Here is a 71,629-nt window from a genome sequence, read left to right on the forward strand (position 1 = left end):
CCAAAGGAAAAGGACACCATTGCAGACAAGCTCTCCTTCCACTGGAGCGTTAAACTGAGGTTGGGGGCCTGGGACCAAAGGCAGCCACGTCCTCCCCCTCGGCCAAGGGGAACGCCTGTGCGCATAGAGGCCCGAAGGGTGGACCCTGCGGCCGGTCCTTACACTGGGCCCTCCCTGTTATGGGAACCTACTAACACCGATCTTCATTGAATTTTTGTTTCTTAAGCTGGTTTGGGTTGGATGTATAACACTTAAACCAAAAGATACACATTTTTACAGAAAATTTCATTAGTTAATACTACAATCTATCAGTCACAATGTGCAGCAGCACTACAGCCATCAGAAATTAATTTTTAATTCAGTCTACTAAAGTTGATCAACAGTGTTAGAGGGCACGTCGACAGGAGAGACGTTGAGAAAAAATGGAGAAAGGGCTGGACTTGGAAGAGTCAGGAGTCCAGGGTCCTCACCCGAGAGCTTGCCACCAATGTGGCTTTGTGCCAGTCACTGGCCCTCTCTGGGAACCCACTTGTTCAGCGATAGCAGGAGCGTGATCTTTGCCCTGCCACTCGCCAGGGAGTGGGGTGGATCTGGTGGACTAGTGAGCCCTCAAAAGGGTTTGGGAAACAGTTCAGTGCCGTGTAAACAGCAGATGAATTACCTTTCACCCACTGATCTCCATTCAGTATGCATCCGTATTGGCAACATTTGACAGTCGAATGCTGAAAATGAGGGTGATGGATAGGGGAGGAAGGCAGGGCCCACTGGGGTGGGCACGCCAAGTCTGGACAGCCACCTTGCCTCACCTCCATCACAGCCTTAGCAAACTGCAGGCCTTAGGATTTTGCTCAGCCTCTGATTCTGCCCCAGACCTTTTGCTCCCTTACTATGAGGAATGACCCAGCCTGGGTATAAAAGAGGGAAATCTTAGCCCCAAGTAGGAAAGGACTTGGTCGTAGTCATCTCTGTCCTGTGTCCCCCATTAAGCCATGCGTAGCACAGTATAGGAAAGAAGGATGCAAGGGGAGGAACATTTTAAAGTACCTACTATGTGTTTTGAGTTATATGTACTTTTATTTAATTCAACGACTCATTTTAGAGATAGGAAAGTTGAGACTCAATAAGCTTACATGACATGTTCCCAGTGTCACACACCTACCTGTAAGTGATCAAGTTAGATCTGATTCCAAACCTAGATTTTTGTCATATGTCAACCAAGAGTCAGAACTGGGGGGTGATACCTTGCAGACCAATGTGAGGCAGTTAGTGCCTCTTAAGTCCCTGACACATGATGGGCTTTCGGCAGCTGGTGAGAGGCTGGTGATGGTCTCTGTAGGGACAAGTTTCTCAGCCGTACTGGGTGGTCTCAAAGGAAAGATCTCCTATTTCATCCAAGAGAGAGAGTTTCTCTGTCTTAGAAGCCCAGATCTAGCTGGAGATTACTTTCCAGTACCCCCAACCTTCAGAGCATCGCCTTTTGAGATCCAGAGTTATCCTAACCGTAGATTTTGTTGTCATCAACTAGGAATAGAATCAGGAATGAGAACACGGATTCCCTTGAGGGGTAAACACAGAATGTGACAGTATGTGGAGCTGACTTCGTGCTCAGTGACAAGGTCAGGGCCTGCAGGCTCTGACAGGTCTCTGAATGAGCTACAGGTTGGGGTAGCAGTGCTGCCTCTGCCTGTTCACACCGTGGACCCATTCCCGGAGCTGCGCCCAGTGGCCGGGGCTGACCTCATCATGCGATGTGGTTGGTCTCCATGCCTCTCAACCACAAAGGAAGCAAGACATCATTGTCTCCAACCTGCAGACAAGGAAACTGAGCCTTAGAAAGGTTAATAACTTGGGCAAATACCCTATTTGTAACTTCTTCGTCTGTAAAACTAGGGCAATAAAAGTATCTCATGGGGTTGTTGTGAAGATTGTATGAAATAACATGTTTAAGCTTAGATAAAAGTGTCCGGCACAGAATAGAATTCAAAGACAGGAGCTGCCATAATTGTTATGATTTTTCCCCGTAGTAATCACATCGACCCATCACCAGGGCACAGCATGTTAGCAGTGTGTTTCAAGCTTACGTGTGCATATGCATCACCTGGAGAGGTTAAAACAAATAGATTCCTGCTTCCCTCCCCAAGAATCCACTCCAGTAGGTCTGGGCGGGGCCTGTGAATTTGCATTTCTAACAGGCTTACAAGTAACGTCTCTGCAGGCCCACGGACAGCATGCTCTCTGAGACACACTGTGTCACCGTACCTACCTCTCCCTCTAGTGCCTCACTGATGACTCAGGCTTGTGCCAGCCCACGGGGCAGGTAGAGCATAGACTTCTGCTGTCCGAGTGGGACCAAGTTTCTGTACCCAAATAGCTATCTAACTTGGTTCTCTAGCCTGCCAAGGCTGTATCTTCCTAGTCACAAACTCGTGGCTTTCTCCTGGCGTGGTAATTGCCTGAGACTCCTACTGATATTCTTGCCAGATCTCATAGAGGTTAAAGGCCACCCCACAGCTTGCACACAGATCTGGGCCTACGTACATGGGATGCCCTTCCATCTGTCCTGGGCTCAGCCAAGGACTGGTAGGCGGTGGACTGAGGACATGAGACTCAGCTCTGTGAAGAGGGGCCTTTTACACCTGCTAAGGGGAGAGTGAGTGTCAGCACAGAGTGTGAGCTGTGTGTGGACAGTTGCCAAGCCAGAGATTGCTGAAGCCCATGGGCTTGACGGTTGAGTGAGAGGTTCAGGGAGCAAAAGGGTAGGGCTGCATGGTACCCATTACGGACAACTGTAAACCTACTTTTACCCTGCCCTGTATTTGTTGAATTAATTGATGGCCATTCCAATTTCAATCAGGTGGAGAAGTAGAGATCCTCCAAAGTTGAGAACTCAAAGGTGGGGCTTGGGGGTGATAGGACACTCCTGCTTTTCCCAACCTCACTTTAGTTTGAGACTTCGTGGCAAACGATGATCCCTTGAGTGAACCCTGGACCCGGGCTTGAGCTGAGGACACCTGCTTTACCCTTCCAGTTGTCCAGGTGCGTACTGTGTTCTGTATTGTTCCTCCTTCCTGAAGGCCTGATCCGAGTACTGCAGCCCAGTGTCCACTGTGCTGTCTGTCAGCCTTGGGGGATGGCTGGGTAGACACACTTGACCTGGAGCCTAGGCAGTGAGGAGCGAGGCCCCCAAAGGCCATCATGGTGGTGGCAGCAGGGATTAGCGAGAGACCTAGAGGTCAAGTTGAATCTTAAAGTGAGGTCAGAGTCTGATGTGCCATCCCTCTTCCACCCCTCAAGTGCAGATTCCCCCCTGCAGGAGAGTAACTCTCGGGAGGGTAGGGGCAGGGTTTGGGGGGTAGGGCTTCACACTTGCTTCCCAGGCTGATGGTGAGCATCCCTGTGCTTCAGAGCTGCAAATGGGGAGTGGGGCAGGTTCTCATCAGACCTTCCTGAGCCAGTGGGGCCTGACCAGGATCCACAGCTGCAAGTACACTTACACTGGCTGGGGAGCTGAGGCTGAACCCGCCAGCTAGGGCAATGGGTTCCGCATTCGGGAGGTGGATGATGTGTTTGGCGGAGGCCATTGTTTAGGTCACCATACAAAAGTGCCTGGCCAAGGGCCAGGGGCCCTGAAATCCAGCCACAAGGATTTATGTACAAATCCTTATACATACATGTATAAGGCTGCAGCTGCCCAGAAGGTACACCTTTTTCTAATCAGTACAGGGTACCATGGGAAGGCCTGGGTTTGCATGTCTGAGGGGGAGCTAAGCTCTGGTTGGGGGCCCTGTGCCTGGCTTCTTTGGAAGGTCTTGGGGCCAAGGGCTGGTTCTCCTGCTCACTTTTTGGCATGGCAAGGTTGACATCCGCCTGCACTATTCCTGCCTTGCATCTAAATGAAAGTCACTCTAGAACACTCTCGAAAGAGGCCTTTGGGGAGGGGCATAATAGAGGAAAGAAGGAGAAGGGTGGTCAAAGAACATGTATAAAGGACCCATGAACAAAGCCAATGGGGGTGGTAGGATTGAGGGTGGGAGGTGGGTGGGGCAGGGGACAGTGGTGGGGAGAAAATGGGGACAACTGTGGTTGAACAACAATAAAAAATAATGAAAAAGAACACCAGATCCCCGTTAAGTTTCAAAAAAAGAAAAGAGGATTTTGTACTTGACAATGTGACCTCTGGCTTGTGGGTCCCTTTGAACACTGAGAAGTAAGTGGGGTGAGTAACACTTACGTGACATTTAGGAGAATGTAGTTCATTGAATAAAGCAAAAATGATAGGAGATTAGGGTTATACTGGGAATCAAGAGGCAGAGTGGAACACAGGTAAAGAGCCTTAGTTGTAATTAGATGCTAGCTCTTTCCTCTTGAGCCCGTTCTCCCTTACCTCCCTCCTTCCTTCCTTTCTAAGTAAAACAAACAAACAAAAAAAAAACACCCCAGAATAACAGCTGAGTGAGAACTTGAGAAATGTATTAAACTCTTGAGCTGCCTCTGTTCTCTGTAAAGCGGACACAGCACCACGAGCGTTCAGAGTGTGTTTATGTGATGCGGTGGGACAGAGCTGGGCGACACTGTCCTCTGTCTCCCCGAGGAGGGGCCTGGTGCCGGAGGCGGTGGTCGCACTGTGCCTTGTCAGGGTTGCCAGATCACTCCTCACTGCTCCCCCAGGACAGGAGTGGTCGCCCACTGCTGCGTACAGGGGAGGAAGGAGAGCCTTAGACACTGACCCGGTGTCTTACTGAAGGTAGCACAGCAACTTAGAGGTGGACCGAAGCTGGAACCAGGTGGTTGAGAGACCCTCTGGAGTCAGCATTTCAGTTTTCTGAACTTCAGAACCCAGGAGGTGTCCGGGTGTGTGGGTTAAGAACGTTTTTCCGCACACAGAATGATAATCCTGGATGGGGCCAGTGAGAGAAAGCTGAGGAGCTGGGATCCCTGGGAGTGCCTCCCGCCCCTCTGTCTCCTGGGGCCGATCCTTGCTCTCAGGCCTGCTGGAACTCAGAGGGCCTGCCCAAGACAAGTACCTCAGTGCAGTTGTTTAGTTTAACGCTCACTGTGGCTCTGCGTGGCCGGCATAATTGCCCCACACCTGAGATGAGAAAAGTGAGGCTCAGAGAGTAGCAGTGACTTGCCCAAGTTCATTGAATTGAAGTCAGGCCTGGCTCTGAGCCTGAGGGCTCCCAGACCAGGGTTTCAGCCTGTGGCTCCGTGGCACTGCCAATATTGACCACCAGGTGGCCATCTCCCCCAACTCCCGTCTGGCCACAGGCAACCTGGGGGCTTGAACAGCAGTGCCTGGAGCGGGTGACAGAGCAGCAATCTCTGTCGTCTTTCCATATGGCCTGAGGCATCACTTATTAATTCTGTTGTCCCCCAAGGAGAAACGGATGCCAGTGGGGGCCACAGCTCTCCAGAGGAGACTGTGCTGTGTGTGCATGAGCACATAATCTTCTTCAGTCTGGTTCCACTTGAAACTGGTGGACCTGCTGACCACCGGTTAGCAGAGAGGTGATGGGCATGATTTTCTTGGCAGTGTTCTTTCTGCTCCCCCTGTGGATAGGGCCCTGCTCAGAGGTGGCAGCTGGGTTGTCCTTCGTGCTTGTTTTCCTGCGTATTCTTTGTGTGGAGCATGGGAACTGCTGTGATCTTCTTGTAAGCCTGCCCACACCCCAGAAAAACTGGGAGGGGGTCTTCTGAATTCTCCCTGGAGCACCTCACCATGCTCCTTTCATTGATCCGGGCAGAAATGGACACCCCCATGCTGCCGGTGGGAGTCTGGCCCCTGGCTAGCTCTCCTGGAAACAGCCCCAGGCTCTGTGCTGCTCTGTGGCTGTCCTGGGGCAAGCCGGTGGGTTCCCAGCTCAGCAAGCTTTCTGGGTGGAGGAGGGCGTGAGGGTCTCCTGGCTGGCACGCCCAGTGTCTGTGAGGAGCTCTGGCACTCTTCACTCTCCACCATGGCAGTGCCTTCCTGGCGTGAACAGGGCACTCCTCAAAGGCTATGGCCGACTTCTCCCCTTTCCCACATGAGTCTTCTGTGTGTGTGCTCACATGTGTGGGAGTTCTCTTTGTGTGTCTTTACAGAATGTGGTCTTAGAGCCTCTTGTCCTCAGCTTGGGGGCTTCACTGCCATTCCACAAATCAGAAGCCTCCGTGAAAGTCCTACTCCATCTCCTGTCAAGTACAGGTCATGACAGCAACCTTGGCGGACCCTGAAAGGGTTTAATTCAGAAATGAGGGAGACTGGGGGCCTCTCAGTGGGGCAGGGACCCACCCTTTGAACTCTGTATCCCCAGCATTCATCAGAGGGCCTGCATGAGCAGGCATCGGGGAAGGCTTCTCAGATGAATGAAGCTCCCTGAGGTGACCCCAACACCCAGATTAGATCTGGTCCCCCTCTCAGGGCAGAAAGGGCTTTCCCCCTCCATAGCTCCCCACACTGCCCTCCACAGGAATGAGGTGGAGAACATGACAAATATTCATTAAGGTAAGCACTGCACGGCCATTATTTCAACGTTTCTGAGGTTTTTCTCAGTCTCATTCCTTCTCCATGATTTTTTCTAAATCCATGTATTCTTCATATTTTTCTCAAACATCGAAAAATTGTGAATGTACCCAATTTCATTGTCTGTTAGGTAATAATACTCATGAAATCAGTGGTTTGATATCTTAGTTATATTTTTCCTCATACACATTAAAATAAATACGTAGTCATTTTAAAAATAACAGAGACCACCAACAAACACCCTGTGTACCACCGGTGAGGTGTATAGCTCACAGGTTATCTAAATTTTGCAAAACCCCGTGAGGTGAGTAATGTTATTTTCATTAGGTGAAGAAATAGAAACTCAGAGAGGGGAACTGACTTGGCTAAGGTCACACAGAGTCTTCTGATCTTGGCCCCCCTGCCTGCAGAGAAGAGAGGGGAGGGAGGAGGAAGGATAGAGTGGGGTGCTGGGAGAGGGGTGTGGAGAAGCTACCAGTGAGAAATGACGGAAGGCAGGGAAGATGGGGGACGGAGGGCAAGAATCCACATCAAAAAGGCGAATGACCTGAGTCCCAGTGTCCTATGCACAGTAATGGCTGTGAAAATAGATCCAGATTCGCCTGCATTTGTGTGACCAAGATTTATTGTGCCAGCAAGTCCGGTAATTGGATGGTGAAAGCCCTGCAGTTGGGGCTGTTGGCTGGAGATTAATTGTGAGGGAGGAGAGGGAGTGGCCTGGCTGATGAGGGCAGCGGAGACTGTCACCCATCTGGAGAGCTGGGGCCGGACCTCAGAAATCAAGGGACCCCTTCCCACTCGAGTTGAGACCCAGAGAGGGAGGCGACTGGCCCAGGGCCAAGCTGTTCCACTGCAGAGCTGGGCCAGAGCCCTTCTCTGGGTGCCCCCAGTTCCTGGGAAAGATGGGCAGCTACAGCATCGGGGCAGGGGCGGGGAGTGCTGGACATGGACGTGGAGTCCTGAGGCCAGAGAGGGAGTCCCAGCTTTGTCTCTTGCTGGCTATGTAGCCTTAGGAAGGTGACTTAATATCTCTGAACCTCAGTTTTTTGAGCTTTCAAATGGGGGTGATGGTGCTGACTCTACCAGGAAGCAGGGATCCAAGGAGATGGTTGGGCCCTGTGCAGACCTGGAACCCACTCTGGGGAAACTTATTTCCACCTCCACTGCTCAGGGCTGGCTCTGTCCTGCTGCCTGCATCCTGCAAGCCCCTCACCTCCTCCCCAGAACCCTAAACTGTGGTGCTCAGCCACTGTGGGCACTTTCTGCATGAATGGCAGTATCCCCGGTGGGATGGGGAAACCCGAAAGGGTGTGGGGGGATCCCAAGAAGAGGCCCCGAGGGAAGGCAGATTTGAAGAATTAATCAGTCCTGAGTCCAGCCACCCTGCCAGCTAGGAGGGCCGCTTGCTGGCCTCTCTTAGGTGGCAGAACTCTGGCTGGGTTTCAAGGGGTTTGTCACCCGCCTCTTTCAGGGGTGACAGGGCTTGAGGGTAAGAGCTGGGGATGAAGAGAAGGGGTCTGGGTGATGGGGCTATGGGAGGGGTAGGAGTGGGCTCTGAAGAAAGAAGGCTCTTGGGTTCTACTTCTAGCTTTTAGCTGTGTGACTTCACAACTCTTCCTATCTCAGCCTTAGTTTTCTCATCTGCAAAGTGGGATTTACTTTATTTGCAAGTAAAAATGGTGATTTCTTTAGTTGCAAAGAACAAAAAATCACTTGAGTCTATTTAGACAAAGGGGAGTGAGAGAAGGAGCCAACTCTGGGGACTGGGACTGTACGGAAACATTGAGAAGAACCAAGGCTACTTGGGAGCTGGCGCCTCTCCCTGCCTCTTTGTCAGTGGGTCTTTGTGGCTACCTGCATAGCTCCTTCTACTCATTGGCTGATTCCTTTCTTCTCCTCTCTGTCTTGCAGCTTCTCCTTCCTCAGAGGTCCTGTTCTCCCACAGCCTTTGCTTACACATGACCTCTTATGGCTACGACTCAACTCCATGGTTCCTCCCGCTGGGCCACCTCGCAGTTCTCACTTCGTACTGCCAGATGCCCAACCTACCCAATTCATATGTGTTATGGAAGGACTCTGATTGGCCCGGCTCATTTGTCCTGCCCAACCTTGCCAGACATTACAGAATCTTTTGTGGTCTGCACCTGATGAGGAGGTCACAAGGCCCTTGTAGATCTGTGGGAGGGACCGGCCCCTGGGCCTGCTGACATGCTTCATACTAGATGGGGGTGGGGCGGGGCTGGATGACTTCTTGTATGTAAAGCACTGTACATGGCTCCCTGAATACTGGAGGTGCTGAAAAAGTTTGCCTGAATGAAACTCAGCAGTCCTCCTCTCACACCAGAGACCTTTCTCCTGGCCCCTTCCTCTTGCCTTCACCTTCATGAAGGCCTCCAGCCTTGAATCCCCTCACGTCTGAAACTTTTCTTGACCTCTCTTCCTCTCCGGGCAGCCTAGAGGTTGTCCCATCCAGGCCCTCTGCAGCACCCTGCACCCCAGCAAGCCTTCCTGCACTTTTTTTAAAAATATTTTATTTATTTATTTTTAGAGAGAGGGGGAGGGGAGAGAAAGAAAGGAAGCGAAATATTGATGTGAGAGAGAAACACTGATTAGTTGCCTCTTGTATGTGCTCTAACCAGGAGTGAACATTCAAGCCAGGCATGTGCCCTGACCAGGAGTGAAACCAGTGACCTTTCATTTTATGGGCCAACACCCAACCCACTGAGCCACGCCAGTCAGGGCAAACCTTCTCACACTTAAAGCTCCAAACCCAGGCTCTGCTGTCCCTCTCAGAAGACCTCCTATCAAGGTCTATGTCACTGGGAAGGAAGTAGGTGATTATTGCAAGCAGCTCCTGTTCATTGAGCCTTGCCTTCACAGTCCCTCTCCAGATGGAGCTTTGTCCAGAGGAGAGAACTGAGGCTTCGCATGGTAAGGGGAGGTGAGCCCAGCTCGAGCGCCAAACTTGGCTCCAGAGCAAAGCTGTTGGTGTGAGCTGTCAGCATTCCTCCCTTCCAAGGGGAGTTTCCACAGTCCCTCTGGTATTTCCCCCTCTCTCTTGTTTTACAAGATGAGTTTGCCAAAAGCTAATTTTTGTTCACCACTAACAGCTAACTTTTATCAAGCACTTATATGTGCCATGCACTGTTCTAAGCACTTCACATGTGTCAACTCATTTGATCTGTATAATAATTCTATGGGATAGGTGCTGCCAGTTACCCCATTTTGGAAACAAGGAACCAACACCTCAGCCTAAAGTTAAGTACCTTGACCACAGCCACACCACCGTGATGGAGCCCGGTTTCAAAGCCAGACCGGCTCACTCTAGACCCCAAGCTCTCATGATGCTATGCAGTAGAGTGGCCACGGAGCTGTCCCCACTCTAGTTTAGTGTCCTGGAGCCCATGTTCTGCCCACTTTCTCCAGGAACTGATTCTACCAATCACTGCCTCCCCTCTTTAAGCTCCCTCTCCACTGGCTCCTTAGCACTCAACGTGTTTATGGCTTCCTCATCTCAGAAATGTCCTGCATCCCATGTGACTCCACAGCTACTCCTCTTTCCTCACTACTGCAGCACAGCTCATTTTTCTTGGGTTTTTCTACATGTTCTCTATACTTCCTCACTTCTCTTCACACTGGTTTCCACTCCTCCCATTCCTCCTTAACTCCATGCTAAGTGTACAGAGAGTGTGCCCCCACCTTTCCAGAGGAAAAAAACTGTATGCCCCTCAGCAGCCTAAAAAAACTGTCAATCAAACATGAAATCAGCTATGTACACATTATAGCTCTAGACAAAATTTTCATAAAGATTAGAAAGAGTTGCAAAGGCAAACACTGAGTACTTTGGCATAACCCAATTGATGATGACACCAGAGTCCAGTCTTCTCCTTTCAGCTCACGTTTTGCTCTTCTGCTTGTGTGCACTGTAATATTATACCCAGCCAATATGTCATTCAAGTGCAAAGACAACAGCCCAAGAGTCTTTAAAAGCAGCAGAACTGACACTTGCACTGTTGTATTCCCCTGGGTACATGTGGTTCTTACTTTTCTTCACTTATTTAACATTCAGCCATGCTGGATTGTGGCTTCTTTCTTGGTAACTGTAATTATTAGAAAATAGTACCAAAATAAAGTCTCCTTTATTTTTCCTTTGTGGTTTCTCAGTTACCATACCTCCCTGTCTTTATGCATATCTCAGCCTTTCTCTCTTCCTCCTACAATCTTTTTTGTTTTCTTTCCTTCATGTCTCTATCCCTCTTCCTAACACTACTACTTTCCTCTCCCAGTCGGGGATTTCTGGGAGAGTTGGGTAGGAGTCACTAGTGTGCCAGAGTCAAAAGACACCCCTTCCCTGCCCAAAGCCTAGTGCAGAGAGATCATTCTGGGCCATGGGTAGGGTGTGTGTAGGCCCCTCCAACCATTTGGATACACTGTGCCCTTGAAAACTACTTTGCCAAGGTTCCCAATGCAACCTTCGTGGAGTGCTCCCTGCACGGCTGCCTGCTGGTCCCTAAATCCAGTTTTTAACTTTTCACGTTACTGACCACTCGGCAGCACCAGGGACCACTTACTCTGACCTTCCTGAAGCAGTTCCATTCCTCCTGAGTTGACATCACACTGCATCCCTCTAACTCCCTGTCTATCCTCCCGCTGTGCAAACTCTAAGGATTGGAATTCTCTGAAGTTCCAGCCTCAACCTTCCATTCACTGTGCACACTCCCTCGGTTGACCTAATCCACTCAGACAATGTGACTGACTGTTTGTCGATGATTTCCAAACCTCTGTCTCCAGGCGAGGTCTTGGCCCCACACATAGATATTCAGCAATATCTGCTGCTCCCAAACCCGCTCCTCCTCCTGCGCTCCGTCTCCACCCAGCCTCCCTGGCCAGAAGCCTGCATGGCTTCCTTGAATCCTCTCTGTCCTTTGCTTTCTACATCCAAACAATAGCAGAAATCAGAGGGATTCCATACTCGTGTGGACTCTCTGGAAACTGCTTCCCTTTCTGGGAAGAAGAACAGAGTAGAAAGAACACGGGCTTTAGGGTCAGGCAGACTTGGCTGGAAATCCCGCCCTGCCACTTACTGCCAGCATGACTTTGGTGACTCTTCATTCCCCTGGGGCTTAGTCTCTTTATCTACAAAATGGGGGTAATAACCACTTTGAAGAGTGGCTGTGAGGGTTAGGAGCAATGCCGTCAACACCTACCGCTGAGCCTGTCCCACAGTAACAGTAATAGCCTTCCTCGTGATGATGACAAGGATCATTTTTATTGCTGGATTCACCGATTGCTCCAGGAGCGAGTCCCCCTCTCTCTCCTGGGCCATGGCATCAGCCTCCTCACTGAACCCCTGCCTTCATTCTCCATCACTGTCCCCAAATCTGCTTTCAGACAGTAGTTGAAGAGAGTTATTTTTTGAAAATGCAAATGTGATCATGACACTGACCTGCCTAAAACTCATCTCTCCCCCCTTCCATCTGCCCTATGCCACTCTCTCAGGTCTCCAAGCAACTGCCGCTCGCTGCCTTCTGCCATGTTTTATTCAAGTAACTACCTCTGCCTCTGCCAGAATGTTTCCTTTCCCTCCATTTCCTCACACACTGCCTGAAAAATCCTCACCCTACACCCTGGCTGGGTGGCTCAGTTTGTTGAAGGGTCCTCCTGGGCATCAAAAGTTGTGGGTTCGATCCCTGGTTGGGGCACGTGTGGGAGGCAACCTATTGATGTTTCTCTCTTCCTCCCTTCCTCTAGAAAATCAATTTAAATAAGAAAAACAGAAAATCTTCACCCTTCATGCCCAAGGCCACGGCTGCCACCCCTGCCTCCACGGAATGTTTGTTTGGGGTTGGCCACCAGCTCCTGGACGGCAGGAGCAGGACGGATTCTCCTCTGTGGCCCCTGCCTGGCTGCACAGGGCTTGGCACAGAGCAAGGCCTCCCACAGCGTCCGAAGACACTTGCCCATGGTCACACAGTGAGTGAGCAGCGGGGCCGAGGCTTGAATCCAAGTCTTCCTGCCCAGGACTCTTTCCTCCCAGCAGAGTAGCAGCCCATGGCCAGTGGCTCGGGGTGGAGGACCTCTCCACAGGGGGGCGGCAGGCGACCTGAGGATGCCGCACGCCTCATCTCAGAGCTGTGCCTGATAAGAGGAGGAAGGATGAAATTATTCACTGCCCACGTCCTGTATCTTCCCATCCGACACGGACTAGAGATAAAAAATGAACGACACAAAATCCAATCTTCCTCGGTGCAAAGGCTGGCAGGGGTGCGGTGGGGGTGGGGGTGGGACCGCTCGTGGCCCAGCACATCTCATATTTATTGGCTCATAATTGAAGGCAGCCTGGAGATGTCCCAGCACTGGCCCCCGGCAAGACGGATGGGGACACAATGACTGTGAGGGAGGGAGTCAGGACACAGCCTGCATCACAGGACTGCAGCCAGGGAGGAAAAGCTGGAGGAGGGGAGGCAGGTAGCCGGCTGTGCACTGGCCCCAGGGGCTGACCCAGACCCAAGGCCCTGCTTCCACCACCCATTTGTGATGACCTTGAGTCAGACACTTCCTTCTCCAAGCTCATAATGTCAAGTTTCTGCTGTTTTCTTTTTTCTTTTTAAAGCTAGGTTATGGGAGAGCTGTATTGGGATTTGGGGAAATCTGGACTACTAACTTGCTGTGTGACTTTAGGTGAATTCCTTTAGCTCTTTGAGCTTTGTGCTTTCTCCTTGTAAGAGGAAAGAATGATTCTTTCTTTCATGCGGAGACTGAGGGAGTTGGGTTGGCCCACACGGAGGCAGGCTGTGCATTTTAGCAACAGCGCTGCAAGGCTCCTGTTGGGGGAAGGCAAAGGAGTAAGAAAGGCTGCCAAATAACAAGCACCTGCTGTGACTCCCAATTGCTCATAGAACGGTCCAAATGCCCACGCTTGGCATTCAGGGCTCTGTGAACTCTGTGTGGTCCTACTGCTGTCTGCGCCACTGTGGGGAGAGGGGCTGAGGCTGGGACTGGGGCTGGGGCTGAGGGCCGGGACGCCTGGGTCTGCACTAGTCTCGCCACTGCCTTGTTGTGTGACTTTGGACAAGGCCATCTCCAGGTCTCGTTCACGTCTGTAAGATTTCTGCATGGGGTCTGTGAGACACTAGGGTCCCTATGGACCAGTCAGTCAGTGACTAAGTTCTGTAGTCTCTCCCTCTAAGGGTCCCCCGAGTCATTCCTGCCCAAGATGGCCATGCCTTACCTCGGTACTTCTCTCCTCCCGGCCCAGGCCGGCAGCCTCTTTGCTGGTCGCATAGCCTCCACCCACTGCTCTCTATACTCTAGTCAGAGCGACCTTCCTAAAGCATGTGTCTGACCATGCTGCCCCTTCACTGTGCCAAACCCTTTCTCAGTGACCCACTGTCCTCTGTCAAGCTCCTTAGATTGGTATTTAAAGTCCTGCATGACCTGGCCCTTCTTGCCCTTCTGTCCCCAACTGTCCACACCTTTCAGGCTGGCCTCCTCACTTCCCCCCTCCACATCTTTGCTCAAGCTGTCCTCCCACCCCCGTCCCTGCCCTCTCTTCAGCTGACACCAGGCCTGGGCTTTCTCAAAGCTGGCTACGAGGTTCTCCCTGGGTCCCTCCACCTTCCAGGGCACCACTGCCTTGGGGCTGAAGCCACTGCTTTGAATGAAAGGCCATTCTACACAGGCCCAATGGCTGAGTTAAGTGATATCATTAGGGAGCTTTTCCAAGTATAAATTATTAGTTTCCTAGATGTAATTTCACAGGGAGAACATGGCCAGAGAGAGGAACCTCATCAGTCTGATGGCTGATGCAGCCTGTACCAGATGCAAGATCGAATGTTCCCTGAACAGCACGTCTGTGCGTGACACTATCACGGTCACCCTGTGTTCGTTCCTTAAGGGATGAGACACTGTGGGTGAGACTCAGTGCCAGGCGGGGCATCCACAGTCCATGCTTACACTTCCTTCAGTTGTTACCATTTCATTTTCACATTCAATTCTTTAACTCACTTAGGGTTTGCTTATGCCTATGATACAAGGCAAAGCTCTAAAATGATTTCCCCCAGTTGTACTGAGTACATGTGAAGTGTGATGTAGGTCAGCATTTTCCAGTGTGAATCTATGGAACGCCTGTCCCATAAGATGCTCATGGGTCAAAATGTTCTGTTGTCAAAAAATAGTGTGGGGACTGTTGCATCCCATAATTTTGCTGGAGATTCACACTAGACAGCTATATAGTAAAGGCTCTGAGGAGTTCTGCAGTAAGTAAACCTTTATGTCTTGTTTTCTAATGTTATCTGACTAATGTTATCTGGCTGCAGATAAGTAACAGCTATGAACACAGCGCAGATGTCTACATTGGAGTAAAGACAATGGCAGGGTAGAACAGAGACCCAGGCCTCCTCTGCCTCAGACCCAGCTTCCACTCACTGTGGATCTGGGGTCTGGCCAGAGTAAATGATATGCAGACAACCGTTCTGCTCCAGGGCCCCCAGTGCTGTGAGCTCTGCCGGGAGCCAGAAAAAATGGGCACCCCAGGGAAGATGAGGTGGTCCTGCCTGGCTCTCAGCTGACACTTCACAGAGGAGTGTTTGCTCTGGGCCTTGAAGGATGAGCAGAAATAGCTCTTGTGAGGACAGGATCTCCAGTGGTGACACCCTGCAGGAGCAGTGACAGTGACCATCCATCCAGAACTGTGCACTAGAAGGAGCTGTATGGACGGAGATGCTCAGATTAGCTGCCCCCAGGGAGGCCAGGTGAGAACACATGTGTCTATGACGTGGGGCGAAGGCACACACGGGAGTGCAGCCAGAACAGGTGCTCAGAAGGGCCTAGTGTTCACTTTCCAAGTTCTGGGTCTGCCCCAGCGGGGCAGGTTCTCCCGGGGCCTCACTGTGGCAGCTGGTGCAGACCACGCAGCAGACTCTCCCGAGGCCTCGCTTTCCCTGGGGAGTCTGCGAAGTTCCTTCTTTGTCTGGAACCCCTAACCGGGGAATTGGAGTGCAGCAAGCAGAGAAAGTGGAGACCCAGACTCCTGGGAATTAATTAGGGCTTTTCAATGAGATCTGCTGCCCCTCTGGAGGCCAATTAGGGTCTCTGGGAGCTTGGGTCGGGGGAGAGCAGAAGTAGCTGTGCTTGAGGCAGGCACATCTGCACTCCCCAGGGCTGGGTCCCTCTGGGTGCAGAGTAGGCCTCAGGGGCACCTGTCCACCTAGAGGTGAAGTACAAGTGTGAAGATAATCACAGAACTGTTTCATCATCTAAGAACAGTTGAGAAATGCATCATCCTCATCACAGAAGTCACCCTCCCCTCCACAGTACTGTCCTGCAAAGGGCACTCACTTGGGGCCAAGTCCTAGGCTGGTCCTTCACATTCACAACCCACCAGCAATGCACAGGGCTCCAATTTGGCGCATCCTCACCAACACTTGTTGTTCTCAGTTTTTTGACAGTAGCCCTCCTAGTGGGTGTGAAGTGGCATTTCTTTGTGGTTTGATTTATGTTTCCCTGATAAGCAGTGATTTTGAGCAGCATTTCTTGTGCTTATTGGCCCTTTGTGTATTTTCTTTGGGGAGATGGGCACTCAAGCCTTTTGCCCATTTTTAAATGGGGCTGTTTGGTTTGTTATTGAGTCCTTTATATATTCCGGGAATTAATCCCATATCGGATATTTCTCTGCCATTCTGTGGGTTGCCTTTTTACCCCTTTGATAGTGACTTATGATAAAGAAAAGATTTTCATTGTGATGAAGCCCAGTTTACCTATGTTTTTCTTTTGTGGCCTATGCTTTCGGTATCATATCCAAAAAGTCATCACCAGATCTGGTGTCATGAAGCTTTTCTTATGTTTTCTTCTAAAAGTTTTAAACTTTTAGCTCTGTGTTTAGATCTTTAGGATAGGTAGTTTTTAAATCTTAGTTCATTTAATAAATGTCTACGGAATGAGGGATTTGTCTTCTAAATGAGGGATCCTGGTGCTTGCAGATACAAGGACGAATACAGCTCTCTAAGTTAGGCCTGTTTGAGAGGAGGGATTTGAGACCCAGAGAAATGAAGTAAACTGGCAAAGGCCACGTAGCTAAAGTGGGAGAATCAGGACTCCACTCGGTCTTTTGACTTCAAATCTACTCTCCCGTATCACTTCTCTCGCCTATTTGCACACCTCCTGCATCTCCTGAATGCCCAAGAACCAAGACCACGCTCCTCAACAAGGCTCTTTACTGGGCCCGTCCACACTTCCAGCCTCATCCTGAACCACCTTTATGTGCCCCTAACTTGATCCAGTGGCCAGGTCTCAGTGCAATGCCCTATGCTCTTTATTCTGTTGTCTTTTTTTACCTCAAACACACCCACATCCAGAGGCCCAGGTGTCGATCCGTTTGCTCCAGCAAGACTTTACTAACCGGCAGCCCTCACTTCCCTTCCCACAGAGTGCAACGTCTCAATATTATACGTCTTTGTGTCTCATTTGGCATCAGAGAAACCCATCCCTCCTGACTCCTCCTTTGGCTACTTTGTAAGGTCACATCTCTCAGAACCTCAGTTTCCTCCTCTGTAAAATAAGGACAACAATACTTAATGGCTGGTTTGTTGTGACACTTAGAAACGATGACCTGAAGCCCCAAACATACCGCATGGCCCAGAGCCAGTGCTCAGTAACATAAGCTATTGGTTCTGTCTCCTTCTCTCCTCCCCCACCCATTCTCCCTTACCTCTGTGGGGCCTGCGTCTGCTCTCCCTAACCACAGCATGGGCGTTTCCCTCCAACAACTCAGGTTCTGTCTCTGCCATGGCCTTGCAGCAGGGAAATCGCCCTGTGCTCATCCCCTCCCCTGCCCCCAGGATTACTATCCTCTACCAGGGAAAGGAATGAAGCCTCTAATGGGAAAGCAATGTACTTGAAGTCAGACCTAGTTAGCTAGGTCTGCCACCTGTGTATCTGGTGGTTTAATTCATTAATAGCACTATAGAAACGGTCATTTTATTTATTTATTTATTTATTTATTTATTTATCTCTCTGTATGCTCACTTGAATGTAGACTACACAGGAAATTTTCTGTTGTTCATCTTTCTATTTCCTATGCTGAGCTACAGTTTTTTTCTTTATAGATGGTTTTTGAATGAGGGATGTTATCAATTTGATTCAGAGTAAAAGGTAGTGGGGAACATAGTTCATTCAGGATGTCCCCCTTTTAAAGCAATGAGATCCCCTAAACTATAAGCAACTTTTAGCATCTTAGAGGGTCCGATTTAGAAGGGCACTTAAGGATGCCCTGGTCCAAGCCCCTCATCTTAAAGAGAGAAAAGAGATGGGTTAGGAGTTGGTGAGGGACACACAGCAAGGCTGCGACGAAGTATAATTGAACCCTGGCCTCCTGCTGTCCAACATAATGGCAAACATCCAACACAGTAGCTTGTGTAAAATGTGGCATCTACTTGTTCATTGAACTGGGAAATCCAAGGGCATAGTTTGGCTTCTAATAAGGCTGATCCAGGCATTCAAGCTATGACTTTGGTCTCTTTGCTCCACCACTCAAAGAATCTGTATCTGTTCTTCCCATGAGGTTAAGAAGAAAGGCATTTAATGAGTGGAGACAGCTAGATGGGGATGAAATGGATCTCAGCCAGGAGGCCTGGGCTGTAGCTGCAGTTTTTCTTTAATTTACTCCAGGTCCTTGGGAGATACATCCTCTGTCTCTGGGTGTGAGGACATCCATCTCTACAACGGGCATCTGATGAGGTGATTGATTGTTCAGAGAGTGCGAGGCAGCTAATGCTGAATGACACCACGTGTCAAGGGCTGAACTATTTATTAAGCTACTGCTGTGTGCCAGGCCCTCTGAGAGGGGCTGAGCATTCAGAGATAAAAAAGGCAGACCCAGTGCTAGTCCTCACATGGCTTGGTCTCTATGAAGAATACATGCAAGTAATAACAAGGAAACTGTAAGGCAGTGTGATAAGGGTTATGATTGGGAACCTCTCATATTAGCAGGAAATTGTTGTTCTTTTCCTAGCATATCAACTGGAACAAAAATTGTAATGCCTTCTACAATAGTAACACAAATGAAGTTATATACTCAAAAGTGACTATCATGTTTGTTGAAACATTTAAAAAATTTAAACGGGCCCTGGTGGGTGTGGCTCAGTGGATTGGGAGCTGACCTGCCAACAGAAAGGTCACTGGTTTGGTTCCCTGTCAGGGCACGTGCCTGGGTTGTGGGCCGGGTCCCCAGGACGGGGTGTGGGAGAGGCAACTGATAGAGGTTCCTCTCACACATCAATGTTTCCCTCCCTCTCTTTCTCCTGCCCTGCCCTTCTTTCTTAGAATAAATAAATAAACAAACAAATAAACAATAAAATCTAAAAAGGAAAAGAAAAATATCTTTAAAAACGTAAATGAAAGACATAAAAAAGATTTAAGTAAATGAGGAGCTGTATCAGATTAGTGTGGGGTAACAATGCAATCTCAAAATTTTATTGCTAAGTTTTTTAAATATTTTTTTTATTTATTTTTTAGAGAGAGCAAGGGAGAGAGGAAGAGAGGGAGAGAAACATCAATATGTGAGAGACATATAATCTGCTGCCTCTCACACACCCCCACCTGGGGACCCAGGCATATGCCCTGACTGGGAATTGAACCAGTGACCTCTTGGTTTGCAGGCCAGTACTCAGTCCACTGAGTCACACAAGCCAGGGATATTGCTAAATTTTTGAGTGAGTTTACAAACATATTCCAAAATTTAAATGGGAGAATAAAGACAAAAAATAGGTAAGTCAAATTATATGTATACATATATGTGTGTGTATATATATGAATCATATGGGTATTATTTAATTAATACATATGAATCAGATAGGTAAATGATATACTGAAAAGCTGTAATAATAAAATAATATGGTGCTGTCATAGCCATAGGCAAATTGATAGTATAATTAAATAGGTAGTTCAGAAGTAGACAAGGTACGTAGGAATTTGGAATATATAAAAGTGGCACTATAAAACAATGAGGAAGAGCAGATTTTTTTACACAGATTTAAGGGGAAACAAAGCTTTCAACATGAAGAAAAAAATCAAATTCCTACTTTACATATTAAACAGAGAGGAATTCCACATGGATTCAAGATGTAAATGTGAAAGATAAAGCTAGGGGACCGATGAAAGGAAATATCAGAGGAAAACCTTGGTGAAACAGTGGCAAGGAAAGGCCAAAAACTCACAAACCAATAAGAAAAAAAATGTAATGGATTTGAGTATATAAAAATAAAGAATTTCTGCTACATGAAGGACAGAGCATAAAATTGAAAATATATTTGTAATATTTAAAGTTGCCAAGGAAAAAACAGAGAAATCCTGAAAGCAACAAAATAATACAGGAAGTCCAAAGAAAATGAGCAAATGTTCTCAATAAGCAATTCACACAAGGGTAAATGCTAGTTGCCAACAAGTATTTACAGAGGTGCTGCATTAGTGTAGTAATCAGAGAGATCAGATTAAACAGAGTGAGGTACCAGGTTAGCCTGATAAGGATGACAAAACATTAGAAAGGTGGATAATACCACTGTTAGCGGGCGTGTGGGGAGATACAGAGTCCATTACTGCTGGGAGTGTAAATGGTACAACTATTCTAGGAAACAATATTAAAGTACACTCAATTCTCATTTGTGGCAGTTCCTGTTTTATAAAGTAGCTGCAAACATTGAGTTAGCGAAGAGTGAATCATTCTTCTAGGGAAAATATAGGGTTTGTCTCTTGTGAGCTTCTGGTCACAACATCTTCATCAACTGATCAAATACATACCCTGTTTTATGTGTGTTTCTATTTAAAAGTACTTTAGTAAATATACATGTTGTTGATTCATTAATGTTGAACTAGGCCACTAGCACTGTAACTCCTGCCTGAATGAAACTTATCTAACGCATCATACATTTTGGGGGCTTAGGAGTCCTAGACAGCACTCCAGCACTATGCTTGGGTACCATTTTAAACAGCAATATTACCCCACTCCCCAAAAGCACAAAAATGCAAAGCAAAACAAGACAAAGCAAAACCATGGCCAGAAATAGACCATGAAAAGGATACTTGAATGCCGTACAAGCTGAAACAAGAAAGCAGAGTGTTGCCTTGTTACACCTCAACAGGGAGCAGATACACAGGTGACTCCAATATTTTGTTGCCCCGGGCATGTTCGTGAGTGACCCCGAAAGTGCCATGAGTATGGTTTGGGGGTTAGTAAGTCAATTTACAAATGCAGAATCTGCTAATAATGAGAAGAGACTAAGTTTACCTAAAGTTTGTGCATACCCCATGACTAAACTGCCTCCTTGTTATATTTTCTAGGGAAAATCCTCCGTGGTCCATAGAAGGACACACACAAGGACATTTATGAAGACACTGTGGTAGCAAGGAGTTGGAGGTAATTTAGGTACCCACCCTAGGAAGAAAGTGAGATGAGATGCGATCATACAGTGGAGCATTATACATCAGTTGGAACCAATGAAACTAGATGTATAAATAGCAACACAGACAGATCTAAAGCACAGAACTGAATACAAACGTATGAAATAAACTGAGCTGTGTGACATAATTCTTTTTTATATAAATTAAAAGTGTACATATATACATAAAACAACATCACCTATTTTGCAAAGATATATTTATGGACATACATGCAATACAACAGAATGGATGCTTAGGTGGGAAAAGGGGAATAGGATGGGAATTGAGGGGTTGGAGGTAAAGAGGAAGATGAATAAAATAAGCAGGAGTGCTCATAGACTAATCGGTATAACATGCCCGGAGCTCTGTTCTTCTAAGGCCCCAATGTAAAAAAGTGCCTTGATGAGGGAATGATGAAGTGCCGAGGGAGAGCATGTGACTGGCGTCCACCTCACGTCTCAGGGTGGGTGTCAGGGCAGGCTCCTCCGAGAAGAGGATGTTGCAAGAGGAGCCTGAGTTAAGATTTCAGCTGACGTAGACAAAGCGCAAGAGGGCTTTGGGAACAAAGAAGAGTGAGTTATTGGTGAGAATGAGAACTTGGGTGTTTGAGTAACTGAAGGAAGTTCAGAATTGCCATGAAAAGCAATGTGAGATTTGAGGTCAGAGAGAGCATTTTGGGCCAGATCAGAAAGAGCTTTTGAGTTAAGCTGAGGATGGCAAGGCCACCAGATTTATGTGTCAGAGAGCCCATTCTGCCCATTTCTGGGATGGAGGCTGGACACACAGGCAGAGGGACCCATGAGGAGACTACTGTGCTCATTCGGGACCAAGAAGGCGGCAACACCTGCACCAGGGTTGATGAAGTGGGGATGCGGAGGAACGGATGTCGTCTCCAGGTATGTGGGGGATAAAGTTACCTGCTCTCGCTCAAATCTTCACAACAATCGCCTGATACTGATGGGAAAAGGACTCCCCTAAGTGTACCAGGTGTCAAATGCCTTCCCTCCTCCCCACTTTTTAGGGCAAGCTGCTCCACTGATTTTTGTGTGCGTGTGAAACCATGTGATTGAACAACACACTGCACCTCCTTCTGGCCACAGCTTACTGATCCAGAGGTGAGCCTCTGGCAGAAGGCCAGGCAGGCCCTTGGCTACTCAGGGACCTGTGACCTAGGGCCTGGTGAAACCATTTTTAAAATATATTTTTATTGTGTCAAAATATACATGATATAGAATTTACCATTTTAACCATTTTAAGTATAAGATACAGTGGCAATAAGTCCCTTTGCAATGTCACGCAGCCTTCACCACTGTTTCCAGAAGTGTGTCGCTGTTGCAAAGAGAAACTCTACACATAAAACAATCACTCTCCCTTCCCCTCTGCACCCCAACCCTGGTAACCATTATTTTCCTTTCTGTCTTTTCGCTTTACGGAATGACGCCCAACTCACTGAGCCCTTTCTGTCTTTATGATTTGACTATTCCACATCCCTCACATAAGTGGAATCATATATTTGTCCCTTTGTGTCTGATTTATTTTATTTAGCATAATGTCTGAGATGTATTCATGTTGTAGCAGGTATGGATATACCGCATTTTGTTCTTTTGTTTGTTTGTTGATGGGCATTTGGGTTGCTTTACCTTTTGGCTATTGTGAGTAGTGCTGCTAGAGACACAGGTGCCCAGATATCTCTTAGGATCCTGCTTTTAATTCTTTTGAATATATACCAGAAGAGGAATTGATGGATCGTTTGGTATTTCTATGTTTAATTTTTTTTGAGGAATCACCATATTGTTTTCCACAGTGACTGCACCATTCTTTCAAGGGTTTCAATTTCTCCACATCCTCACTAATGCTCATTACTTCCTATTTTCTATAATAGCCACTCTAATAGGTATAAAGTCATATCTCTTTATGGTTTTGATTTTCCTGATGGTTAGTGATGTTGAGCATCTTTTTATGTGCTTATTTGCCATTTGGGTATCTTCTTCATAGAAATATCTATTCAATTCTGTTGCCCATTTTTGGAATCAGGTTGTTTGTTATTATTGTTGTTGAGTTGTGGGAGTTCTTTACATATTCTGGATAATAATCCCTTATCAGATATATGGCTTGCAAGAAAACATATCACACATATTTTCTCCCACTCTGTGTGGTTTCTTCTCACTCACTTGATAGTGTCCTTCGATGCATGAAAGTTGGAACTAGTTTTTAGTAAGGAAATACGGGGAGACTGAGCCAATTAGGTAAAGCTACAGGTGAAAACCATCATTATTGTTGTTGTTATTTCATGTCCACTCATGAGAAATGTGTAGGAGGGACCAGAAGGAAATAGTGGGTGGGGGTAGAAATGGTCTGGGATTCCATATTGCCATGACCCACTCTCCATGGGATTAATTCATTGTTTCATCTAGAAGGGGAACTGAACACGAAAGGATGCCCTGAAGCTCATCCAGGGACACAGGGGACCAAAGTCCTGAACTGAAACACAAATTGACACCAGAAGAAAAGTCACAGAAAACAGAACTTGGTGACACGGGGGTAATTTTTGGAGTTGTTTCTTGGGTGGTAGTGGAGTGGAGAGCAAACAATTTCCTCTCCAAGTCCTTGGGTTAAATTCTAGTAGCTCAGGAACTCAGAGACAGGCAATTCATTTGGGTCTCCTTTAGACCTTGAGGACTGTGGTCCTACTGAAGTCTACATGTCAGCTTCAAGGACTGAAGACTAGAAGTGCTGCAGATTGAATAAAATTTGGATAGAAGAACACGAGTCCCAGTGCCAGTTGCCCAGGGCCAGTGCTCAAGAAAACCAGGCGCCTTCCTGCCATTCTGCTTTAGGAAGCCCTTTCTGAGCAGAGCAGGGTCTCCAGGCCCAATGAGAACTGAATCCAGGCACGAATCCTACCCTTTGCTGAATTGCATCATCAATTGAATTTTCATTGACATTGGGTTCATGCATTGGGAAGACGGTTAAAGTTAATTCTTTGATTGGCAAAAACCTGGACCCTAGAAATTGGAATAGGAATATCTATAATGAGACAGAGATGAGGATTATCTGTCACCAGGCCCCCATAAATGCTTTTAACTATATGTATGTTCTGTATGTCCTTGGAGAGACAAACCAGACAGTTCTTCAAGAGAAAACATGGCAGAGGGGAAGGGAATAGGAACCTGGGCCGGCCACTAAGGCCAGAAGGAGGAATTCCTAGGGCTGTATTTTGAGAAAGTAAAGGTTCTGGACATGGGGTCCTACTGATAAGAGGAAACTTCTCTACTTAGCTTCTGGTTGTCACAGGTGGGAAGTGCTGGTGTGGCTGAGAAGTGTAATGCTTTGGTGCCCATACAGGCTTGATAAGGGGCTCCACTTGCCTAAGCAAAAGCTAGGGGAAGAGCAGGCTCTTCAATGACTTCATGAGGGTCTAGATACCAGAAGTAGGTTTCCTGTGTGGCTGGTGGCAGTGAATTTTTAGGCAGTAAGAATTGAAATGGTAGCAGTGTCAGGCTTTATCCCTAACTTAGAAGGTGGTTTCTAAGTTACTGTTCTGGCAATAAGGGCAAGACTGATTCGCATTCACGTGCCAACAATCCTGGGACATTTAAAATGCTGGAAGAAGGGATACAAGGGAAAAGACTGAATTTATTGCTGGTCAAATACTTGAAATCTCTTGGATTCAAAATAGTTTGAATTCGTGGAAATGCAACCATAATTGTATTCACAGTCTTGTGAAATTGGGGATTCACAGCTTAAAAAATTAAACAGAAAACTCCATTTTGTCTGTGAGTTAAGGAAAGAAAAATCATTATTTTATTACAATGGAGGAATACTTAAAACTGTGTTTTGAGAATTACTGTTGTAACTTTCTGGCTGCTTGAATTGTCCACTTTTCCCTTTATTGTTACTAGCATTTGTGAGTAGATTAAGTTATATCTCTGAATCAGGGTTTCCCAGCATTCTTTGGGCCCTGAGGACATGCCATTTTGGTGATGGCTGCTTTGACATCCTTGTTCCTCAGTGTGTAGATGAGAGGGTTGAGGACAGGTGTGAGGATAGCATACACCACATTGCCCATGACGTGGAAGTCCAGGGGCAGGTCAGCCCTGTAAGACACATAGGCTAGGGCAATGGAGGAGTAGTAGGTGCCAACCACCAGGAGGTGGGAGCTGCAGGTGGAAAAGGCTTTTGAGCGTCCTTCCCGGGACCTGATGCGAAGCACCGAGGCCAGGATGTGGGCATAGGAGAGAAGCACCAGGACAAGGGGCAGGAAGGACACCACCATGGCGATGCAGAAGCCCATGAGGGTCTGGGGTGTGGTGTCAGAGCAGGAGGCCTGGACCACAGCCAAGTGGTCACAGAAGCAGTGGTAGACATGGGCCACAGAACCAAAAGCCATGTAGGATGTTTGCACCACTGGTGGGATGGGCAGGAGGAAGGCAGCAAGCCAGGCACTGGCTGCCAGGGCAGCATTGGTCTGTGGGGTCATGTGGACAGGATAGTGCAGTGGGCGGCAGATGGCCACATAGCGGTCATAGGCCATGACCACCAGGATAAAGGCTTCAGAGCATGTGAAGCTTTGGAAGAGGTACATCTGCAGGAAGCAGGCAGGGAAGCTGAGGAAGTGGTCCCCAAGCAGGAATAGGGACAGCATCTTGGGGACAGTGGTTGTGGTGAAAATGATGTCCAGAGCAGAGAGGTTGGTTAGAAAGAAGTACATGGGCTTGTGGAGGCTGGGCTCTGCCACCACAGCCACCAGGATCAGGGTGTTACCCACCAGGATGAGCAGATAGAGGAGGAGAAAGACAAAGAAGATAGAAAGGAAGAGGGGTTTCGGCAGAGAGGGGATGCCCAAAAGGTAGAAGGTGGTCGAGGAATCCTCTGATCCATTACAGGCTGTGGGCTGCATGGTGGGCTGGCCTGGCTGCCCAGGAGCTGAGCAGTGAAAACGTGGGAACCAGGTGCATCTGGGGACCAGAATAATCAGTGATTCTGGAATGAGAATTAAATAATGATCACTGTATAGTGAGTGTAACCACATTTATTTGTGACCTTAAAAGAAAGATGACAGACCCTGTCTTCATCCTATCCCAGAATTCCCTCTTTCCTTTTTTAATCAGGTATGGAAAAAATACCTATGATATACAAACATGTATAACATTATATATAATACAGGGTATCTAGCAGACACGTTGAACAAGACAGAGAAGGTCTTCAACCACATGGAGCTGAAATTTTAGTGGTAGAGAGAGACATTAAGCAATAAATCACACAATTATTTAATTGCAATTGTGTTAAGTGTGATGGAAGAACGTTCACTGCTCCTCTTCCACATGGGACCCTTTGGGGGATACCAGATTTCTTAAACCAGGCCTCTAAATGCCTTTCTCTTTTGGCATTTACTTTAAGTTCTTTAAAAAGTGAATCTTTGTCACCATGTTGCCAGGGAGGACTGACTTCTCCAAGATTTATAACAACATGTTGTCCTCCCACTAAAATTATTAGCCAGGAAATGGCTCCTTTCTCTCGTTTGCTTGGTGCTGTGGTTCTGCTTGTCTCCCTCTACACTGAGTATCCTGCATCCCATCGGGGAAGTACTGATTTGCCCTCCACTTTGGACTTGTCCCTCAGACTAAGTGACCTGCCTCCCTCCCGCCCCCCCCCCCCAAGTTCATGTTGAGACCGGTAGGACTGCCTCATTGATCCTGGTGGTGTCATGAGCAGCATCCCTGTGATTGCCCCAGAGTCACCTCTAATGTCTTTCTCTTCTCACGACACCCCTTATGCATAAAGCCACCAATGTAAAAACTAGAAAAAGCCTTTATTTTCAAGGCCAACCAGTTTCCCCCTGAAGGCCAGACACCAAGCAAGGGCTTTCTGAGGTGCCACAGGCATTGATTGTGGAGTCGCCACCAGAACTCAGGTCTTTTGTTCTCAGGACGGGACTCTCTTCTATGCCATGTTCCCTAGAGAATCCAGAAGTTCAAGTTTATAGGGGAGAAACTATTAGGATCTGGATTATCTATTTTCCTTTCTGTTTTATTCATTACTAACATGAGACAAATCTATATTTCAGATTTTTATGAGTGTGTAAAGCTAAGTACTACATTAGGAATTGGTACCTGGCAATGCAAATGCTTGTTTGAAATAATGATTCAGAAGTCAGCCCCCAGGACCTAGCAAAAGAGCAAACCTGCTTTGTCCCAAATTGAGAGGGTTATCCCTTACCTAACCAAACCCCATCCAACAGATTCAGTCACCAGGTTTTACTTACACCCGAAGGGGCTCAAACTGCACTACCCCTGACATTTCTGCTCTCAGAGAGGCAGTCAAAGCTGATGGTCCCAGGTGAGGCAGAGTCGGGGATCTGCGGGACAGAAATGCAGAGGCCCAAAGCCAGAGGAGTCCTAGGGGCCATCAAGTCCAGCTACCCCTCTCCTGCCTCTGGAGTCCCAATGCTGAGACCCTGCTGGGGAGGTGGCATCTGCTCTTCACTGCCAGGTGGTGCCGGACCACCCACAGGTAGACCAGGTGTGTGCTGAGTCACCACAAGGCAGGGGCACCAAAAACACTTCCTGCAAGAATTTCACATTTTATATTCGAAAGCACCATTATTGTTTGAATAATGCATTTTGAATTACATACTACTCCCAAGTGAGGCGTCCCCATGCTTGGGGCCTGGAGAATGCTATTTCTCAGGGCACAGACCTGGCCCCAGAAGGTCCTCTCTGTAAGGACTGTCTGTGAACCAGTTACAGTGCTGGTGGGGACAGAGAAGGACAGAAAAATCCATCACCCAAATGTCCACTTTGTATATTTTAGGTCCATCATCATTTTGCATCCCAGCCCTACCAGGATGGCTATGCCCCTTCAACAAATGGAAAAGTGGAGATCAGAGAATGGCAGGCAGTTGTCCAAGGACATGGCTGGTGAGACGTGAGAGCAGAGGTGGTTCTGTAGCCGACCTGCTGCAAGGGAAGGGACTGAGCTCCACTTGGTAGCCGAGCATCCTGGCTCCTGGGCCAGTTCTGCCACTCACTGCTGTGACTTTGGGCCCCTGAGCCTTGGTTTTCTCATCTGTTAAGGGAGGAGCTTAGAGGAAAAGCCCACCTAGTGCACACCTGCTGCCGGCCAGGTTCTTTACATTATGTTATGCGGACCTTAGTGGTTAAGCATGTGGACTTGTGAGACAGAAAGGACTGGATTGCAATCCCAGCTCCTACCTTCAGCTGTGTGATCTTGAGCAAGTCACTTTCCCCTCTCTGAGCCCTTTCCCCTTGTTGTCACCTCCTGGGGTTGTTGTGAGTCATCGTGGAGAAAATGCTGGACAAAGCTTACACAGGAACCTGCAACATGTAAGAGTGCAAAGTTTGCTAGTGTTTCCAATGGTTACTATTGTCATCAGCCTTGCTTTCCCGTGGGAAGCCTTTGGCCAAGGCGATTTGAATCCCACCTGGGAGTACACTCCCTTATGGTGACCTGCCAGGTAAGTGGTCTGAGGTCTCACAGCCCACGTATGCACAGCCCACCTGGATCCTGGCTGCTTGCCTCTTGTGCACGCCCAGTACATCTTCTTGATCCCTGCTTTATAGGCTCTGGCCTCCCTGCCCCTGTCCCCCTACCCCAGCTTTCTCTGCCTATCTCTGGGCACTCCATCCCTAGTCCTTCTTACCTGTTAAGCCTCGACCACACTGGTGTTTCCTGTGGTGTCTCTGTGCAAGGCCTTGTTGAAGGCTGAATTATGGCCCATTAAACCTTCCACATCTCCTTTCAGGGATGCCTCCTGGGGTATTTTCCTCAAGATGGTGCTCCCATGGGGCACAGCACCCACCATCCCCAGGGTTCAACTCCCTGGCATCTAATAGAGAGTACATTTGGGTGAGGGGGAAGGAGGACATCCCTAGGCTTTGCTGAAAATGAGGAGAGCATCATTAACAGCCCTCAAGAGGTCAGAACTTTACTCCAATGGTGTAGCCTTCATTCTCATTATAAATTTGACTGATACCCATGGGACGGGTCATCTTGTTTACTGACTTTGCCTACTCTTGATGATTTGGGAGAGCTTTTTCTACCATGGATACCCTCTGGGAAATAGTTACATGGGACACACAATTTGTGCCCATTCTGAGAGATCTCACACCTTAACTGTTCTCTAGATATCCTCTTTACCAATCCTCTTAGCTTGATCTTTCCAAGTTCCTTGATATTCCAGCAAAATCATTAGCTGTTGTCCATAAGCTCGGTAGATCCACACCTCTTTCCATTTTGCCTTCTGTACCTACCAGGAGAAAGCCCGATGCACTGCCAAGATTCTACCCACTGACAAGATTTTCCTTCTTGTTGGCCATACAGGGCCTTCCTGAATGGGGTTGCAAAGTAGCAACAGTCCACTTTGGGTGAAAAACTATTTGTAATTTTTTTTTCCTTCTTGAGGAAGTTGGTTATAGGACACTTCCCATGAGGTTGTATGTTAGAGCTGATGGAAAAGTGCCAATGTAGCAAGATCATGTGTCCAGGGAGTCTGAGCCAACTGCCCATGCAGTGTGCTTGTGCCTTCAGGGTCTGCTTGACCTAATATAACACTTATTACTTGCAATGGATGATGGGAAACTTCTGTACACATCCAATTTTATATTTTATTTGTTCAAATTAATGTCCAATAGATAAGGGACAGCTTAGGACCCGTGATCATTAACTGTTCCCTGGCCAAGCATTTGGTCTGCACCAGGACCAGGAACTACTTCTCAAAAGAAGAACAGTTGTCTAAAGAAAAAGTATGGGCGCCCTCTAAGTTTCTAGCCCCAGCACTGTGATTCTTCTACTACTGGGGTATGTCACCTTAAAAATTCACAGAGGACTTTAAAGTTTTGGCTGTGACGGAATAGCTATGATGGAACTAAACTTCCCTCTGAAAACAGCCATATAAAAGCTGGCCAAAATATAAAATAATCATTTGAAGACTTCAGAGAGCAACCAATGGCAGGTCTTGAAGAACTGCGATCCTTGAGAGGAGGAAGACTCGTGAGGTCAGTTCCACAGGATTTGGCTTTTTACTTGAGGGCATTTCCCAATCTGCAAGCCTGGAGAATAGAGCTGAATTAGAGAAGAGAAGTCTTCCTAGGCTGAGGAGATATGGGGTTGGAATTTTGGGTAACCAAAGCGAGTGGCACTTGAGAGGCAAAATCCTGGAGAGAAGTATTGCAGGGAAAGAACATCACAATCTGTGCACAAATTTCCTTCAAGTCATTGACTAACTCTTAAGTGTACGTGTGTGGGGAAAGACTTGGAGAACCTAGAGGAATAGAGCAGCTGGGAGGCTGCAGAGCTGCTGGTTTGAGGAGCCACATGATGCTGGAGAGTCGGAGGTTGGAATCCAGGCCTTACCTAAATGGATGGACCTTGGTAAGTCCCCTAGGACTTCGGTTGAGATCCTGGAGATACCAGGATCTAAGGAGTAATGGCTAAACCCAAATGTAAGAACCACCTTAGAGGAGATGAGGCATAATGTAGCCTACAGCCAAGCCACAACAAGGATGGTCCATTGGTATTCAGTTTGCTAGAAGAATACAGCCCTTCTTGGAGGAAGAGAAATAATTGAGAAATTTGAAATTTTTTCATCTTCAATGTCCAGTACCCAATCAAAAAGTATGAGGCAAAGTTAAAAAAGGTAAGTAAGACCAAATGAGGAGGGAAAAAAAGAGTAGAAACAGAGACATGGATCAAAATATCACTCAGATATCACAATTAGCAGACAGGGATGTTAAATTAACTGTGATGAATATAGACTCCCTTCCCCCAGTAGCAGACAAGATAGACAAAATATAAGAAATGAAGAATTTCACAAGAGAACTGGAATCTATAAAAAAGAACAAATGAACATTTCAGAACTGAAAAATATAGTATGTGAACTTAAGAACTTTTTGGATGGGTACAAATAGGAAAAGATAAATGAAAGGAAGGCAGATTAGTAGAAAATAACCAAAGTGAATCACAGAGGAAAAATAATTAGAAATTAAAAACAGCACAAATAATTGTGATACCCATTCAAAAGCTCTAACATGCATGCAATTCAAGTCCCAGAACTAGAAGAGAAAAAGAATTGATGCAGAAACGATTTGTACAGAGATAATGTCTGAGAAATCTCCAAAACTGGTAACGAGTCAACCTACAGATTTAAGAAGCTCAGCAAGTCCCACACCAAAAAATAAAAACACCCACAAAGGAACCACATTGCATCATAGACAGACTTCTGAAAACCAATGTTAAAGGGAAAAACTAAAACGTGGCCACAGAGAGTAAGAAATTTTTTCTTTTAATGTACCAACAATAGGACTGAGAGCTGTCTTTTCAACAGGAGCTATGGAAGCCAACAGAGTCTGGGATGACCTCTTAACAGGGCTAACAGAGAAATCTTCCTAGCCTAGAATTTTATACTCACCAAAACACTCCACAAAAATAGAGTTCATGTTAAAGTCTCTCAGCAAAATGGGAAATTGAAAATAACATCCTCAGCTTGATAAAGGTCATCTATGAGAAATCTGCAGCTACCATATTTAATGGTGTAAACCTGAATGTCTTTTACTTTAAGATGAGGAAGCAGACAGCCTATCTTCCCTCACCACTTTTGTTCAGTGTTATGCTGAATGTCCTAGCCAGCCAGAAAAAGGCAAGAAAAGAAATAAACGGCATGAATCTGGGAAAGGAATAAGTAAAAGTCATCATTCATAAATGGTGTGATCATATATGTAAAAAATCCTAAGGAACCTAAAATTGCTACTAGAATTAATAAGTGAATTTAGCAAGATAACATATTTAAAGTCACTGTAAAAAATATCTATTTTACTTCTGTATACAAAAAAAACACTGGAAAAGATTTTTTAAATGTCATTTGTAATGGCATCAAAAATAATAGTTGGTAATAAACTTAATAAAATATATGCAATACATGCTCAAACTATAAAACAGTGCTGAGAAAAATTAAAGGAGGCCTGAATAAACGGAGAGAGAAATCATAACTATGGTTGAAAGATTCAACATGGTTTAGAGGTCAGCTGTGCCCAAGTTGTTCTGTGGAATCAATGCAGCCTCTATCAAATACAAGCAGACATTTTCTGTAGAAACTGCAGTGCTGATTCTAAATTTATATGGAAATGGAAAGGACATGGAAGAGCCAGAACAATTTTGAGAAGAAAATTGGAAGGACATGTGCTATGTGATTTTCCAGATATTCACATAAGAAAAAGTAAAACTTGATCCTCAGCTCAGACCATGTACAAAAATGAATTTAAAATGCATCATAAACCTAAGTATGAAAAACTAAAACTATAAAACTTCCAGAAGAAAACATGGAATGTGTTTTTAAAAACTTGAGGTAAGCAAAGATTTCTTAAGAACTGCAAAGCACAATGCATAAGAGGAAAATAAAGATAATTAGGATTTATCAAAATTAAAAACTTCTCTTCAAATGACATCACTAAGAAAATGTAAAGGAAAGCCAAAAGCTGGGAGAAAATAGCATGCATGTGTGTGTATGTGTATGTACATATATGTATATATATATATTCTACAACTCATTAATAAAAACATACTTTTAAAAAATAGGAAAAATTTGAACAGACACTCTGAAAACAAGATACTCTATGAATGGTCCTTGGCCACCTAAAAAGATGCCCAGCATCATTAGTTATCATGGAAGTACGAAGAAAACCATGATGATCTATGACTGCACATTCACTAGAATGGCTAGAATTAAAAAAACTGATTATGCCAAGTGATGGTGACCATGTGGGGCATCTGAATGATAATCCGGGGCTTGTAAACGTACAGTGACCGAGTTACTTTTCAGCAAAGGACACCTACCATATGACCCAGAAATTCCGCTCCCTGGTATTTCCCAACAGAAATGAGAGTTTATTTCCACACATATGCATAAATAAATCTGTTCTTGTAAACTTTATTTACCATAGCGCCAAACTGGAAAAAAACTCAAATGTCCACCAACCAGCGCATGAATATGTGTGCCCATACAATGAAATAATTCCTGTACTAAAAAGCATGAGGCACTGATACGTGCAGCGGGACTGGCAATGTTAAAAACATACTGAGAAGAATCCAGGCACAAAGAGCACATACTCTATAATTCCACTTATGTAAAACTCTTTTTTTAGTTGGGTTTAAATTTTTACATTTTTTAATTTTATTGTAATTTTTCTTTCTTTTTTCATTACCATTTAGTCCCTTTATAGCCCCTTAAAACCCTGGAATCACCTCTATGTTGTTAAATTTTTAAAAAATTATAGCTTATATTCAATAATATTTTGTATTAGTTTTAGGCCCACAGCACAGTGGTTAGACAATTAGGTACTTTACAAAGTGTTTTCTTTGATGTTCCCAGTACCCACCCGGCACTATACATAGTCATTACAATATTGTTGACTATACTTCCTATGCTGTACTTTTCACTCTCATTTTGTAACTACCAATTTGTACTTCTCAACCCCTTCACCCTTTTCACCCATTGCTTCAACCTGCCTCTGTCCTGTCAAATATCAGTCTGTTCTCTGTATCTATGAGTCTGTTTCTGTTTTGTTTGTATACTTTGTTCTTTAGATTCTACATGTAAGTAAAATCATATGATATTTGTTTTACTCTGACTGACTTACTTCACTTAGCATAGTACCCTCTAAGTCCATCCAAGCTGTTGCAAATTGTAAGATTTTGTCCTTTTTATGGCCAAGTAATATTCCGTTGTATTTATGTACCACTGCTTTTTTATCCACTTGTTTATTAATGGACACTTAAGTTGCTTCCATTTCTTGGCTATTGTAAATAATGCTGCTACCAACGTAAGGATGCAAATATTCTTTTGAATTAGTGTTTTGGGTTTCTTTGGATATATACCCAGAAGCAGAATCACTGGGTCATAAGGCAGTTTCATTTTTAACATTTTAGGACCCTCTATGCTGTTTTCCATGGTGGCTGCACCAATCTGCTTTCCCATCAACAATGCATAAGTGTTCCCTTTTATCCACATCCTCACCAACATTTGTTGTTTGTCAATTTATTGGTGATAGTCATTCTGACAAGTGTGAGATGATAATCTCATTGGGGTTTTAATTTGTATTTCTCTAACAATAAGTGATGTGCATCTTTTCATATGTCTATTGGCCATCTGTATGTCCTCCTTGAAGAAGTGCCTGTTCAGGTCCTTTCCCCATTTTTAATTGGATTGGGATATTTATTTATTTATTTTTGGTGTTGAGTTGTATGAGTTCTTTATAAACTTTGAATAACAATCCTTTATCCGATGTATCATTGGTGAACATCTTCTCCCATTCAGTACCTTGTTTTTTTGTTTTGTTGAGCATTCTCTTTGCTTTGCAAAAGCATTTTAGTTTGATATAGTCTGATTTGTTTATTTTTATTTTTGTTTTCCTTGCCCAGAGATATATTAGAAAAAATATTGCTAAGATAGATATCAGAGAGTTTACTGCCTATGTTTTCTTGTAGAAATTTTATGGTTTCAAGTCTTACATTTAAGTCTTTAATTCATTTTGGTTTTATTCTTGTATATGGTGTAAGGAGGTGATCTAGTTTAATTTTTTTTTGGTAGGCATCTGTCTGATTTTCCCAACACTATTTATTGAATAGCCTGTCTTTACCAAATTTGTGTTCTTGCTTCCTTTGTCATATATTAATTGACCATATAGGTATGAGTTTACAGTCAAAACTCGGTTCTCAAACATCTTGGTTCTTGATCACTTTGGTTCTTGACCAAGTTGTTTACAAAAAAAAATGTCTTGGTTGTCTAACAAAACTTCAGGTCTTGATTCTTGACTCAACAACCCTTTCATGATGATACCCATGTGATCAGTCATGGGTCTCTCAGGTGACAGACAAAGGAGATTCAGTTTTTGAACAAATCACTTCTCAAACAGTTTTCCAGAATGAATTAAGTGTGAGAACCAAGGTTCCACTGTATTTCTGGGCTCCCTATTCTGTTCCATTGATCTATGTGTCTTTTTATGATAGTGCCATGCTGTTTTGATTACTATGGCCTTGTAGTGTAGTTTGGTATCTGATAGCATGATACATCAAGGACCTGTACACCGAGGGCCTGGGAGCTGACTCCTGACAGTGTGAGCTCAGCAGGGTGGGGCTACATGGAGTTGGGAAGGTGGGGCTATTGCATTCCCCCAAGGCTGATGCAGTATGGAGGGGAGTGCTTGACCCAAGAATGATGATGTGGGAGAGGGACACAGCACAGGGACCCTGGAAGTTGTTCTTTCAGCTTTCTCCTTAGAGCCACACAACCCACTACTGTAGTCCACTCCTAGCTACCTTCCCTCTGCCAGGGAGCCCAGAGTGGGAGGCTGCAAATGAGATTTTGTGCACTTGTCTTTTCAGAGGGTGCCTGGGTTTCTACCAGACTCTCATCTCTCCCTGATAGACAGAATCTCTGCTGATTTTCACAGCCAGATGTTACATGGGCTCTTCCCAGCTGTGGTGCTCTGGGCTGGGGAGCCCAGCCCGGAGTTGAGACCCCACACTCCTTGGTGGGGACCTTTGCAGCTGAGCTTCCCCTTCAGGTTCTCAACTACTGCACATGGGTGGGGGGCCAGCCCTTTTCAGGTCTCTGCCATCCTTACCAGTCTCCATGTAGCTTCTTTTGGAAATTCTTGGTTATAAGACTTCTGTTCAGCTAGTCTTCAGTTAGTTTTCAGGGTGATTGTTCTGTATTTTAGTTATAATTCCAGTTTGGTCCTGGGAGGAGGTTAGTGTAAATTCCACTTACTCCACCATCTTGGATCTCCCCAAAATTCTTGAAAAGATAAATTTAATCTAAAGCAATAGAAATCAGATAAGATGTTGCCTGGAGCTAGAGGTGGGAAGAGGGAATGGCTGGAAATGGGCAGAAGTAAATTTTGGGGTTGATGGAGATAGATTATTTCTTGATTGTGGTGCTGGGTCCAAGGGTATATACATTTGTTAGAACTCATCAAATTGTATACTTAAAATAGGTGCATTCTGGTACTTGAACATTTTATCTTAATAAAGTTGATTTTTTTAAAAACTATATCTAGAGAAAAAGGAGGCAAAATAAAGAAGTTAGGGGTGTATTTGATCTTGGTTATTGACTGGCCATGGATAGAGTTAATGAAAATCCAGGAATAAATTGCCAATAAGCTAAGAGGACATGGTGATAAGGTATCCTATTTGGCTATTGCCTATAGTCTTTGGGATTATATTCCTACCAAGCAAAGGCAAAGCTTTGATGAACCCGGTAACTATTGCCTAGAACAATTTCAGGGGAATAAAGAATGCATTCAGGGAGGTGGGGGTTGATTATTTCTTACCAAGTGCAATTGAAAACTCCAATACCAGATTGATCATCTGGAAGTAAATAAGAAACTATAGACCTATCATAAAATGCTGTAACAGGAGAATGATGATCAGTCCAGAACGTGATCACAGTATTGTCAAACTGCAGCCCAAATGTATTGCCCAAAGGCAGCGTGTTTTATGGTTGGTGCTAATTTTGTAACTGGCAATCTGACAATTGGAATGTGGATATCCAAGAACAGTTAGAGGAATTGAGAACACTTGACACTTTCAGCCTGTCTGAAACATCCTACTCTGTTCTCCCAACTGCCCCTCCCCAATAGATGTATAATTTTTATTCTTAGGGGGGCACTGCGGGAGCTATGGCTGTAATGCAAAGGTGAGGGGGTTACAATATGCAAATAAAATTTAGGGAAGAAAGGTGCCTGTTGCCACATCCCAAGAGTTTATTTGTCATCAAATTCTGCAACGTTGGCCACTAAGAAAATGACAGTGTCTGTCCAGTTGTTCCAGCACCATTTCTTAAAAAGACTTTTGTTCCTCAGTGAAGATTCTTAGTACCTCTGCTGAAAATGCATGAGATCGCTGAAAAGAATAGTTAGATTAATATCAGGAAAGGCAGGTTTCAGAACAAAAGAGAATATAAGGGGTAAAGAGGAACATGACATAATCACAAAGGGTTCAATTGTACAAGAAAATAAAACAATTCTAAATATATCTGCTCCTACCACTAGAGCTTCCAAGTAAATGAGGCAAAACTGATTAAACTGAGGGAAAAATACACAAGTATGCAATTATAGTTGGAGACTTCAATTATCCCCTTCTCAATAATTAATAGAACAAGTAGATGGAAAATCAGTTAGGAGAGGACGGCTAAACAGCACTATCAAACGACTAGACCTAATGACATAATAGAACACTCCACATGGCATTTGCAAGTGCACATGGAACATTCACCCAGATTGAGCTCATTCTAAGCCATTAAATAAACCTCAAAAGTTTTAAAAGAGTACAAATCATAGAAGTATATTCTCAGACCACAATGTAATTAAACTAGAAAACAGTAACAGAAAGATGTTGGGAAACTCCTCCAAATATTTTTAAATATTTTATTTATTTTTAGAGAGAGAAGAAGGAAAGAAGAGTGGGAGAGAAACATCAATGTGTGGTTGCCTCTCATGTGTCTCCTACTGGGGATCTGGCCTGCAACCCAGGCATGTGCCCTGACTGGGAATCGAACCAGTGACCCTTTGCTTCACAGGCCGAAACTCAGTCCACTGAGCCACACCAGCCAGGGCTGCAAATATTTTGAAATTAATCAAAATTCTCGAAATTAGCCATGGTTTAATTAGGAAGTCTCAAGAGAAATTGAAAATATATTTTGAATGGAATGAAAATGAAAATGCAACATATCAAAATTTGTAGAAAATTGCTAAAGCAGTAACTGAGGGAAATTTACAGCTAAATACTTATATTAAAAAAAGAAAAGTCTTATATTAATAATTTCATCTTCCACTTTAAGAAACTAGAAAAAGAAGATAAAATTAAACTCAAAGTGTGTAATAAAAGGAGTAAAATTATAGGTATTAAGGAGGAATCAATACAATTGAAAACAGAGAAACAGCTAAGAAGAATTGATGAAACTAAATGCCAATTCTTTGAAAAAATCAATAAAATTGATAATCCCATAGCCATGTGAACCAAGAAAAAAATAGAAGACACAAATTACCAATATCAGAAATAAAAGAGGGGACATCACAGACATTGAAAAGATAATATGGGAATATTACAAACAGTTACATGTCCATAAATTCTATAATTTGAGTGGAAGGAATAAATTCCTTGACAGGCATAAACTACCAAAACTCACTCAAGAAAAAATAATGTCAAACTTCTGTATCTATTAAATAAATTTATTTTATACTTTAAAATTTCCCTTAAAAAGAGAATTTTAGGCACAGGTGGCTTGACTGGAAAATTTTACCAAATATGTAATGAAGAAATAACACCATTCTATACAATGTTTTCCAGAATATAGAAAAAAAGAAATTTTTCTCAACTTATTTTATAAGACTAGCATGAATCTAATACCAAACCAGACTAAGAAATTACAAGAAAACTACAGATAAATATTTCTCATGAGTTTCAATGCAGAAACCCTAAGTAAATGTTTATAAATTAAATCTAACATTATTTGATTCAATAAAAATGTAAAAGAAAAAATCTAGCACTATTTAAAGAAGATAATATACCATGAGCAAGTAGAGTTCATCAGGAATACAAAATTTGTCTAATGTTCAAAAATCTGTCATAAAATCTCAACATATTAACAGACTAACAAAAATGTATTTAAATATAAACTTAACAAAATTTGTGCAAGATATGTAGGCTAAAAACTACAAAACACCAGTGAATAAAATCTAAGAAATTCTAAGTAAATGGAGGGATATACCATGCTGATGGAGTGGAAGACTCAATATTGTTAAAATGTCAATTGTTTTGAATTTGATATGTAGACTCAACACAACTTCGATCAAACCCCATCAAGTTGGTTCTGAAATTTGTATCAGGAACTAGAACACCAAAACAATTCTAAACGAGGACAACAAAGTTGGAGGTACACACTACCCAATCTCAACACCATCAAGTTATAGTAATCAGGACAGGGTGGTGTCAGTGAAAGGGTAGACACACTGAGCCCAGAAATAGACACAAATATAGTCAACTTGTATTTGACAGAAATGCAAAAGCAATTTAATAGATTAAGAATAGGCTTTATAACAACTGGATGTGTATATGCAAAAATAAATGAATCTAAATCTAATATCCAAAAATTAACTCGCAACTGTTCATAGGTTAAAGTGGAAGGTATAAAATTATAAAACTTCTTGAGACTTCCTTTCTTCCATAGGGCAAAATCTGCATGATCTTTCATCGCAAATATTTAAATATGATATCCAAAAGTGCAATCCACAAAAGAAATTGATGAGTTGGGCTTTATCAAAATTAAAATACTTTTGCCCTTCGAGAGACACTATCAAGAGAATGCAAAGACCAGCCACTTATTGGAAGAAACTATCTGCATATCACATATTTGATAGACTTGCACCTAGAATATATAAAGAACTCTTTAACATTCAGCAGTGGGAAAACCAACGATCCAATTAAAAACCAGCAAAGGGCAGTTTGCATCGGGGTGGGAAGGAGTAGGCGGTGGGATCAGGCTGGGTGTCTGACGATCCTTTCTCTGCCTTGCTTGTTTGAGCTTCAGCAGAATCCTAAATGGCTGGCGGTAAGGCTGAGAAAGACTCCGGAAAGGCCAAGACAAAGGCGGTTTCCCACTCACAGACAGCGAGTTTCCAGTGGGCCATTCATCTGCACATGAAACCGAGGCCTTCCAGTCATGGACATGTGGGCGCGACGGCTGCTGTGCACAGCACGGCCGCTCTGGAGTACCTCACTGCAGAGGAACTTGAATCGGCAGGAGATGCATCAAAGGACTTCAAGGTAAAGTGTATTTATTATTTTTCGTCTTTTGCAACTTGCTATTCGCGGAGATGAAGAATTGGACTCTCTCATCAAGGCTACAACAGCTGGTGGTGGTGTCATTCCACACATCCACAAATCTCTGGGAAGAAAGCACAACAGCAGACTGTGTAAGGGATGCTGGGATTTCTTGTTATCTCAGGACTAAATACTCTAACCGCTGTCCAGTGTTGGCGATTCCAGTGCACTGTATCTCTGTGAAAAACTCAATTTGCCTTTTTGTAATTCTGTTTGAGCAAGTTGGAAGTTTAATTAGCATCCCAACCAACCAAATTTCTGCATTCAGGTCTTAACCATATTTAAGTGTTACTGTGGCTTTAAAGAAGCTATTGATTCTGCAGTAGTAGGTGTTGATTGAACCGTTTTTTAAAAACTGTTTGGATTTTAATTGCAGAAGTAATAGTAACAAACATTTGGTTTTGTGCAGACATCATTTCCACTCTGGTGGATAAGCTCAATAAAGGTCATACTGAAAAACAAAAACAAAAGCAAAAATCAGCAAAAGATCTGAACAGGTCTCACCAAAGAAGGCAGAGATGGAAAATGAGCAAGTGAAAGATGCTCAACATCACTAGTCATAGGGAAATTATATTACAACCATATTGAGATACCACTAAACGTTCCAATATCCAAATCATAGGGATGCCAGAAGGAAAAGAAGAAGAGCAAGATATTGAAAACTTATTTGAAAACATAATGAAGGAGAACTTCCCTAATCTGTCAAAGGAAGTAGACTTCTAGGAAGTGTTGGAAGTTCAGAGAGTCTCAAAGAAGTTGGACCCAAGGAAGCACACACCAAAGCACATCATAATTACTTTAGCCAAGATTAAAGACAAAGAGAGAATCTTAAAAGCAGCAAGAGAAAAGGAGAAGTGGTAAACATAGACATCTATTAGATGACTACAATTAAACAATAAACCAGACAATATTAATCACTGCCAAGGATGCCGAACAACAGGGGCTCTTGCTCATTGCTGGTGGGAATGCAAAATGGTATAGCATTTTGGTAAACAGTTTATCAGTTTCTTTTTTCCTAGACTGAAGAGTTCACTTAGTTTTTAAATGTTTTATTGATTATGCTATTACAGTTGTCCCATTTTTTCTCCCCTTTATCCCTCCCCACCCTGCCCCTTCCCCACTAGCATTCCCCCACCTAGCTCATGTCCACGGGTCATACATATACGTTCTTTAGTGTTAGATCTGGGCAGGCCTAGAAGGAATGAAAATCACCAGGTGAGCAAATGGCATCATGGGAAGCTGCCTGCAGACCCTACCCAGGAAGGTTAGAGTCTGGGGCTTATCTGGCATAACAGGATGCAGCTTTCACCCAGCAACCAGCTCTAGCCAATGAGACTCTAATACCCCAACCTCAGGTTTTTGCATTTAAAAACCCCGATCTAAGAACAACCAAGTGAGTCCCAGTCCCTTAGTTGGCTCTACTTTCCTCTTAAGCTCCCCTTGGTCAGCTCCACTTTCCCTCTTATTCCCTGCTAAGAAGCCCTGCTCTCTTTAGCTCACTGAGTCTGTCCAGTTTCCTAGGTGACTCTCACTTAACATTTGGCTTCTCCATTTCCCATATCTTTCTTAACCTCCCCCTGTTTATTTTGTACCTACCACTTATGCTTCTTATTCCCTGGACCTTTTCCTCCATTCTCCTCCAACCCCCCTCAGGCTCCCCACTGATAACCCTCCAGGTGATCTCCATTTCTGTGATTCTGTTCCTTTTCTATTGTTTGCTTGGTTTATTTCTGTTTTGGGGGGTTCATTTATTGATAGTTGTGAGTTTGTTGTCATTTTATGGTTCATATTTTCTATCCTGTTTTTCTTAGATAAATCCTTTTAAAATTTCATAGAATAAGGGCTTGGTGATGATGAACTCCTTTAACTTGACCTTATCTACTAAGCACTTTATCTGCCCTTCCATTCTAAATGAAAGCTTTGCTGGATAGAGCAATCTTGGATGTAGGTCCTTGCCTTTCATGACTTGGAATACTGCTTTCCAGTCCCTTCTTGTCTTCAAGGTTTCTTTTGAGAAATCAGCTGACAGTCTTATGGGAACTCCTTTGTAGGTCTCCTTTTCTCTTGCTGCTTTTAAGGTTCTCTCCTTATCTTTAATCATGGCTAATGTAATTATGATGTGCTTTGGTGTGTGCTTCCTTGGGTCCAACTTCTCTGGGACTCTCTTGAGTTTCCTGAACTTCCTAGAAGTCTATTTCCTTTACCAGATTAGGGAAGTTCTTCATTATGTTTTCAATTTCTTGCTCTTCCTTTTCTCCTCTGGCACCCCTATGATTTGGATGTTGGAACGTTTCAAGTTTTCCCAGAGTTTTCTAAGCCTTCCCCTTTTTTTTTTTGAATTCTTGTTTATTCATTCTATTCTGGTTGAATGTTTATCTCTTCCTTCTGGTCCAAATTGTTGATTTGCGTCCTGGCTTCCTTTCCTTCACTGTTAGTTCCCTGTATATTTTCCTTTATTTCACTTTTCATAGCCTTCACTTCTTTCTCTATTTTGCAACCATACTTAACTATTTCTGTGAGCATCCTGATCACCAGTGTTTTGGACTCTGCATCAGATAGGTTGGCTATCTCTTCACTGCTTAGTTCTATTTTTGGAGCTTTGATCTGTTCTTTCATTTGGGCCATATTTTTTTGTCTTGTCATGCCTATTTTGTAGTAAGGGGTGGAGTCTTAGGTATTCACCAGGGTGGGGCAACTCCCATAGCTGCGTTGTGGCACTGTACATGGAAGAGGGGATGAAAGAGAACAATGCTGCTTGCTGGGCTGTTTGCTTTCAGTCACTTCCTCTGCTACCCACAAGCAAACTGGGCCCTTCTGGCACTGATTCCTAGGTGAGTAGATTTGTGTACATTCTAGGACCCTGTGGGTCTCTCCAGTGAACTCTCCCAGGAGGCTGGGAGTTTCTCCCACTGCTGCCTCAACCCCCACAGGTGTTTTCAGTCAGAGGCTTTGAGACTTTATTTCCCCACCCTGGAACCCTGGATTGTGTAGTCTGTCTCACTCCCCAGCTGTTCTTCCTGGTTTATCTGAATGCAAATGTGGGACCACCCACTTCTCCAGCTGCCACCTCACCTGGTTCTCCAGCTACCACCTTAAGCATGTCCCCTCCACCCCGGCTGCTCATCTTTGCCCCTCCTACCAGTCTGGATGAATGTTTCTTCTTTAACTCCTTGGTTGTCAGACTCCCATACAGTTCTGTTTTCTGGCAGTTCTGGTTAGTTTTTGTTTTTAAATTTTTTGTTATTTTCTTCTGATTGTGTGAGGAGGCAAACTGTATGCCCAGTTTACCAGTTTCTTATTAAGCTAAACAATATACTGAGCAATAGGTTAATGAGTTGTATTGAAGTCATTTACCTACGGATACAACGTGGCAGGAGGGCACGTTATCTCAGTCAAACCCAAACCCACAACCTCAGTCCATTCATGATGAAATGTCAGACATTTCAAATTGAGGGATATTCTACAAAATGCCTAACCACAACTTTTTTAAAAAAATGAACAAACTTCATTTAATTTAAAATTTTATTTTTTGAATTTATTTAAAAATTAACAAATTTTAAATCTTAAGCAGTTGTCAACTCAGCAAAACTGGGCATAAATCCCCATACATTCCCTATCCCACAAACAATGCACAACTTTCCCCACTACCAACATCGGCATCACAGCGATACATTGGTTACAATCTACAACCTACGTTACACATCATTGTTACCCCAAGGCCACAGTACACACGAGGGTTCACTCTTGGTGTTGTACATTCTGTGGGTTTAGACAAATGTTTAACGATGTGCATCCACTATAATAGGATCACACAGGGTAGGTTCACTGTTCTAAAATCCTTGATGCTCTGCCTGTTTGTTCGCCCCTTCCCTCTAACCCCTGGCAACAGCTTATCTTTTTTTAAAGTGATTCCTTAAAAAAATTTCTTTAAATTATAGTTGGCATATAATATTTTATTAGTTTCAGTTGTACAGCATAGTGATTCAACATTTGTATACCTTATAATGTGACCATCACAATAAGTTGAGTAAGCGTCTGTCACCTGACCACTGATCTTCTTGCTGTCTCCACTGTTTGGCCTTTTCTAGAATACCACATAGTTGGAATCATATAGCATGTAGCCTTTTCTGATTGGCTTCTTTTACTTAGTAATATGCATTTCAGTTTACCATTCCTCTTCAAAAGTGTCATCATGAAGATAAGGAAAGACTAGGAAACTGTCCACTAAAGAAACATGACAATTTAATGCACGTGGCTTCCTGGTTTGGTGGTTAAATAGAGTGGAATGGAATGAGGACATTAATGGAAAAACTGGAGAAATTTCAATCAAGTCAGAAACTTAGTTAATAGCACTTCCCAATGTTATTTTATTTTTTTATTGTGATTCTAGTGCAGTTGTCCCAATTTTTCTCTTTGCCAGCCAATGTTATTTTCATAGTTTTGAAAATATACCTTGGTTAGGTAAGATATTAACATTAGCGGAAGCTGGAGGAAGGGTAAACAAACTTTCTGTACATCTTTGCAACTCTGTAAATATGATATCACTCAAATGGCCCTGGTTATAGAAATATATAATTTAAATCTAACCTATTTTAAGGAAATAAAACAATAACATTTTAAAATTTTTATATTTTTTGAACTTTTCCAAACTTTTATTTATGCACATTCAATTGAAAAAGATAATTCTCACAGGTTCTTTGGTGCCCATATTCAGCATACAAAAGTGTAAAAGACTATTCACAAGTAAAATACACTAGCTCAAACTGGAAAAAAATAACAGAACATGTCAAGGTCGTGCACACTGGGACAGAGCCGCCAATGGGGACGTGAGGATCACTGTGAATGACCTTCTGTAAAAGCAGCAACTTCCTTTTTTGTAACTTCCTTTTTCCATTACAGCAAAGTCTGAAATAAAATCATAGGGACTGGAGCTTACACTGTAGTGAGAATGACTAAAATAGTCTATTTCCTCAATTACTGTTGGTCCAGTTTTCCTTTTGTTTTGAGTCCAATGTGCAGCAGGTTTTAAAAGCTGCTCAGCTGGGGATTTTAATCAATAAGGGATGAATTATAAAACTTCTTTTCTGCTTTCAAATACAAATGGGCAAATCTGTTCCACAGTGGTAGCAACAGCCTTTGCATTGGGCCCTGTTACTCTGGTAGTTCCCAGTGAAAAAATCTATATGTAGCTTATAGAGGTTTTACCTCATAGTACAGAGAGGCTGAAATTCAGCTTCACAACTGGCACGCAGTCTATTATTCTTTGTGAATTCTGGCAAACGGTTTTCAAATGGCATATTATACGCTGCTAAAATGTTGATATCTTCAAATCTGCGAAAATTGCCTGAAAACCTAGTGTCTGCAGACTACAGGCTAAACATCGGGCAAATTTAGCTGCCTCTCCGCTTGCTGCTCCAGTGTAAATAATTTTTCCTGAGGACCAAATTGTAGGTGTAATTATAAGTTTTCTAAGCTTCATTAGTACTTTTCCAGCATGACACTTATTATAAATTACATTCGCTTCCTCCAAAGCAATCTTCCTTAAGTTCAAATGGCCTCTTGTTATAAAAACACAGACTACATTTGTAATTAGAATGTCCAATGCAAAATCACTGTCTATATCCACTGGGGTAGTTTAAAAGCTTAGCTTCCCACCATGAAGATCATATCCGTGGGAAGAAAGGGAGGCGGCAGGGGACGCATCAATATGTCAGGTGGCCTCCGAGTGAAGGATGACAAGGATGATGCTGAGGCAGAGCGCCCATCAGTCTCTGCCGCCGGTTGCTAGGAGCCTGGAGGCTAGGCTCCATCTTTTGCGCTTTGTTGTTCTGGGTGCATAGGACATGTTCTCGAAAAGACTACATAATGAGGTTTAAGATGTTATGATTTTTTTTGTTTTTATATCCCTCCTAGGATGTATAGTCCAAGCACTGTTGTTATAGTCATTTGTAATTTTCTGCATGGTCATGCCATTAATCTGATAGCCAGGGTCTAGTGTTTCTGTTTGTTTTAAATATTGGGATTTTTTTCTTCTTGCTTTCTTTTAATTATGTACAAAGTGTACAGTCTAATGTCAGACTGTACATTTAAGTTCATCTTGCATCCATTCCTGTGGCCTCCACTCTGTTCTTTCCTCCTTACAGGTAAAGATCTCATTAGTTTAATCCTTGTTTTTTTCTAAAATTTCTGACAAATTTATTACTTTCTTACAAAAACAGTGTTTTGCAGCTTGCTTTTTTTCACTTAACCACACATCCTAGGAATGACACCATATCATTGTATAAAGAGCTTCCTCATTTCTCTTTATAGCTGCACTTTTATAGTTCATTCAGCCAGTTCCCTAAGGGTAAATGACTAGCCTAATGAGTTATTGCCAGCATCTTTGTGATAGATTTCTAGATGAGATTTCTTGAAAGGAAAATGCCTATGTTCTTTCGATAGGCATTAGCGTTCTGTACCAATTTGCATTCTCTCAAGCAAGTTATCAGAGTTCTGGTTTTCCATATGTAGATTGTCCAAATATTGGATTTTTACTAATCTGACTAGATGAAAAATGGCATTTCAGTGTAGTTTTAATTTTTACTCTTTTTATTCAGTAGACTTAATATCTTCATTATTTAAAGACCATTGCATTTTTTTGTAATCTGCCTTTTCATGTATTTGTTCATTTTTATTTTGGAATAGTAGACTTTTTCTTCTAAAGTTTTAGGAATTCTTTTTTTAAAAAATAGATTTTATTTATATATCTTTAGAGGGGAAGGGAAGGAGAGAAGGAGAGAAATATCAATGATTGCCTCTGTTGTGTCCCCTGCTGGGAACTGGCCTGCAACCCAGGCATGTGCCCTGACTGGGAATCGAACTGCAATCGTGTGGTTCGCAGGCCTGCGCTCAATCCACTGAGCTATACCAGCCAGGGCTAGGAATTCTTTATATATTATGATTATTTGTCCTTTCTCTGTGATATGTTATATATATATATATATATATATATTTTGCTCTGCTTACAAAGGATTTTTTTCCCACTCAGACTTCTTTTTTTTAATTTTAGAAAGGGTTTCTTGCATTACTAAGTAGTGAAATTCTAATATAACAATTTAATATTTTCTATAAAGTTCAACATATTCCATTTTACCAGGGAAAAACCCTGGACTGAAATGTGAAAACCACTATTGAATGTATCTGCTTAACTGATTTTTCTTTTACCATACTATATTCATTAATTTATTCATTAACAGTATTTATGGTATCCCAAGAGCAGGATTGGCTGCATTTTAAAGCCAAGGGTTCCTATCTCAGACTTGGTCTTAAGACATGACATTTTGGTGATGGCTGCTTTGACATCCTTGTTTCTCAGGGTGTAGATGAGAGGGTTGAGGATTGGTGTGAGAATAGCATATGCTACATTGCCCATGATGTGGAAGTCAGGGGGCAGGTCAGCCCTGTAGGCCACATAGGCTATGGCAATGGAGGAGTAGTAGGTACCAACTACCAGGAGGTGGGAGCTGCAGGTGGAGAAGGCTTTTGAGCGTCCTTCCCGGGACCTGATGCGAAGCACCGAGGCCAGGATGTGGGCATAGGAGAGAAGCACCAGGAGAAGGGGCAGGAAGGACACCACCATGGCGATGCAGAAGCCCATGAGGGTCTGGGGGGTCTTGTCAGAGCAAGAGGCCTGAACAAGAGCCAGGTGATCACAGAAGCAATGGTGGATGTGAGCACTGTTGTTATAAGCCATCTGGGAGATTTTCACAACTGCTGGGATGGGCAGGAGGAGGGCAGTGAGCCAGGCACTGGCTGCCAGGGCAGCATTGGTCTGTGGGGTCATGTGGACAGGGTAGTGCAGTGGGCGGCAGATGGCCACATAGCGGTCATAGGCCATGACCACCAGGATGAAGGCTTCAGAGCATGTGAAGCTTTGGAAGAGGTACATCTGCAGTAAGCAGGCAGGGAAGCTGAGGAAGTGGTCCCCAAGCAGGAATAGGGACAGCATCTTGGGGACAGTGGTTGTGGTAAACAGGATGTCCAGAGCAGAGAGGTTGGTTAGAAAGAAGTACATGGGCTTGTGGAGGCTGGGCTCTGCCACCACAGCCACCAGGATCAGGGTGTTACCCATAAGGATGAGTAGATAGAACAGGAGGAAAATAAAAAACACAGGAAGAAAGAAGGATTCTGGCAAAGAGGGTATGCCCACCAGGTAGAAGACTGGTGAACCATCCACTGATCCATTACAGGTTGTGGCCTCCATAGCAAGACAGAGCTGGATTTCTGGGAAATTGACAGCTGGAATATTTGGATACTGGGAATATCTGAAAACCATAGAAACAATAGATTTTAGAGTGAGATTCTATAATGTCCCCTTGATAGTTCACATAAGCACAATTATTTACAACCAACTCTGGAAGATTGATGGTGGGCTGTGGTATTGAGTTCTACCATGTGAACCCCAAATTCCTACCTTTCTTCTTTGGTCAAATGTTAATTATTCAGTAATAATCTACCAACTGGAAGTCATTGTGCTGCATTCAGGTGATACAGTGGAGAAAGTGAAAAAGGCAGGCAACTTCTCAGAGTTTACATTTTACTGAGAAAAATCAAATCTAAACAGTTGATTATTGAATTATGGTGGCGAAATGTACTTTGGAAAGATTTCTGCTGGTCTTCACCCTAGCTGGTACTGCTGCTCAGCAGACATTCCTGATGAACCCAGAGCCTGCAGACTTCTCCAGATGAGAAAGTGCTACAGTTACCTGGAATCTTAAGAGTCTTGTGAGCCACTGACTAGAGAGGAACAGACTTCTTGTGACAAATGCCAAAGGTAAATTCACCCCACTGCCTACCAGAGGTTGTTCTCTTCTTGTCAAGGAAGGGGATATGTGTGCTTCGGTTCACCTAAAGAGCTGGAGGTCTTCAACTGTGGGAGAGTAATGACCACTCTGATAACTGGGGATGTCCTTCTGAATAAGCAATCCAGGACAAAGTCCATGGTCATGATCCAGGAGCAAGTTCACAGTCACATTTATATCATTGCCTCTTCAACCCTGATGATTCTAAGAGTAGTTCCTCCCTGATTTTTCTAGAACTGTCCTGTTTCTCTTGTTTCTGATAAGGCAGTTCTCATGCCATTGAAACATTAAAATACCAAATTTGTAAATGTTCAGTTAGCTTTTTCCTTTAGACAAAAGGGGCAAGGACTTGCCTAAGATTACACAGCCAGTCAGCCACAGAGGCTGGACCGGGACCCAGGCCAGTGACTCCTAGACCAGGGCTCTTTCTCTATATCATGTTCCCTAGAAAATCTGGAAGCTTACATTTTCATGTGGGGAGAGATTGGAGCAAAGGTTTTGTCTTTTTTCCCCTCTATTTCCAAGCTGATATGGTCAGCAACAACTAGAAATTTCAATTTATTCTTTAGTCTCTTAAGTGTGGTGAGTGGCCTGGTTCCTATTGGGGAGTGAAGACTGGGAAATGTCTTTCTAAAAAGACACATGGTGGGAATGCAGATGGTGCAGCCACTGTGGAAAACAGTATGGAGCTTCCTCAAAAAATTTAAAAAGGAACTTCTATATGACCCAGTCATTCCACTTTTGGGACTATATTTGAACAAACTCAAAACATTAATCTGAAAGAATACATATACCCCTAGTTCATTGCAGTGTTATTTACAATAGCCAAGTACCCATCAGGAGGTGAGTGAGTGGGTAAAAAAGCTGTATACATTCACACAATGAAATACTACTCAGCAATAAAAAAAAAAAAGAAGGAACTCTTACCTTTTGCAACAGCATGGATGGACCTGGAGAGTTTTATGCGAAGAGAAATAAGCCAGTCAGAGAAAGGCAAATACCACATGATTTTACTTATATATGGACTCTAATGAACAAAATAAGCTAACAAACAAAATAAAAACAGAGTATAGGGCTTCTGGCCAAGATGGAGGTATAGGTAGACACACTGTGCCTTCTCATACAACCAAAAGAGAGACAACAACAAATTTAAAAACAGAAAAACCCCAGAACTTACAGAAAATTGAACTCTATGGAAGTCCAATAACCTCGGAGTCAAAGAAGAAATATTCATCCAGTAGGAGGGGCAGATAGGGGCAGCTGGGTGGAGAGGACTTGAGGCAAGGCAGCAGCTGGCAGACCTGGTGAGGGAGCCGGTTGCAGTCCCACATTTGCATGAAGATAAACCAGGAGGAACAACTGGGGAGCAAGACAGACTGAGCAACCCAGGGTTCCAGCACAGGGAAACAAAGCCTCAAAATCTCTGACTCAAAACACCTGTGTGGGTTGAGGAGGCAGTAGGAGAAACTCCCAACCTCACAGGAGAGTTCATTGGAGAGACCCACAGGATCCTAAAATGTACAAAAACCCACCCACTTGGGAATCAGCACCAGAGAGCCCAATTTGCTTGCAGATAGCGAGGGAGGTGACTGAAAACCGGCAGAGAGCAAGTGGCATTGTTTCCTCTTGAACCCCTCCCCCACAAACAGCGTCACAATGTGACGTGAGTTGCCCTGCCCTGGTGAACATCTAAGGCTCTGCTCCTTACTATGTAACATGTGTGGCCAGAAAAAAAAATGGCCCAAACAAAAGAACAGATCAAAGCTCCTGAAAAAATAGAACTAAGCAACAAAGAGATAGCCAACCTATTAGATGCACAGTTAAAAACACTAGTAATCAGGATGGTCACAGAATTGATTGAATATGGTCACATATTAGATGAAAAAAGTGAAGGTTATGCTAAGTGAAATAAAGGCAAATGTACAGGAAACCAACAGTGACAGGAAGGAAACCAGGACTCAAATCGATGGTATACACTTGAAGAAAGAAAGAAACATTCAACCAGAACAGAATGAAGAATTAAGAATTCAAAAATATGAGAAGAGGATTAGGAACCTCCAGGACATGTTTAAATGTCTCAGTATCAGAATTATAGGAGTGCCAGAAGGAGGAGAGGAAGAGCAAGAAATTGGAAACTTATTTAAAAAAATAATGGAGAACTTCCCCAATCTGGCAAAGGAAATAAACTTCCAGGAAGTCCAGGAAGCTCAGAGTCCCAAAGAACTTGGACCCAAATAGGAACACACCAAGGCACATCATAATTACATTACCCAAGATTAAAATGAAGGAGAGAATCTTAAAAGCAGCAAGAGACAAGGAGACAGTCACCTACAAAGGAGTTCTTATCAGACTGTCAGCTGATTTCTCAAAAGAGACCTTACAGGCAAGAAGGGGCTGGAAAGAAGTATTCCAAGTCATGAAAGGCAAGGACCAACATCCAAGATTGCTCTATCCAGCAAAGCTATCATTTAGAATGAAAAGGCAGGTAAAGTGCCTCCCAGATAAGGTCAAGTTAAAGAAGTTCATCATCACCAAGCCCTTATTATATGAAATGTTAAAGGGACTTATCTAAGAAAAAGCAGATAAAAAATATGAACTGTAAAATGACAACAAACTCAGTTATTAACAACTGTACCTAAAATGGAAACAAAAACAAACTAAGAAACAACTAGAATAGGAACAGAATCACAGAAATGGAGATCACACGGAGGGCTATCAGCATGGGAAGGGGAGGGGGAAAATGTACAGAGAATAAGTAGCATAAATGGTAGGGAGAAGATAGACAGGGGGAGGTTAAGAATAGTATAGGAAATATGGAAGCCAAGGAATTTATGTATATGACCCATGGACATGAACTAAAGCTGGGGAATGCAGATGGGAGAGGGTGCTCAGGGTGGAGGGGAATGAAGGGGGGTGGGAAATGGGACAACTGTAATAGCATAATCATAAAACATATTAAAAAAAGAAAGTGTAGGGAAAAAAACCAGAACCATAGATACAACAGACTGACAGGTGTCAGAAGTGGGCTGGGTGAAAAAGTGAAGGAATTAAACCAAAACACCCCACTCATGGGTGCAGATAACAGTATGGTGATTGTGGGGGGGGGGTAGGAGAAGGTAAAGGGGTGGGGGTAAGTGGTGATGGAAGGAGACTTGACTTTGGCTGGTAGATACACATACAATATACAGATTATGTATATAGAGTTGTATACATTTAAAGTTTGTATAAGTTTACACATATAAGTTTGAAACTCATATAACCTGATTAGCCAATGTCACCCCAATAAATTCAATTAAAAAAAACACATGGAGCCCTGGCTGGTGTAGTTCAGTGGATTGAGCGTGGGCCTGGCGAACCACACAATGGCAGTTCGATTCCCAGTCAGGGCACATGCCTGGGTTGCAGACCAGTTCCCAGCAGGGGACACACGAGAGGCAACCATACATTGATATTTCTCTCCCTCTCTCCTTCCCTTCCCCTCTAAAGATAAATAAATAAAATTTAAAAAATCTATAAATAAAATAAAATAAAATAAAAAAACCACATGGAACAGACCATGTCATTCTGAACACTACATTGAAAGAAAAAAAAATGTTCTTAAGGTCGGCCCCCATTACCTAGGTAGGAAAGAAAAAATAGTTATATCTCAACTTAAAAGTGTAAACCCTCAGCTAGCCAGACCTAACCTGCCTAAGCTGATTGTCAGGGGTTTTGCTGCACCCAGACTGATGCAAATGAGATTTTCCTGCATGTCTATAGAGCTCAGAGAAGTTGATTTTGAGTTAAGTGTCAATGAGTTAAGATGAGTTGGAGTTTGAGGGGAAGAAACCCAGAACCAGCAGGTTCAATGGTACCCTCTTCCTCTCTCCTCGGTCCCACTTCTATTAAAGAGCAGGGAGACAGATACTGAGTCTGAACTCCAGAAATAAGAGTGTCTTCCTCCAGGTCAAACAACAAGTTCATGGCATAAGTGGGTCTTGAATCAGTGACCTGGCTCTCACGCAGTGTTCATAAAGGTATCTTCATGCCTGCCATTAAAAGCCTGTCTTCTTGCAGTCTATTTCTCCTTATTCTAGTCAAATAGAAACTTTTTGCTCCTTTTCTTCTGCCAGACTCAGCTCAAATATTCCCTCCTGTAAGGAGGGTCTCTTTTCTAGGTTCTCCCAGTTCCTGTGCTTTCCTTTGTCATCACTATGACCACACGGGGTTGCCCCTGTGCATTTATGTGCCTGTGGCTCCACCAGGCTGGGAGCACTCACAGAGCTGTCATGGGGCCTGATTGTTTCTATTTAACAATGCACTCAGCCCTTCCTGGGAGCTCAGTGCTCCAGAGGCAGGAGCCAGAATGCAGATTTCCTAACACACCTCATTTTGCTGCTGAATCATAAACTCAGAATGAAGCTGTCATTGGCAATTCAATAGTGTTAGTCTCACCCCTTTCTTACACAAGTGGGGGACACAAAAGTGGGGCTTGGAAATGGTCTGTGTTTTTTCCCAAGGTCACACAGTAAGTGGGCCACAGAACCAGAACTACTCAGCAGGGCTGGGTTATCACCTTGAGCTTGGATAACAACAATGAGCCCAGGCTGCCCCACCTACTTGGGTCCACAGTACTGACCAACTAGTTGAGGTTTATGTGCTCGCCCTTTTCCTTTTCTAAACTTCTGTTTTGGTCAAGTGGGCTCATGTAGCAGGCAAAGCGTGTGCTCAGGGTACCAGCTAGACAGGAGCACTGAAACATTCTTGAAAGAATTTAGTGTTTGATATTTTTGATAAAGCACTGATGTAGTATTATAGTAAAAATCAGAAAGTCCCTGGACTTCTTTACATTAATTTGTTGTTTAGATTAGTGGAGTTTATTTTGAATACATGTTGCAGGGTTGTTTTCAGTGCATAAGGACACTGAAGGTATTGTTAAGGGACAATTTTCTTGGCCAGGATTATTTACCAGTCTGTTACAGTGCTGGTGGGGGACAGAAAAGACAGAAAAACCAATCACCTGAATGTCCAACCTGATGCTACACTTCTCATTATCACCTCTTCTCATCATCCAACCTGCCAGGGAAATTCAGTTTCCCACCCACAAATGAGAAACTGAAGTTCAGAGAAGGACCTTGTTCAAGGTCATGGCTAGTAAGGGGTGAGAGCAGAGGTTAACCTGGAGTTAGCCTACTGCGAGGACTGAGCCCTGCCTGGCAACCAACAGTCCTGGTTCCTGGACCAGCTGTGGCTTTGGGCCTCTGAGCCTCAGTTTTCCCATTAGTAAAATGAGGGCTTTGAAAGAGATGATCTCCTCCAGCTCAATAAACATTTTTGAGTGTCACCTCTCTGTTTGGCCCAAAAGGGGTCGGAGATGGATATCTCATGGCCCAAGCCTCTAAGGGGGGGTCTGAGGGCTCCCCATTTATTAAGCCCCTCTTGTGCGCTTGATTCCTATTGTGCTGTTACACTTCACCACAACTGCCAGGTCTATGATATTCTCTCAGGATGTGTTCACCACGCTGTGCTGTTCCCATAGAAAAGGAGCAGGATATGTGTGAATTACAGAGTTCGGGTTCATTAACTATGGAGTTAGAAAGACCTGGGTTTACATTCTGGCTCTACCACCTTCCACTTTCTCTCTCTGAACTGCAATTTCCTCATCTGTGACTCAACATTGACAGCAACATCATTAAATACTTTCATTTCCTTTAGTGTACTAGGCCTAGCTTCCTTGTAAAAACTCTTACAAGCTCATCAGCCTCTTAACTACAATGCACATCCCTGCCTGTCCTGCCAGGATGCCTGAAGCAGGTTCACAAAGATCGTGGGTGCACACTGAGACCCTGACATTTACACATTCTGTGTGTACTCGTGGACTCCTCACAACTCTCATTTTGCCTAGCCACCCTGAGCCTATCTGCTGGCCCCAGCATTTGCCAGCATTTGGGCACTCCCTCCAGGGCCCAGCTCACCTGCCAAGCCTGATTCACTTTGGTGTCTTCTGTGGAGTCACTGCACTTGGCCCTGGGGTGAGCCAGGTAGGGAGTGAGCCACAGCCCATTAAACCCTGGAACCAGGGTCTGCTGGGACCCTCTCCCTCAAGTGGTCTCCCCCATGGGACCTCATGTCCGCCAGCTCAGAGCAACTTCCTAGGGTGGAGTGGGGGATTTGGACCTGGGCTTGCGACAATGAAAGCAGCATCATCAACAATCCTCACGGGTTCCAGAAGTTCATCACTCATGGGGCCATTGGGTTTCTGTTTTCCCAGCTGGTCTCACAACAGCCAGGGAAGACAGGTTGAGTCAGGACTGTTTCTCTTAGTTGACATTTGAGAAAACTAAGATCTAGAGAAGTGACATGGCTTGCCCAGGGTCACCTGAGTGGCTGGTGACAGAGCTTGGATTTGGACCCAAGGCTCCATTTCTGGTTCAGTGGCACATGGTTTAGAGGCTGAGTTCTCTCCAGTTATGGCACCTTGCATACATGCTGTGACTGCAAAGAGCCTTCCCTTTCTTATCTGTAAAAAGGGCACAACAACACTGCCTGCCTCTCAGGCACCCGGGAAGGGTTTGGTGCTTTGCCCAGCACCTCCCACAGAGTAAACATTCAGAGAGTGAGAGCTATTGTTTTCATAAAGCCAAATCGTACACCCCTGTTGCCTGACTGGGATATGCTACTGCTGTTGTGCAAGAGGAACGTGCAAAGGTTTTGTGGAAAGGCCGTGAGGCAGAGGGCTGCACCCCAGCCCCAGGCAGGGCCAGAGCCTGGTTGCAGATGGCGCCTGCCCCACTCCTCCTGATTCTCTCCTATGGCTACACAGCTCTGCTTCCGGCTTTGTCACTCCTCTACTGACTGTATAACATTTAAACAGTTTAAAAATTTCACAAGCTGTTTTCCCTTCCCACCTCAGAGGCGATCACTATTACTGATGTGGTGGGGTCCTTCCAGACCTCCTCTAGGCATGTGTGTGTGTGTGTGTGTGTGTGTTTCCCCTTAACGCAAATTGTGTCATTTTGTATTTGCTGCGTCACTTACATTCTAATTTCATAAATCTTGGAATTTCTCTATGTCTGTCCTACTTTATTCTTTTCAGCTGATTTTTGAGATTTGATAGTATGGATCTGACAGTTTGTCTAGTGGGCATTTGAGTTGTACCTGATTACTGCTATTATGAATAATAGTATAATTAACATCTTTTTAACATGTATTTTTTGGGTCCATGGGCCCAGATACTTCTCTGAGGTAGGGAGGTCCTTAGAAGTAGAACTTGTGGGCCAAGCAGTAAGCACATTTCCCATGGAACAGGGTGTGTGCATGCAGGGATTCTCCCAGTTTCAGACTTGAGGCTCTGAGAACACGGAACCACAGCAATGACTGAGAGGCCCTGTTACAGCACAGCCTCATGCTGCACCTGGCCCAAACCAGGGGGAAAAAGTGCACAGACATTTATCTCAGCCCACAGCAGAGATGTTCAGAATTGATCTCCATTGACCGTAGATTTGCAAATGGGATGTAAATTACTAAGCCACTGGCAGCTGAATACAAAACTTCATGGGAACCAAGACACAGGTGGGGGAAACAGGAATGGAGGTGAGAATTCACCAAATACACCTTGTTTTATAATTTTGGTTTAAAACTATTACTGTGGCTTTAAAAGTCACATATGAATGCCTTGTATTTCTTTTTCTTGTCTGAGTGCTGTGGCTAAGACTTCTAGTACTATGTTAAATAGGAGTGATAAAAGTAGGCATCCTTGTCTTGTTCCTGATCTTAGTGGGAAAGCTCTAATTTTTTGCACATTGAGTATGATGTTGGCTGTAGGTCTCTCATATATGGCCTTTATTATGTTGAGGAATGCTCCCTCTATACCCATTTTGCTAAGTGCTTTGTATCATAAATGGGTGCTGTACTTTGTCAAATGCTTTTTCAGCATCTATTGATATAATCATGTGATTTTTGTCTTTCATTTTGTTTATGTGGTATGTTATGTTTATTGATTTGCAAATATCGTACCATCCTTGCATCCCTGGGATGAATCCCACTTGATCATGAAGACCCTCATTGTATTTGCTGAAATAGTCTCTGTGAATGAATGCTTTTACATAAAGTCCTAAGCTCCTCATCTTTATCGAACTTTTCTAAGGGAGATTTTCTTCCCTTCAACGTTCGCCACAACAATGGCATTGCCTGCTCCATTCACCATTTGGATGGTTTTCCTTTCTGTCTGTTTGGGGGCACTGTTGTCCTGCCTGTCCCTGCCCCGTTTTGACTCAGGTGATTCCTGCAGGGGACTGAGTGTTAAAGTTCTTTGGCTGAATTGAGTGAAAATTCCATTTCTCAGCCCTAAAAATTAGTCCCTTCTGACAGGCAGCAAAAGGATGCCATACCACACCCTGTGGGCACTACAATAACATCTCCCCTGCTCCAGGGGGAGCTGCTCAGGGTGTCTCTGTCCAGTCAGTCCCCACCCACCATGTTGGTAACTCCATGAGGACTCCCCGACAAACAGTAGCAGACGTTGGAGATTTAAAATACCTATGGAAGACAGTTTTCCTTTCAATTAGATATCATCCTCTGTGCTCCCACCATGCCCTGTGCTTCCCTCTGAAACAGCACTCAACACCCTGTGCTATTTCCACCCATGTCTGTCTCCCCACTAGACTGTGACGAATTGAGGGCAACGACTGCCCTGATATATCTCCATGTCTCTCCCTTCTACTCCATTGTCTGGCACCTTCCAAAGGTTTCTTAAATGAATGACCAAATGGGGAAGTTATATTCAGCAGCTTGATGTTTATTGTGAGTGTGAAAACCACCACAATCCACTCTATTGTTATGGATTAATAAAACAGGACAGTAGCCCAGGAAGAGACCCTTAAATATATGTGCAATCCATGTACAAAGTAATGGCGCTGTAACCAGCAGGGAAGATGGACATGTAATAAATGGTATTAGTCTATCCAGTATTCATATGTGGAAAAATGAAATTTGTCTGTTACCTCAAATGAACATAAAAATTAATCTCAAAAACGACCTAAATATGAGCCCTGCCAGGTGTGGCTCATTTGGTTGGACATCATCCCACAAACCGATAGGTTGGCAGTTTGATTCCCAGTCAGGGCACAGGCCTAGGCTGCAGGTTCAGTTTCTCAGTTGGGGTGTGTACTGAGAGGCAACCAATCAATGTTTCTCTCACACACTGGGGTTTCTCTTTGTCCCTTCCTCCCTCCTCTCTCTAAAAATAGAGAAATTTTGAAAAACCTTTTTTAAGAAACATGTTTTAAATGTGTCTTAATAACTGACCTGTCTGTGTTCTCATCTTTATTACCATTTAGCCGTTATAATATTGAAAAATGTTTTTGATACCTTTAAATGCAGACTTCTTGTATTTTATGTGACATTTTAGGCAGTCTAATTGGTTTCTGGTGGTATCTATTGTACTTTGTTCTTCTATTACTAAAGAGGTTGCATACTTTCCTATATTTATTGGATATTTATTTATTGGACATTTGTTTTTCTTCCCATAGAAGGGTTGATTTCACAACCTGGGCTATCATTAATAGAAATGAAAGTCCCAATGGTATATTTTTGGCCCCTCTATGTAAGCCATTCTTTCTCTCAAGAAACATTTTGATGTCATTCTCTGTTCTTAACACACTGTTACCTTGGGGATGGAATTAACTACATCTAAATTCAAAGGTCCCCAGAATGCCCTGGGCCCTGAGGACATGCCATTTTGGTGATGGCTGCTTTGACATCCTTGTTCCTCAGTGTGTAGATGAGAGGGTTGAGGACAGGTGTGAGGATAGCGTACACCACATTGCCCATGACGTGGAAGTCCAGGGGCAGGTCAGCCCTGTAAGACACATAGGCTAGGGCAATGGAGGAGTAGTAGGTGCCAACCACCAGGAGGTGGGAGCTGCAGGTGGAGAAGGCTTTTGAGCGTCCTTCCCGGGACCTGATGCGAAGCACCGAGGCCAGAATGTGGGCATAGGAGAGAAGCACCAGGAGAAGGGGCAGGAAGGACACCACCATGGCGATGCAGAAGCCCATGAGGGTCTGGGATGTGGTGTCAGAGCAGGAGGCCTGGACCACAGCCAAGTGGTCACAGAAGCAGTGGTAGACATGGGCCACAGAACTAAAAGCCATGTAGGATGTTTGCACCACTGCTGGGATGGGCAGGAGAAGGGCAGCGAGCCAGGCACTGGCTGCCAGGGCAGCATTGGTCTGTGGGGTCATGTGGACAGGATAGTGCAGTGGGCGGCAGATGGCCACATAGCGGTCATAGGCCATGACCACCAGGATGAAGGCTTCACAACAGCCGAGACCATGGAAGAGGTACATCTGCAGGAAGCAGGCAGGGAAGCTGAGGAAGCAATCCCCAAGTAAGAGTAGGGACAACATCTTGGGGACAATGGCAGTTGTTAAAAGGATGTCCAGAGCAGAGAGATTGATCAGGAAGAAGTACATGGGCTTGTGGAGGCTGGGCTCTGCCACCACAGCCACCAGGATCAGGGTGTTACCCACCAGGATGAGCAGGTAGAAGAACAGGAAGATGAAGAAGACAGGGAGGAGGAGGAACTCCTGTAGAGAGGGCATGCCCACCAAGTAGAAGATGGGTGAAGAGTCTCTCGATCCATTACAGGCTGTGGCATCCATGGTAGGGCTGAGCTGTGTGCCAGGGTGACGGGCAGCAAGAACATCTAGAAAAACCGGGAAAAAAACAGGAGTTTGGAGGAAGAGTTCTGTACAGTTTAAATCACGTATGACCAATTTTAGAGAAATGGTGCTACCCTCCAATGTGGATTCTTCCATCTTAACCTATGGTTCACTCCTCCCTTCTTCTGTCAATCACTTAGCAATCTCCTACATTGTGCAAGGCTGTGAGAAGGAAAACAAGGCACTCACGGGTCCTGCCCTCACAGGGCTGACATCCTACCAATAGGGTGGTGTGTGTAAAAGCCAACCAGTGTTAATTATCTGGTGACAACTGTGCTAAGTGCATTGAAAGAGCTTCTTTCTGCCTCTGTCTATTCCATTATTTTGGGCTCAGATCTTAGATGAGCTCTTAAATTTCGACATTACTGTATTTTCTTTTGCTCTTGCCTGAAGTTCCACTGAGTGACATCACTATCATCACATCACTAGGAAGGGCTGAGTTTTCCAAGGTTTTCTATAACACGCTGTGTCTCAGTCAGCTCATTTCCCAGGGAGAGGCTCCCCTCATTCTCCTGGTGCAGAAGTTCTGCCTGCCTCTCTCCCTACTGCCTTCTCTGGCTGTGTGTCACTCAGGTTTCAGCAGTGGGAGGGACAAATGCCTTCTTGTAAGACAGCTCTCTCCATGGAGCCCAAGCTGATGGGGCATCTTCCCACCACTCAGGGTGCATCCTGGGTCTATGATCTTACTTCCTCTCGGCTTCTATAGCCTAGTGGGTGTCCAGTCTGCTCTTGGCTTCTCAATACCAGCTCATAAAAAGCCACAGGGAGCTATCATGAGAGCCTTATTCCTTGGAGGGACCCAGAGACCTGAAAGCTGTGGCTTCCCAATACTGGGCTTGGGTCCACAGCAGGACAGCTGGACTAGAGCTGAGACATTACTGGCTAGTTCCTACTTCAGGAGGCCTCTGAGGAGTGGTCTGGGCAGCCTCCCATCTATGTCTGCATCACTGCTGTTTGAGCCCATGATTCCACAGGCAGTTTCCCTTTGAATTCCTTGAAACTATGCCATCCTTCTTTATTTTCTAAACAAATTAACAAAAATCACCTCCCATGTCCTAGAATCATAGACTGTCAGAATTGGAAAAAAAAAACATTTTAAAAAATCTTTAATTTTAACACAATTCTTCTCCACACCCCACTTGCCCACCACCTTTTAAGTATTTCCTGGTCTGCTCCAATATGGATCCGGATTGTGCAGTCTGGCTTCTAGATTTGGAAGTGGTGAGTGGCAAATGCTTTGTGTAAAATGAGCATAGGAGAGTCAGCCAACCTACCTGTGTGTTCTTTGAAAGAAAACCTCAGAGGTCTCTCCACCCCTGACTTGGGCAATAAGGTAAACCTGATTGTCTCCATTTTAGACAGTTATTCCTTAGTTAACCAGAACCTTGTTCCAACAAATTTGGCCACCAGTTTTTTCCTCACACCTCAAGGAATGCAAAGTGCACTCCTCTGGACATTTTTGCTCTCAGAGAGGTAGTCATGTTCCCCCATGAGAGCAGAGACAAGGGCCAAAGTCAGAAGGGTCCTATGGGGCCATCAAGTCAAGCTGCCCCTCTCTCGCCCCCTCTGTCCCACTGCTTTGCAGATGGAGGTAAGGGTGCTGAGACCCTGCTGAAGAGGTGGCACCTGCTCTTCACCGCCAGGTGGTGCTGGACCACCCACAGGTAGACCAGGCGTGTGCTGAGTCACCACAAGGCAGGGGCATCAAAAACATTTCCTGCAAGAATTTCACATTTCATATTTGAAAGCACCATTGGACTCTATAATAGGAAACATCTGAATATGGCTGGATATTCTTACACTTATCTTACAGTTTAGGGTTCTCATTTTTCTTTGAATTACTTCTGAATGATACAGCCTGGCTCCTGACCCCGATTTTATCTCCTTCTTCCCCCAACTTGACCCTGTCTCACCACTGTGGTCTTTGCTGAGATTTGGCACTTTTACCCCCAGTTCACTCACCTGCCAAGCATCCCCTTTGCGTCTTCTAACCTGGTCTCACCGAGAAGAACCTGGCAGGTGCTACCTGTGGTCCATTAAACCTTCTAACCTCTCTCTTTAGACAGGTCTGCTGGGAACCTCTCCCTCAATATGGGACTCCCTGGGGCACTGTGGTCCCTCCGCCCTCACCCAGGATCCACTTCTTGGCCCATCCTAGAGTACGTGTTGAGAGGGGATTTCCCTCTGGGACTTGCTAATAATGAGAAGAGCATTGTTAACAAGCCTCAGGGGTTCCAGAACTTACAACCCACAGGGCAACTTTTATTGACATTATTTCTTCTGGCCCTCCGAACAGCCAGGGGAGACAGCATCCCAAGGGGAGGAGAGTAAAGTCCAGGGAAGTGAAATGACTTAATCAGCACTGATGCTGATGTTTAGTATGAGATCTGCAAGTCAGACCCAGGGCTTTATTCCCAGACCTGTGCTCTGCAGTATTTCATGTGGGTAAGGGCATAGGGTCTAAAGTAGAAAGTTCTAGATCTGAATACCAGTTTCAATAGGTTTTATCTATGTCAACTTAGGTAATTTACTTAGCCTCTTTGAGTCTGAGTTTCTCCACCTGTAAAAGGGACCATAATATTACATATCTCAGAACGTGCTTGAGAGGATTTAATGAGATAAAGGATATAGGGTACTTGGAGTGAAACATGATTATTTGAAAATTGGTCTGGGAGTTTTGTTTGTATTACCTGACAAGAGCCAGAGGACAGCCTTCTTGCTTATATTCAATTTCCCCAGAGACTATGAATATCTGTCTCCTGCAAGAGAAGATGCAACTTTTCTGGGTTCTCATGGTCTCCAGGTGCCAAAAGTTGTATTCACTGGGAACTGCAGGCAACAGCTGGCACCTAAGCTTAGACTGCTTATTATCCAATAGTTGATTGTTCTGCTCATAAAGCTACTCTCTTGCTCCTTTCCCCCAAAAGGGGATCAATAGGGTTAGTGCCATTGTACCTACGTCTTAGAATGCGTGTGTGTGAGCTGTTAGCAGCCAGCGCTCTGCTGGTGGGGGGCAGGCCACCCATTGTGTCCACGACAGTCTACCCCTTGAACCTCTCAGGTGCATCCACTTATCACAAGAAGTTTACTCCTTTTGGACATGGGGTTTCCACAGTTTGAAGGGAAATCTCTAAAAGAAGGATTAATGAGATTAACTATTGCCACTGCGGCTGTAGTCAGCCCCATGGCTGCAAGTGATCAGCCTCATTTCTGTGGTGGAGTCTAGAGTCTCTTCTAGAGTCTCTATTCTAGAGTCTCATTCTCCTTTGCTTCACATCTGATCACTTTAGTTGGTCTAGCTCAGTGATTTTCAACCTTTTTCATCTCATGGCACACATAAAGGAATTACTGAAATTCTGCAGCACATCAAAAAATGTATGCTATTTCTTGCCAAGCAGCCAAAAAAGGTAGGTATAATTTTGATTCATTCTCACCAGATGGCTATTGTTGCATTGGCTGTTGTCATTTTTCAGTTTGACAGTCTAAGGGAAAAGAGGTCATGTCTGTGACTACATAGTCAGGTATAGCATGTTTTAAAAATTCTTGCAGCACACTGGTTGAAAATCACTGGTCTAGATGGATCTCCTTCTAACATACCCATACCCACACCCCTGATAGTCCTGGGCCCCTGGTTGCTATACCTTGTCAGACTAAGTTTGCTTTAATTGCCCATTTATAGTTAAACTTGGTCATGGGAGAAACAAGAAGTGTTGCCTGAATACTAATATCCAAGCCCCCATTAGGGAAGAACGGTCTTACTTTCTCTTGAAGATCAGGGTCAATTACCCTTGTAAATATGGTAACTCCTTTTTTAGACTGCTGATCTACTTGCACAATGGCCTTAAAATGACCAGGCAGCAGTCGTAACTTTAAATTTAGTGAGATGTACTGTGTCTCCTGTGGAATCAAAACTGCTTAATCCACAAAGGCTAACGTCAGTGGGACTGAGTCACAGTTGCACCAAACAGGTCACTGTGGGTAATGGTGAGGGAAGCCACTCTAACTTCTGCCCGGTGGTTCTTGGCAAGAAGCATCCCTTTTTAATAGGCAGTCGTGCCGCAGATGGATCCTTCCCGTTGGACAGGAACATGAACCCCATTAGCATTCTCTGACTGGAGCAGCTGGTGGTTTTCTTATGCGACCTTTTCAAGCCTCCCACCCGCCCACAGCTAAATTGCTGATAGGTGAGTACTTGCTAGCAAACAAGTGATACCAACTCCAAAGTTATAAGAACTTACAGGGAAAATATTGACATTGAATTAAATGCTAACTTCTTGGCTCCCACAACCCTCTTTGCTTCTCTCTGTCCTATCACCTTCTCACATTGTTTCTCCAGGTCTGACACCCCCACTAGATTATCAATACCCTGAGGGCAGCAACTATGTCTGGTTTATGTCTGTCTCCAGCATGTGGTAAACATTATTTATAAATAATCGCATGATCTACTTTTTATTTTTCACATTAACAGTTATTTTTAGCATCAGTGGGAAGCCTTCTTGGTCCAGCATTTAAGGGCCAGGTTTTAGCTGTCTGCTCAACTGAGTGAAGCCAACTTAAACTACTATAATACATTTAAACATATTTATTGTGTTTCTGTTTGGTGATAGGCATTATCATTCATGTCTGAGGAGCTGGATTTGTTGCATCTAAAGATTAAGGCCCAGAATGTCCTGGGTCCTGAGGACATGACATTTTGGTGATGGCTGCTTTGACATCCTTGTTCCTCAGCATGTAGATGAGAGGACTGACAGCAGGTATGAGAATGGTGAATAGTGCATTGCCCATGATGTGGAAGTCCAGGGTCAGGTCCGCCCTGTAGGCCACAGAGGCTATGGCAATGGAAGAGTAGCAGGGGCCAACCACCGGGAGGTGGGAGCTGCAAGTGAAGAAGGCTTTAGAGCATCCTTCTCAGGAGCTGATGCAAAGCACCAAGGCCAGGATGTGGGCATAGGAGAGAAGTATCAGCAGAAGGTGTAGTCTCAGAGCAGGGGGCCTGCACCACGGCCAAGTGGTCACAAAAGCAGCGGTAGACATAGGCCACACAATCAAAAGCCATATGGGATGTCTGCACCACTGCTGGGATAGACAGAAGGAAGGTGGTCATGTGGACAGGGTAGTGCAGTGGGAGGCAGATGGCCACATAGAGGTCATAGGCCATGACCACCAGGATGAAGGCTTCAGAGTAGCCAAGACCATGGAAGAGGCACATCTGCAGGAAGCAGGCTGGGAAGCTGAGGAAGAGATCCCCAAGCAGGAATACGGACAGCATCTTGGGGTTGGTGGTTGTAGTGGAGAGGATGTCCAGGGCTGAGAGATTGATTAGGAAGAAGTATATGGGCTTTTGAAGCCTGGGCTCTGCCAGAATCAGGGTGCCACCCATCAGGATGAGCAGATCGATTAATATGAAAACTAAGAAGACAGAGAAGAGGAGGGATTCGGGTAGGAAGGGGGTGCCCACCAGGTAGAAGACAGGTAAGGAGTCCTCCGATCTTTTACAGGTGGCTTCCATAGTGGGTCAGGGTCGGACGTCTGCAGACAGATACTGGGAGCATGGGCACACATCTGGAAACCAGAACAAGCAGGGGCGCATTAACTAACATCTTTTTCTTTCCAATCATGGCAGTTTCTGACAGTTTTCTTTCCAATCATGGACCTCAATCCTGTCAGTTTCTTTGTGCTTAGAATGTCATTGTACAACTAAGATGCCCAAGAGATGTCTAAGGAGCAATGGTTGTAAGAGCTGGTCCCGTCTGGTGAAGAGGAGAGGTAGATGCAAACACCTGAAGGGCTGTCATAGGGCGGGAACAGCCCTAACATAGAACTCGGGCCAATATTAGCAGCACCAGGGGCCTAGAGTTCAGCCCCACCTATGGAATAAGTTTCTTACAAATAGAACTATCCCATTAGGCAAAAGGGTGGCTTGAAAATTAGTGAGTTCTGTATAGCTAGAGGTATGCAAAGCTGGGCTCTTTTTGGCTGAAATGCTACAGGGGAAGTTTAATATTCAGCTAGAGTAAAGCAGCCTTCCAAACCTGGATCCATGGATTATTTTAAAAACAGTCAACATAGCCCTGGTTAGTTAGCTCAGATGGTTGGAATGTCATCCTAGTTTGCCAAGGTTGCAGTTTTGATCCCTGGCCAGGACACATACAGGAATTAACCAATGAATGCATGAATAGGTGGAACAACAAATTGATGTTTCTCTCTCCACCCCATCCCTTCCCCTCTCTCTCTAAATCAACAAATAAAAACATTTTTTTAACATAACATAAATGAACCACATCAATTAGATTGCAGGGTTCAGGGGACAAATTTATTCTATCTGAGAGAAAAATTCTTGAGCAGTATCCATTTGTGTTCAGGTAAAAAATCTAGTAGCTTCAATATTCATTGAAGTAGTTCCTTTAAGGAGGTCTGACGTGGAAGCCTAGGTCCTGCTACCACAGGTGCAGGGTCACACTGGGTGTGGTAATGTCAACGATTTTGGCATTTTGCCTGCTGTCAGCACCAGAATGTTGACTGCTGTCCTTTGGCACAAGCCCATCCAGTCCAGATGTCTCTACATAGCAGTCCCTGAATGGCGCTCTTTCGCGTGAGGCCTTGTGAAGACAACAGGATGACTGACTGGTTGAGAGTGAAAACCCAGGAGTGGAAATTCCACACATCTTACTCAAAAGTTCCATCGACTCTACTTATGAACCTCTGAACCTAGATGATTGTCAGAGGCTTGTGATAGACTTCCAGCTTGTGTGCTCTAAGGAACTGATGGGAACCCTTCTCGGGATGGTTGGGAGAACCACTTCTGCACAGCTGTGAATTTAGTTCCTCTTCTACGCCCCACTCCATTCTTCTCTCACTCATTCTGAGCTGGGGTGTTGTGTCTCCGGAATCAGTGTTCTTTGTTTCTACATTTCCATTCACATGAGGATTCCCATTCTATGTCTTATCATGGTATTAAAAGGGGGGACTCTTCCCCTAGGGAGCGCTCCAGAGCACTGTCTGCCTTACCCATTCTGCTGGGGCTCTCTGTCTGTCTAAGTCGAAACTGGGTGCCCTATGACCTGTCTTTGTAAGATTCTATTTATTTATTTTTAGAGAAGGGGGAGGGAGAAAGAGAAGGAGAGAAACATCAATGTGTGATTGCCTCTTGTGCACCCCCTACTGAGGGCCTGGCCCACAACCCAGGCATATACCCTAACTGGGAATTGAACTGGCAACCCTTTCATTTGCAGGCCAGCGCTTAATCCACTGAGCCACACCAGTCAAGGCTGTATTCTCTCTTGGTCATATTTAGGGACAAAACATCCTGATTTGCCAGCACTGCTTAGTTTTAGCACTAGAGGTCCCATGTCCCAGGAAATTACTTAGTTCCCAATCAACCCAGGTGTTGGTCACCCTCGGAGGGCAGAGGCATGCTATATGACTTTAGTAGAAGAAGTCATTTCTGGAATGGAACCCAAGTTGGAGGTGGATTCTCCCCCTACTGGGAGAAAACAAATCTCAGGGTAGCTCCCCAGAAACCCCAGAAGTCTTCCTTCTCCTGGCGGCTGCAGCTCGGCAGGTGTTACTGTTGCCACTTCATGCCCATACCCTGGAGCCTTCCTTACTTGGCTCCAGCGCAGAGGGCACCACAGAGAACTGGAAAGTCTCAGAACCAGTGCCAGGAGAGAAGACCAAGCACTCTGCAGGGGGTAACTCTGCTCCCTGGAGGCTGGTGGAGAAGGTTACCGCGCATGCATAGCAGCCCAAGATACCCCGAGTGGGACTTTCCGACTCACAGACCCGAGCAGAGGGAAGTGTAGACTCATTGTTTACCTTGACTGAGCAATCCAGGGCCAGGTTATGTTGACATCCAAGTCACTGCCTCTCTGCCCCCACAAAGCCCAGAGCAGTTCTATCGGTTTTCCAAAGCCACCTGCGGTTTCTCCCTCTTCCAACAGTACCTTTCTCATGTCACAGAGTGTGTAAGCATGGAGATGGCCATGCAGAGAGTGCAGGCCCTGAACCTTTCTTCACAAATGAAGAATCAGGTCAGGGTGGGGGTGGGGAGCTGCCCCAGGTCAGCCGCAGAGTAGTGCCAGGGTTGGTCCTGGAAGCCAGGTCTCCTGGCTCCAGCCTTGGACTCTTCCCACCAAGCCAGGCCCCCTGGAGAATTTGGAAGCTCTGGTTTCCACCTGGAGAAAAATTAGAATGAAGGTTCTAGAGTCAAACCTCAGTTCTCAAACATATCGGTTCTTAAACATTCACATTTCTCAACCAAGTTGTTCACGGAAAAAATATCTTGGTTGTTAAACAAAATTTCTTTCTCAATTCTTGACCCAACAACCCTTTCATGCTCAGTGATACCTGTGTGATCAGTCATGTGTCTCTCAGGCAACAAAGGAGATTCAGTTTTCAAATGAACCACTTCTTGAACAGTTTCCCAGAGCAAATTGAGTTTGAGAACAGACATTCCACTGTATTTTCTTCTTTCCACTTCTTAGGCTGATGCCAGAGACAACCATAATTTCTGTTTCATTCTGAAGGCTGTTTTCAAACAGTTTCAGATGGTCTAGTGACGAAATAGAGGTTCTATGTGGCTAGAAAAAAATGCTCTTTTCAACAAATGACTTAAGAAAGAGACAGACGGCACTTCTGCACGGAGAATGGTCACGGCAGCCAGGCCCCATGTCCTGATACGCCTGATGCATGGGAACCCAGCTCACGATAAACCCTCCACAAATATTTTTAAGTAAATGAATTAAGGACTGAATGGGTTAACCGAGGTACACTGAGCTTCTCCCCACAGTGGACTAGCCAGAAGGGATTTTTATTTTCTCCTGTTTTAGTATCTAAATTGATACAAACCCCATCTCCCTGGGAGGCCATTCCCTCCACTGACTAGGCCCACGAAGCTGCTTGTGCAGGGCGATCAGAATGTCAGAGCCAGAATCATCCCTCAAATGCGAGCAGTGCCATCCCCAGTTCTCCCCATTTTTCACGTGACAAAGAAGCTCAGAGAAGAGATCACTTACTCAAGGTCACACAGGGAGTTGTTGGCAGAGCTGCACCGGAAGCCAGACTCCTGGCTTCTGCACGGGGCCCCTAAGGGTCCACCAAGGGAGAGGCACTGGAGCACCCCTGTCTGGCAGCCTGGATCGTTCTGAGCATTGTCGTCCCATTTCCCTCACCTGCCTGGGAGCTTCTGGGGGCTGGAGGTTGGCTCTGACTCCTTTCCTATATGACCAGAGTCTCAGCGGGGCCCCCAGCACCTTGCCTCTCAGGGTTCCCACAGGCAGAGACTGGAGCATGGTCATCCTGCCAACCTCAGGCCTTTCTCTCCAGCATTCCTGCAGAATCAGACAATACTTGACTTTATGGAGAGCTGGTCCTGCTCCCTTGTTGTTGGTGATCAGGTGGTAGGGGCCTGGAGAGGGGCTAGGACCTGGCCAACATCACACAGTTAACAAGCCAGCAGCAGAGCCAGCCAGCCCCGAATGCTACAATTGGGGCAGAAATAGTTTAGTCCATCTCCCTTCCTTTAGAGCCTTTGTCATAGTGATGTGAGGGCTTTTAAGTGCCTGCCTCCTGAACCTTGCCCTCCCACAACCTTGTCCCTCCTTGGGCTCCAACCAGCTCTGGGCACCTTCTTTGTAGCCTTCATACCTGCCTGCTACCTAGGCCACTCCAGCTGCTCCCTCTTTCCCAAGCCAGTGCTGCCTCAGTGGCGGGGGAACAGACTGAGGCTGAGCCTAGTCGCATTAAACCACAAGGCATTGCCCATCCTTAGCCTGCAAGGGCCCTGCACCTTGGGGTGTCTGTCTCCTGGGGCCCTGAGTAATGTTTTCCTGTGATTTCCAAGTGGCTGGTTAGCAGCTACCACCGGGCTTTGCTGATGTTAGAACAACAAGATTAATAATCCTCACTGGGGCACAGAGCTCTGTGGTCTGTGGAGCCTTTCCCGCCCGATGAGAAGCAGTTGGTATCCCCATGTGACAGATGAGGGAACCGAGGCTCAGAGGTGCGAGGGACTGTCCATGTCACACGGTGACCCAAGGACAAGACAGAATCTAGAATCTGAGTTTGCTAACTCCCAGTCTAGCCTCAGAGCCAATCAACCACACAAGTGAGAAAAAAACGCTGTGAGCATTGTCTGTATAAACATAAAAAGTGCTGTGCTATTGTCCAGGGGGTGGTGGCAAAGGTGGGGACATCCCTTTGAGTGTTTTGAAGCTAGAGGAACAAGTGTGACAGAGCGGAGAGCCCCTCAGTCTCCCGAATCTCCACTCGCTTGCCCTTTCCTGCCCACTCTCACTCTTTCTGAGACGTCTTAGACTTCTAAGTCTGACCTCTTCCAGGGAACCTTCTGTGATTGCATCTTCCTCCAGCCCCCAGCGCTCTTGCCCTCCACTGGATTATCCAGACCTGGCTGCATATGAAGCCCGTTTTAAAGATTAGGAGAACTGAGGCTCATCATTCATTCCACATTGAATGAAGCCGGTTTTATGCTGGGTGCATGATCACAATGAATTGACACAATCCAGTGGGAGAGCCAATGAGAAAACTGACTACCAATTAATTATCCAGTGTGACCTGTGCTGCTACAGAGTTAAAGGGCTCAGAGGAGGGAACAGAGTGGACTTGCATCATGGAAGATATCTTTTGGGTGGGTCATGAATTCTAAGCAGATGAGGAGAGTATTCCAGGCCACTAAGGCAGGGACAAAGTCAGGAAGGAGTGAGGAAAAAAAAGCAGAAGTATTAGAGAGCAGATAATAGTGTGTTTGGGATGCAGTATTGAGGGAGAGATAGGGAGTCTCAAAAGATGAGGCTAAAGAGGTCGGCAGGGTTGACAGTGAGTAGGGTCTTGAATTCTAGATCAGGGAATAAAAACTCAGCACAAGGACATTGGACAGCCAGGGCCAGCCTGTAGGCATGGGACTGACAGTCAGCTCATATTTCACAAGATCACACCCACTGCCATGGAGAGAAAGGACTCTGGTGGGAGAGGCTAGATTCAGGGAAACCTGTCAGGGAGCTGGATTGCCAGGAAAGAAACAGGGAGACGTAACAACGGTAATAATGTCAGAAGCCACTGCCCTTTACTGAGAGCCTGCTTGTGCCAATGACTGTGTCCAGGTGGTCAGAAACTTGGAAGCAGCATAGGCTCAGTCCCTCTAAGCACTGGTTTTTATTACTCTCACTTTATAGAAACATGGGAGGTTAAGGAACTGAGTTTGCTTTGGTTCCTACTTTGGGCCGACAGTGAGTCTCTGTTAGAATCCTGTCTATTTCCAAGGCCCACACCTCTTAATTATCAAGGCTTACAGAACAGTTTGAGGCAGAACAGTTAGAATTTAATAACTGAATATGGAAGCGTCCAAGATGATGCTTAGCATTCTTTTTTGGACGACAAGGCCGGTGGTGGCCACACTGACTGAGATGGGGAACATGATGGTGGGTGGTGGGCACTATAGATGGGAAGAAGGTTTAGAAGGAAGACATTGAGCTTGGCTTTGGACATGCTGCATTTGAGGAACCTGTGGGACATCCAAGTAAAGACGTCTGGCAGATATTTGTGGGTTTATGTCTGGAGCTCAGGGGAGAGCTGAGTTGCAGTGTAAGACTCGGAGGTCTATGCTCTACGGAGCTTTGAGAGAGTGTAGAGTAAGAAGGACAGAACCTGGAAGAAACAAGCTTGAAACTGAGGCAGGACAAGAAGAAAGTGCAAAAGACGATGAGAAAAAAATGGTGGCAGAAAGTGAAGCAAAACCAGGGCAGTGTGATCGCCCAGAGGAGCTCCAAAGGACACAGGTAGGCAGCAGCAGAAAAAACTGCTAATGTGACCAGAAGGATGAGACGTGACAAGCGTCCAGGGGATCCACCAAGGAGCAGGTCCCTGGTGAGCAGGTCCAGTGGAAGAGTGGGTATGGAAGGTTAGAGAGTGAGCAGGTAGTGAGTGGACAACATTTTCAAGATGTTCGTTCGACTGTGAAGAGAAGTGGATGGTTGGAAAGTATTGAGGGATCAGAACGGATTTTGTTGTACTTTTAAATTGGAGATGTTTGAGCAGATTTCCCACCACTTGTTGGTGGAAATTAGCCAGCAGAGGGGTGGGAGAGGCAGGGATGGTTGACAGAGAAGGAGATTCTGAGCCCAGGATTGAGACTCCTCCTGAGTCGGGTGGGAGAGAAGATATTTTTAAAAATGGGACAAAGACAAGTTTGCAGGTTTAGTGGCCCAGTTGGCAGGGGGGAGTCTCAGCTAAGACAAAAGTG

General features: G+C 44.8%; 3 protein-coding genes and 3 pseudogenes across 3 annotated transcripts; 1 reads left to right on the forward strand and 5 right to left on the reverse strand.

The window, feature by feature from the left end:
• Nucleotides 1-24,842: 24,842 nt before the first annotated feature.
• LOC118981624 (olfactory receptor 2AT4-like) lies at nt 24,843-25,835 on the reverse strand. The gene has a single exon (XM_037038430.1). The coding sequence runs from the start codon at nt 25,833-25,835 to the stop codon at nt 24,870-24,872; it is 966 nt and encodes a 321-aa protein (XP_036894325.1). The 3' UTR covers nt 24,843-24,869.
• A 13,715-nt stretch (nt 25,836-39,550) lies between these two features.
• Nucleotides 39,551-40,090, forward strand: LOC118981615 (histone H2A.Z-like; annotated as a pseudogene).
• A 4,810-nt stretch (nt 40,091-44,900) lies between these two features.
• Nucleotides 44,901-46,300, reverse strand: LOC118981625 (TATA box-binding protein-like 1; annotated as a pseudogene).
• Nucleotides 46,301-47,060: 760 nt separating this feature from the next.
• On the reverse strand, nt 47,061-48,074 carry LOC118981626 (olfactory receptor 2AT4). The gene has a single exon (XM_037038431.1). It carries the CDS (start codon nt 48,072-48,074, stop codon nt 47,061-47,063), a length of 1,014 nt encoding a protein of 337 aa, XP_036894326.1.
• Nucleotides 48,075-58,347: 10,273 nt separating this feature from the next.
• LOC118981628 (olfactory receptor 2AT4-like) lies at nt 58,348-59,340 on the reverse strand. The gene has a single exon (XM_037038432.1). The coding sequence runs from the start codon at nt 59,311-59,313 to the stop codon at nt 58,348-58,350; it is 966 nt and encodes a 321-aa protein (XP_036894327.1). The 5' UTR covers nt 59,314-59,340.
• Nucleotides 59,341-64,026: 4,686 nt separating this feature from the next.
• Nucleotides 64,027-64,882, reverse strand: LOC118981641 (olfactory receptor 2AT4-like; annotated as a pseudogene).
• Nucleotides 64,883-71,629: the final 6,747 nt, after the last annotated feature.

This window comes from Sturnira hondurensis, unplaced genomic scaffold (genome assembly GCF_014824575.4).
Source record: "Sturnira hondurensis isolate 20B ecotype Veracruz unplaced genomic scaffold, ASM1482457v3 Scaffold0024385, whole genome shotgun sequence".
In the NCBI taxonomy this organism is placed as follows: domain Eukaryota; kingdom Metazoa; phylum Chordata; class Mammalia; order Chiroptera; family Phyllostomidae; genus Sturnira; species Sturnira hondurensis.

Coding starts and splice junctions, on each gene's coding strand:
- LOC118981626 (XM_037038431.1), bottom strand. CDS start 48,074: ATGGAGGCCACAACCTGTAATGGATCAGTGGATGGTTCACCAGTCTTC.
- LOC118981624 (XM_037038430.1), bottom strand. CDS start 25,835: ATGCAGCCCACAGCCTGTAATGGATCAGAGGATTCCTCGACCACCTTC.
- LOC118981628 (XM_037038432.1), bottom strand. CDS start 59,313: ATGGATGCCACAGCCTGTAATGGATCGAGAGACTCTTCACCCATCTTC.